The sequence below is a fragment of the Callospermophilus lateralis genome, chromosome 15 (assembly GCF_048772815.1).
Source record: "Callospermophilus lateralis isolate mCalLat2 chromosome 15, mCalLat2.hap1, whole genome shotgun sequence".
Taxonomy (NCBI): Eukaryota; Metazoa; Chordata; class Mammalia; order Rodentia; family Sciuridae; genus Callospermophilus; species Callospermophilus lateralis.
Window position 1 is genome coordinate 57,612,174 of NC_135319.1, and position 72,089 is coordinate 57,684,262.

At 40.9% G+C, this 72,089-nt stretch overlaps 3 protein-coding genes and 2 pseudogenes across 3 annotated transcripts in view; all 5 read left to right on the top strand.

Moving 5' to 3' along the window:
• Positions 1 to 5,740: 5,740 nt before the first annotated feature.
• LOC143381126 (protein IFIT1 homolog B-like) lies at positions 5,741 to 15,790 on the top strand. Its single transcript, XM_076834427.1, has 2 exons — positions 5,741 to 5,829; positions 14,289 to 15,790. Exons 1-2 carry the CDS (start codon positions 5,825 to 5,827, stop codon positions 15,691 to 15,693), a joined length of 1,410 nt encoding a protein of 469 aa, XP_076690542.1. The 5' UTR covers positions 5,741 to 5,824; the 3' UTR covers positions 15,694 to 15,790.
• Positions 15,791 to 18,523: 2,733 nt separating this feature from the next.
• On the top strand, positions 18,524 to 33,667 carry LOC143381061 (protein IFIT1 homolog B pseudogene; annotated as a pseudogene).
• A 4,708-nt stretch (positions 33,668 to 38,375) lies between these two features.
• LOC143381062 (protein IFIT1 homolog B-like) lies at positions 38,376 to 45,868 on the top strand (annotated as a pseudogene).
• Positions 45,869 to 55,682: 9,814 nt separating this feature from the next.
• Ifit1 (interferon induced protein with tetratricopeptide repeats 1) lies at positions 55,683 to 63,474 on the top strand. Its single transcript, XM_076834692.1, has 2 exons — positions 55,683 to 55,832; positions 61,869 to 63,474. Exons 1-2 carry the CDS (start codon positions 55,828 to 55,830, stop codon positions 63,259 to 63,261), a joined length of 1,398 nt encoding a protein of 465 aa, XP_076690807.1. The 5' UTR covers positions 55,683 to 55,827; the 3' UTR covers positions 63,262 to 63,474.
• Positions 63,475 to 67,179: 3,705 nt separating this feature from the next.
• The window catches only part of LOC143381217 (interferon-induced protein with tetratricopeptide repeats 5), a 6,765-nt gene continuing 1,855 nt past the window's right edge, over positions 67,180 to 72,089 (top strand). The window contains exons 1-2 of the mRNA XM_076834603.1: positions 67,180 to 67,255; positions 71,768 to 72,089. The exon at positions 71,768 to 72,089 is cut by the window's right edge and continues 1,855 nt beyond it. Coding sequence (XP_076690718.1) covers positions 67,251 to 67,255; positions 71,768 to 72,089 — 327 coding nt within the window. The 5' untranslated portion in view covers positions 67,180 to 67,250. The remainder of the gene's footprint in view (positions 67,256 to 71,767) is intronic.

The following is a 72,089-nucleotide window of genomic DNA, read 5'->3' on the forward strand; positions in this document are numbered from 1 at the left end:
AAATTTGCAAAAAGTACTAACTCTTACAGTGTGTTTTTTTGGCCACATAACAAAAGAATACATAGGAAAGGAAAGTGTGTGAGGGAAGGGGAGAAGGGGTAAGGCAGGGTAATAGATTTGATGAATAGAATCCAAGTTTGTTATATGTATGGAAATGTTTGTGTATGAAAATGTCATAGAGGAACCCATTATTTTTTCAATTAATATGCACTACAAAATATAATGAAACTTTTTTTAAAAATATATTTTTTAGTTATAGATAGACCTAATATCTTTCTTTTATTTATATTTATGTGGTACTGAGAATAGAACCCAATGCCTCACACATGCCAGGTGAGCATTCTAATTCTGAGCCACAAACCCAGCTCGTGTAAAGGTTTTATTAAAATATTTTGAACAAACCAAGAACTGTAGAACCAACTCACACAGCCCTGGGAGGCCAGAAGCAATGGAAGTAAAACACAGTGATCACATGGCGTAGTATCAACTTCATGGCTCTTTGCAGGACAGACATTGAGAGGATGGCAGCATCAGCATTCTCCACGGGTGGAGTTTTGGTAACGTGATGAAGATCACCTTTGATCACTTGAACAGGACCATGTGAAATCCTGAAATCTTTTCCAATTAACTACAAATATTCAGCAAAATGTTCTAAGATCACCAATTCTTTGAGTGTGTTTGGTTAGAAACTTCACAAAGTATGTATATTCCCTGTTTGGGTGGAAACAGAAAACTGGAGAATCCACTCATGCACCATCACAAGAACCAAAGCAAAGACATTCATGCCAATACCAACACTACCAAAGTCTTTAGAAAAGACAGGAGGTGTTCAGTTCTTGAAGCCATAAAATTGGAAGACTGAGTTACTGAGACATGAAATTGGCCATACACACGCATATTCATATCACATATAAAGAGAACCCTAAGAACATCTTTTAAAATTCTCTCAATTTTCTTTGCTTGACAGTATACATGATGAAATGTTTGGATGAAAGAGCAAATACTAATATTCAAGAAGCAAAGTAGAGTGAGATAAATGAGCCAAAATATGCATGAGATAGAAGATAAACCCATGTGGAGAGGCAGGGTTCCCAGGGAGTTTTAATACACCACAACTTCACTTATTTAACAAGATACACCTATTAAACAGAAAGAGATGGGGTGGGGGGAGAGAAAGAGAGAGAGAGAGGGAGGAACTGAGGGAGAGAGAAAGAGAAAAATTTCTGTGCTTTGTTCTGCAATCATTCTGGAAGTTTCTTTTGTTTTTGTAATTCTGAGGCTGCCTGTGCATTTTGGAATTGGTCACATGAAGAACGATGTTGGTATCAGAGAAGGAGCTATCCACTTGAGAGCAAATACATAGAGATATAAGACAGAATCAGTTGAATAGAAATCCTGAGTACCTGAATTTATAAGATGAGCTCATTAAATTCCATCTTAAAACACACACACAATGTCAAGTTCCTTTTCCTGGTCTTAATTCTGTTCTACAGTTATATAAAATATCACCATTACAAGAAGTCTCCTGAGGGAACAAAGGAAACTACCTGCCATCTCTTGTAAGTTATTGTTTCAGAAAAAGCCTAAACTGTAAAACATTGACATAGGGGGTGGGGCTGGAGCTCAGTGGCTGAGCCCTTGCCTGGCATGTGTGAGGCACTGAGTTCGATCCTCAGCACCACATGGAAATAAAAAAATAAGAAAGGTACATTAACAACTAAGAAATTTTTACAAAAAAAATTTGACATAAAAATTCTGCTGGTACTTGAGTAGTTTGTAGTAAGCCAAATTGTGGTTCAAGGTAGGCAAGTGGTCCCTTGAAGATGTACAAATATGTGTGAAAAATCAGACCATTTACAAAAAAGGTATTGCTGCTGTCTGAGTCCTTTCTTCATAGAGTGATTGGAAGCAATTAAGAATGATCTCAAAAGCTGTGAATATATTTCATAGAGTGGTCAAAACACGGAGTTGCGTATTTCATAAAAGAGGCTGAGGCTAAGAATATCCTTCTGATTAAATAAATTTAGGTGAGAATAAGATGTGTAATTGACAACAATATTCCAGATGTTCAATACCAATTTTAAATATTGAGGATAAATAGCTTTCAGCCTGACTTATGATGAACTAAAAACCCTAAGGAAACTCAAAAATGCAAGAAAGTATCCCCAAGGCCCTGATGGAGCCCAGCTGCACAGCCAAATCCATGCTCTCAGAGTTTCTATTTAACATTGAGTCTGGGGGCCCACTGCACATCCTGACAGGAATTCAATTGATCTTGGACATGGCCTAGTGGGAATTATTTTAAAATATTTTAAAATAATTTTTAATTATTTTAAAATATGGGATTGATGGCTTCAGTGAAGTCTTTACTCTTCACGATCCTAGCATGGAAACATCCTGTTCATCCTTCAAGGACACTGCAGTGCTCCCATTTAACTACCAGTACTCCAAACAACACAGCGACTTCTGCAGTGCATGCTAATTTGTAGGATGTCCAAGAATACAGAAAAGTTCACTGAGGAAAGCAGGGCCACCTAGGGGCTGAATTTGACTCTATCAAGAAATTAACTGTTTTGTGTGTCTGTGGGTGATGCTGGGGTTGTGGGTGCCAGGCAAGACACTGACTGGCATCCCCAGCCCTCTAAATTCTTTTTTATTTTGAAACACTCTATCACTAGGCTGGCCTCAACTTTGTGATGTTCCTGCTTTAGCCTCCCAAGCATCTGGAATTACAGGCATGTACCCTGACACCTAGGAGAAACCAGAATTCAACAGGCAACCATGTCATTATCCCCTATTCTACATGGCCTTTAGCAAACTCATCAGAGACTTTAGACCACAAGTCACAACCTTAAAACAAGTAGGGGAATTTTGTATGGTACACATTCCCAATAGTGTGCAACTGGATGTATGAGGCACTTTAGCAAAAATAACTCGTCTGTCCATATAACAATAATTATTCATATTATGATGTATATTATAAGTATATAATACAATATTATATAATAATAGACATTACAATTGTTATGTACCACTAGAATGGCCATCCTATGTATCAAAAAGAGAATGAAGAGTTCCTTGTCCACTGTGTCTGTAGGGCAACAACACAGAGTAAGGAAGACATTGATATTGACTTTAAAGAAAGGGAAGCGTGGCCAGAGATTGGGTCCCACACCAGTGAACAAGACCAGTTCAGACATACAATAAGCACCAGGGATCCCTGAGACCCTGATCAGAGCCCAAGTGCACAGCCAAATCCATCCTCTCAGAATTCCTTTTTAACATTGAGTCTGGGGGCCCACTGCACATCCAGGCAGGAGTTCCATAGATCTTGGGCAGGGCCTAGTAGGAATTACTTTTAAAACTTCCCTGCACATGACCCTTCTGTGTTATGAGGGTCGAGATCTGCATAGCTATTCGAAATCACTTTTTTTTTTTTTTATTAGCCTAGAGAAAGGAGGTTCACAGAGCTCTGTAGGTTCTCATAACTGTCCAGTGTCTTGCAGAGATGGTCAGGAATTCTGGGAAAACACTCAGAAGCTAGTACTGACATTACATTTCTTCAAGTTTCATTTTCCCCAGCTCCAATTTTCTATCTTATCTCTGCACATGTGCCAGCGCGCGCGCACACACACACACACACACACACACACACAACCTTTTCCTCTTTCCTCTCCCCTTAATGTTTCTCTTCCTGAGTTGCACAAGGGTCTGTTTTGTTTTTTATTTTGAAACACTCTGTCAATAGGCTGGCCTCAACTTTGTGACGCTCCTGCTTTAGCCTCCCAAGCAGCTGGAATTACAGGCATGTACCTGTAAAGACTCACTAAGCAAGATGCTCAATAACAAACCAGCCTCAGCCAGATCTTCACAGAACCAGAACCAATGACATTTCAGAGCAATAACAGGCAAAACACTTCCTCCCAGCTCTGCATGCTATCTAGCACTTTGGGAAATAGACTGTTCTCTACCCATGAGAATTCTAAACACACTATCAAATAACAGATCCTTTCTGATTGATTGATATTTGGCATTTTCTTATAGCCTGAACATCTGATGACTACAGGAGAAAACCTGTCTCACTGATTCAGCAACGTGTACTTATGTCTAGCTTTGCGAAGACCTCCAGGAGGTCCCTGTGGAAGCTGATGAAATTGATGAGGACTGCAGTGGGGGATGAGTTGGCAGGAGGGGTTGAGCAGGACCTGTTTCCATCAGGCAGTGTGTCCAGGGATGCTTTCTAAGAGGAAAACTTCTTGATGCTACCCTTCTTTTGCTTCTGGTTTGAAAAGTAAAAGGAGGTTACTTCTTTAGAGGAAGCATTATTTTTAATTTGGTGACTGAAAAGAATATCAGCAATCACCTTTGCTTGGCGTGCCTCAATGTGCCAAGTAGTTGCTACTAAGATGCTTACTGTTTAAACTCGAAGTCTATGAAAGGGTTGAGGTTGAGTGGGAATTTGCATCAGATGAAGGCATCCATGCTGGAGGAATAGAGGGTTTTCTACCTAAGGAATCCTTTTTTAAAAAAATATTTTTTAGATGTGGATGGACACAATACCTTTATTTTATTTATTTATTTTTATTTGGTGGTGAATATCGAACCCAGTGCCTCATACCATCAGCGTGAAGCAAACATCCTGCCAATGAACCAGAATCCTTGCCCTCAGGAAACGTGTGTGTGTGTGTGTGTGTGTGTGTGTGTGTGTGTGAGAGAGAGAGAGAGAGAGAGAGAGAGAAAGAGAGAGAGAGAGAGAGAGAGAGAGAAATATTTGGTCTTTGTGGGGAATTTTTAATATTTTTCTCTGTGAATGTTTAATAACTTGAGTCTGGGAAATTAACTAACAACACAGAGTGTTAAGGCTGCTATCTGAAATGTCCCCCCAAAATCTCATATTTTGAAAGTTTGATTCCCAGTGCAGCATTGCTCAAAGGTGGCTCTTTCTGCAATTCATGGGATCATGAAGGCTCTGATATCATAAGTGGATTAGTCCACAGATTCATCATTTGAATGAGAAATTAAGAGGCAGTAGAAACTGTAGTGGGCAAGGCCTAGTAGGAGGGAGTGGGTTTTGGATACATAACCTTGGGCACTCTATCTGGTGCTTCTCTCTCTCTCTCTCTCTCTCTCTCTCTCTCTCTCTCTCTCTCTCTCTTCCTCTCTCTCTCTCTCCCCCCACCGCCCCTACCCATGCACCAGTCAGTGCTTCCCATCTGCAGTGTAGTGGGGTCTTCTCCTTCACTATGCCTTTCCACATGATCAGGACACAATACATAGGAACGCAAACCTCTCAAAAATGCAGCACATTTAGGATAAGATTCCTATTCAGAGAATTACATAATTCTGCCATATCTGAACAATCCCTGTTTCCAGATGGGCAAACAGGAAGCTGAGGGGAGGCAGGACTTCTCCAAGTCCACACAGCCATCTTCACAGGTCCTGCTGCCATAGGCTCAGGGGACTGACTCTGCAGTAACTCCCATGTCCTTGACCCCAAGGGTCCTGCAGGCTGAGAGACAGGAATTCACACCTCAGGACAGTCTCTGTCACTAGACTTCTCTTAACCAGTTCTCAAAAGGAAACAAAGAAGGAATCTGCATCTCTGCTTAAGTTTCAGTTTCTCTGAGCAGTAACTTGCCAGTTTCACTTTCTACTTCCAGATTCCACTCTCCTATTGTATGAAGACATGGGCAGATTGCATCATCAGTTGCTTATAAAGCCTTGTCCTGGGTTTCATTAGAATACCTACAGACAGACCACCAGATCTCTGAAAAGCCCACTCGACTGAAAAAACTGTAGAACTGCAACCTCATTCACAGCAACCATGAGGTAAGAAATTCTCTGCTTTTTTTGCCCACAAGTCTAAAGGTTTAGAAGCAAAATTAATCAATACTACCTCAACAGGTTGATTCTCAGGCCTCCTAAACTTTCTATTTGAGTATCTGTTCATAGACTAATATGTGTGTGTGTGTGTGTGTGTGTGTAACATGCAAGTGCATTATAGCCACAGCTAAGCTGTTGTATTAATGTAGGCATTTTCATTTCTGAGGATGAAAATTGAACTTATGTAGGTACATTTATGCAATTCCTGAAGAAGACTAGGACAGAGGAAATGAGTTTTGCAAGAAGAGAGAAAATGATCCCAGAATCAGAAATTCTTTTTCCTCACACTATTTCCCATCTAGGGAAAGGGGATCCGCTTGTCAGGTTAGACATCTCTTTCCCCTCACTCCTCATTTTGGTCGGAAAGGACCCACACAGTAGTGTGAGGTTCAATGGAGCCTCCCAGATGTCTGGGGAGATACTGTGGGGATGGGGTGAGAAGCTCATGGCCTTCTTCTGAAGACTCCTCAGCTCACCTTCTGAGGGGCCAGCTCTGATGAAGCTCTGAGTAGATTGAAGGTGAGCACATCACATTTCCTGGGGCTGCCCATCACCTGCAGGTCCTTGGCATCCACCTGTCCATGGGTCTTGGCTGGAGGTCTCTGCTTAGGAACATCCACATCTTCCTTATCAGAAAGGCCCAATGGGAATTTCTCTATGATCCCAGCTGAATCTTTTTTTTTTTTTAAGATGTTGATGGACTTTTATTTTACTCATTTATTTATATGTGATGCTGAGAATTGAACCCAGGGTCTCACATAAGCCAGGCAAGTGCGCTACCACTGAGCCACAACTCCAGCCCTCTTATGTTTTTTTTTTTTTTTAAAGAGAGAGTGAGAGAGGAGAGAAAGAGAATTTTTTAATATTTATTTTTTAGCTTTTGGCGGACACAACATCTTTGTTTGTATGTGGTGCTGAGGATTGAACCCGGGCCGCACGCATGCCAGAGGTGCACTACCACTTGAGCCACATCCTCAGCCCCCCAGCTGAATCTTGAATCAAGCAACTCCTGAGATCAGCAGATATAATTCTTTAGTTAATATTGACTTGCAAATGTCCCTTCTGGGCAAAACTTGTAAGAGGCAGAATTTCCAGAAACTACAAAACCACAGGTCAACCCTCTGCCAAATATTGACTTGGAATTGATAATTTAAAATGAGAAAGAGTAATAATACCAAAGGATACAAGGTAGCTATCTAATTCTGAATAATTATTCAATGCTAATCTGTTTTCTAAAACTATTTTGTAAATTATTACATTTAACCCTTAAAAGAAAACTATGAGGCAATTATTTATCCTAATTTTACAGAGGTGTTGTCTGACTTAGATAAGCTAGGATCACCCAGTCCATAAGAGGTGGAGCTGAGATATGAATAAGACACTGTATTAAACTGTTAAGCCAATTTCTCTAAAAGAGTTACAGTGTGGTTTCCTGACATCATTTCAGATGCCATCCTAATCAGTTGTTCCGTTTTAATGGTTTAATGTGAATTTCAATATGTGCCAGACAAAATGTGTATAAAATAGCACTAGGATAAAATTTGCTATTTTAACTTTTCAGAGTCTAAAATTTACTGATATTTATCATCTTCCTTGTTTTTCTCCCCACCCACTGGTTGAGCTTCAGTGTCTCTGAATCTCCCCAATTCCTGTTCTCCCTGCAAGGAGTCTTGCTGTCTTTTCTCTGGGATCTGTTAGTGAGAACTTGCTTCTGTTATTTCCCCTGCGTCTTGGAGTGGCTGCCTCTGTGTCTCTCCTGATGGACATGTCTGCAGTAGAGAGTGGTTACTTTGTTGTGAAGAAGGTAGAGAAGGTCCAACAGAAGCCACTGGATGGTTTTCCAGTATAAAGAGGTTTGCTGTGAGGGGACAGGGGACACCTGGTCATAGGTCAGACACACAGGTATTGGGCTATACACCAGGATGAAGAAGTAGCCACTGAAGGCACACTGCAGATATCCAGGAACAAATACCATGAAGTTACATCAGAGCAGGACAAGAGTTTACAATCACACTCAGGAGAAATCTCAAAACCAAAGAAGAAGAAGAAAAAAAAAGTTGAACACTACAATGTCCTTTTGTCCTGTGTTCCTTCATCTGCGATAAATTTGCTTTTTTGGAGTGGGCAGCACTGAGCATTGAACCCAGGACCTCTCTCAGGTGAGGCAAGCACTCTACCATAGAACTACATTCCTAGCCCTTTTTCACACTGTATTGTGATAAGGGCTCTCACTAAGTTGCCCAGGGTAGCCTCAGACTTGCAGTCCCCTTGCCTCAGCCTCCTGATAAGCTGGATTACAGGCACATACACACCTATACTTGGGGACCATCATGATTTAAAGGCTCTTCCCTATTGCAACATGTAACAGCCTTTGTTGCTTTCCATGGCTGAATAATATCCAGTTGTGTGTATCCATTTATCAATTCATGAACATTTGTGCAGTTGTCACCTTTGGCTATAGACAGTGCTGCAATAAACATCCATGCACAAATGTTGCTTTCAAACCTGTTTCCAATTGTTTTGAGCATCAACGTATGCTAAAGATACACTCATTTCAGATAATGATTGCAAATATCTTCTATCATTCTGGGAGCTCTTTTCTCACTCTGTTGATGGTGGCCTTTGATGCACAAATTTCTTCATTTTGGTCAAGTCCAACTCATCTCTTTTTCTGTTGTTTCCTGTGGTTTGGTTGTCACAGCCAAGAAAGCATTGCCAAATGCAATGTCAAGAAGCTTTTCCCTTATATTTTCCTCTGCAAGTTTTATTGTTTTAGTCTCACATTTAGGTTTTTAATTCATTTTGAGTCATTTAGTATACTAAATAAGGTAGAGGTCCAACTCACTGTTGTACAAATGGTGTTCTAGTTTTTCCACAACATTAGTTGTAAAGACTGTCATTTATCCCAGTGAGTGGACTTGACATGCTTGTCAAAGTTGCTTCATCAATGTTCTGAACTGAATTCCCAAATCACAAGCTCAAATCTCTAAATATTAGCTTTAATGTGACAGTCTATTAGATAGGGTCTAGAAGGAGGTAGCAAAGATTAAGGGGAAACATAGGATGAGGCTTTACTTCTCTAGAGCCAATGTCATTATAAGGAGGTAAAGAGATACTTAAGTTGTCTGCATCCATGGGCCAGGGAGGGATGGCCAAGTGAAGTACAAAGAAAGTAGCCACTGGGCTGGGGTTTTGGCTCAGTGGTAGAGCGCTTGCCTAGCATGTGTGAGAGTTCAATTTTCAGCACCACATGTGAGTAAACAAAATAAAGGTATTGTGTCCACCTACAACTAAAAAATATTTAAAAAATAAATAATTCAAGTGGCCATCTCTAAGTCAGTGTCCTCCTATAAAGAGCCCTTGCTAGGTACCATAGGCACACACTTTTACTTGCAATTCTAGCATCCAGAACACTGAGAAGAGTTCTACCACCACATGCTTTGTTATTATGCCAGCTTGGGCTGACTAATGTAATTCTACAGACAAGAGTTTATTTCCAGGGTCTCTCTTTTCTTGGTCTTTGTGTTTCTTATGTCTTTCATGTGGTCATTATGCCACACCATAACGTTTGGATTTCTATAGCTTTGTATTCACCTCTGAAATCAGAAAGTGTGAGAGGTCCAGCTTTGTTCTTTGATCTCAAGATTATTTTGGCTATCTCAGTGCCTTTGTGTAATGGTTAATCTGCATTGCCAACTTGATTGTGTTAAGATTATAGGTGTGTCTATCAGGGTATGTCTATGAATGATTGGCATGTGCAATAGCCTACCCAAATGGAGAACCTCCCTAAGTATGGGAAAAGCCAACCAATAGGATGATGGCTTAAATGGAATAAAATTTGGAAGAACAAAGAAGCAGCCGCAGATGGAAGCTGGATTCTTCCTGAAAGTCTTCTTGATTGGTGCTACCATATCTGAGGATATCAGACTCTCTCTTCTTTACTTTTCTAAAACAGACTCTGACAATGATTATCCAGAAGACTTAGGGCTCAGACTAGAGTAGCACCATTGATCCCTCTTGTTCTGAGGCTTCAGCCTCTTGGACTACACAGCTACTGGTTTTCCCAGCTCTCCAGCCTGCAGATGGCCATTGTGGACTATTCAGCTTCTGGTTGCATAAGCCAACCTAATAAGTCCCCTTTTTATAATTATACTTCCTGTTGATTCTGTTCCAGAGAACCCTGACTAATAATATACTGAGACACCATATGAATTTTAGGATGAAATTTTCTACTCCTGAAAGAAACTTTCAGTGGAACGTTGGTAGGGATTGCCCTGAATCTGTAGCTCATTTTGGGCAGTAATGACAACTAGCAATATTAAGCATCTGGCCTATGAACTTGGGATGTCTTTCACTTTTTCTTGTGTCTTCTGTCTTTCAAAAATAGCTTGCAGTGCTCAGTGTAGTCTCCTTTTCCTCCTTGATTGAGTTTATTCTTAAGCACTTCATTCTTCTCCTTGCTATTGTAAATAGGATTGTTTTCTTTATCTCTTTTGAATTGTTCATTGTGTTTAGAAACACAACTGAGTTTTGCATACTGATTTTGCATTCTACTCCTGTGCTTCATTTGTCTAGTAGTTGTAACAGTTCTTGTATGGTCTCTTGAGACTCTTGTACATATAATTTATGCTAATTGGCAAAGGGAAAAGCCAGAATCCTTACCTTGTTCCAGATGCTAGAAAAAAAGATTTCATTGTTTATTTTTTTAAATTGATTTTATTTTGTTAAATACATGACAGTGGAATGCATTACAATTCTTATTACACATATAGTGCACAATTTTTCTTATCTATGTATATAAAGTGTGTTCATGCCAATTCATATCTTTATACGTGTACTTTGTATTTTTTGCATTACAATAATTATTACACATATATACCACAATTTTTAAAATCTCTGTATATTACGTATGTTGACACCCAATTTGTGTCTTCATACCTATATTTTGGATAATAATGTCCATCACATTCTACCTTCCTTGCTAATCCCCTACCTTCTCCCTTTCCCTCCCACCCCTCTTTCTGAGAATTCATCTATTCTTCCCATGCTCCCCCTCTATTCTAGAATTCCTCCTATCCCCCCCCCCTACTTCACTATGAATCAGCCTCCTTATATCAGAGGAAAAAATTAGCTTTTGTTTTTTTGGGATTGGCTAACTTCACTTAGCATTACTTTCTCCAATGCCATCCATTTTCCTGCAAATGCCATGATTTTATTCTCTTTTATTGTTGAGTAAAATTCTATTGTGTATATATGCCACATTTTTTTTTATCCATTCATCCACTGAAGGGCACCTAGGTGAACTCCACAGTTTAGCTATTGTGAATTGTGCTGTTATAAACATTGATGTGGCTCTGTCCCTGTAGTATGCTGTTTTTAAGTCCTTTGGGTATAATCTGAGGAGAGGGATTGCTGGGTCAAATGGTGGTTCCATTCCCAGATTTCCAAGGAATCTCCATACTGCTTTCCATATTGGCTGCGCCAATTTGCAGTCCCACCAACAATGTATGAGTGTGCCTTTTTCCCCACATCCTCGCCAACACTTATTGCTGTTTGTCTTCATAATAGCTGCCATTCTGACTGGAGTGAGATGATATCTTTCATTATTTCTTCATTGAGGTTGATACTAGCTGTGGACTTTTCATATATAACCTTTATTGGGTTAGGACATTTCCTTCTGTTATCCTGACAGGGAGATAAATGTTGTTGATGGGTTTTCTGCAAACTGATTCTTTTTTTCTGTGACTCTGATAATGATCATTTACGCTTATGGTTTTTATGTGTTGAACTACCCTGTTGTATAACATTCTCCACTTACCTGACATTTTTTACATTACAAATTAACAGTTGTAAAGAGCAAAATTTTAGTTACCCAGGGCAATGAATTTCTGAGGAATGTAGCAGAGGCGTCCACTGGTAGGACTCTAAGGGGTACATGAGGTGATGATGTAGTGTATCTTTATCTGCATCAGTGTGGTGCTTTCAGAGGTTTATTTTGTGAAAGAATGGTAGAGCTGTACACCTGTTGTGGTAACCAAAGCAATTAGCTTGAGTTGATACAGTACTATAGCTGAAAAAGTTATAATTACTGGAGAAATTGGATATAAGAAACACTGGATCTCATCACAACTATCTTTTATTTTATATTTATTTCAAAGTAAAAAGTTAAGGGGGAAAAAAAAGCCAGGCTCACAGTTTCTTTTCTGTAATTCCAAGCTATCAGGAAGCTATGCCAAGAGGAACCCAGTCTGGGCATTTTAGTAAGACCTTCTATCAAAATAAAATACAAAGGGCTAGGGATGTAGTTTAGTGGTAGAACTATTGCCTAGGATGTATGAGGACTTGTGTTCATTTCTCGGGGGGAGGAAAAGCCTTTGTCTCATATTATTCTCAGTTCAATGGTCTTCATTGGTTGTATTTACACACTATAGAGTCCCGAAATCAATAATGTTCACTAAAGTTATGCATTTCTAATCAGTCTCTCTTATTTTTTACTAACAGTTAAATAAAACCCTTTTACACAGCATGTGATATGGAGTGTGCTTTCCATAAGTAGGTAAAAAAGTTAAAAGTTCCCAAAGGCCAGGGTGTCAAGTGCCATTGTTATCATAATGTTACTAATGTGATTCTAAAAAATGGAACAATGACTTGCTTAGAATGTGCTGGAACAATGCTATGAAGCCAAGCAAACTACAATCACTATTCATGCATAACTAAAGATCTAAATACATTGATGTGGCTGCATCACTCTAATATGCTGATTTTAAGTCCTTTGCGTGTAAACGGAGGAGTGGGATAGCTGGGTCAAATGGTGGTCCCATGCCACGTTTTCTGAGGAATCTCCACACTGCTTTCCATAAAGGTTGCAGCTATTTGCAGTCCCTCCAGCAATGTATGAGTGTGCCTGTTCCCCACATCCTCACCAACATTTATATTTGCTTGTATTCTTGAAGATTGCCATTCTGACTGGGGTGAGATGAAATCTTAGAGTAGTTTTGATTTGCATTTCTCTAATTGCTAAGGATGTTAAACATCTTTTCATATATTTGTGGATCAATTGTACTTCTTCTGTGAAGTGTCTGTTCAGTTCCTTAGTCCATTTATTGATTGGGTTATTTGGTTTTTGGTGTTAGAGTATTTGAGTTATTGATATATCCTGGAGATATATCAGAGGTGCATGTGGTTAAGATTTTCTCCCTTTCTGTTCGCTCTCTCTTCACATTATCATTTTTTTTTTTTTTTTGCTGAGAAGAAGCATTTTAGTTTGAATCCCATCCCATCCATTGATTATGTTTTAACTTGTTCAAATTAGTTATACATGATACAACAATGTATTTTGTTTCATTCTACACAAATGGAGCATACCTTTTACTTTCTCTGGTTATATACAATGTAGAGTCACACCACATGTGCAGTCATACATGTACCGAGGGTAATGATGTTCATCTCATTCCACCATCGTTCCTGCACCCATGTCCCCTCCCCTTCCCTCTTTCCACTTTGTGCAATCAATGTTCCTCCATTCTCCACCTGCCCCCCCCCTTATGTATCAGTATCCACTTATCAGACAGTACATTCAGCCTTTGGGTTTTGGGGATTGGATTACTTTCCTTTGTATGATATTCTCCAGCTCCTTCCATTTACCTGCAAATGCCATAATTTTATTCTCTTTTAACGCTGAGTAATTTTACATTGTGTATATATACCACAGTTTCTTTATCCATTCATCTGTTGAAGGGTATCTAGCTTGGTTCCACAGTTTAACTATTGTGAATTGAGCTGCTATGAACAATAATGTAGTTGTGTCACTGTAGTATGCTGATTTTAAGTTCTTTGGCTATAGACTGAGGAGTGGGGTAGCTGGATCAAATGGTGATTGCATTCCCAATTTTCTAAGGAATCTCCATATTGCTTTCACAGTAGTTGCACCAATTTGCAGTGCCACCAGAGTGTATGAGTGTACCTTTATTTTCCCACATCTTTGCCAACATTTATTATTGCTTGTATTCTTGATAATTGCCATTCTGACAGTGTAAGATGAAATTTTAGAGGAGTTTTGATTTGCCTTTCTGTAAATATTAAATGGGGTGGGAAAAATAAGGGGTAGGAAGGATAGTAGAATGAATCAATATTATTACCCTATGTACACACATTAACTCTAAGACTGGCAGGATTCTACACCATGTACAACCAGAAGAATGACAAATTATATTCCATTATATATGATGTATCAAAGTGCATTCTACTGACATGTATAATTAATTAAAACATTTTTAAAGTTATTTTTTAAATCTGAAAACAGGTGAAACTTTCAGTTTGCACTAATATTGCAGTTGGGTGTTTCACTGGGGTTTTCCTTATGGCTGTTCCTCACCTAACAGGTAAAATCCACTTTTGTTTCACAGTGAGAATGCACATGATCATGGGATCCAGGACAAGCTGGGGCAGTTGAGATGTCACTTCACGTGGGGCCTGGAAATTGAAGACAATGCAATACCGGATTTAGAAAGCAGGGTCATGGAAGAGATTGAGTTCCTAGACACCAGAAACAATGTGGGGATTCACAACCTCCTGGCCTATGTGAAGCACCTGAAAGGCCAGGATGAGGAGGCCCTGCAGAGCTTGAGAGAAGCTGAAGACTTGGTCCAGAGGGAGCCTGCAGACCAGGTGGACGTGAGGAGCCTGGTGACCTGGGGCAACTGTGCCTGGGTGTATCACCACATGGGCAGATTGGCAGAAGCCCAAACTTACCTGGACAAGGTGGAGGACACTTGCAAAAAGTTTGCAAGTCCCTCCCGCTACAGGCTGGATTTTCCTGAGATGGAGTGTGAGGAAGGATGGGCCTTGGTGAAGTGTGGAGGGCAGTATTATGAGCGGGCCAAGGCCTGCTTTGAAAGGGCTCTGAGAGTGGAGCCTGAAAACCCTGAATTCAGCCTGGGGTTCGCCATCTCCTCCTACCGTCTGGATTACGATGATGAAAACGTAATTTCTCTAGAGCCCCTGAGGAGAGCTGTCAGGCTAAACCCAGAAGATGCATATGTTAAGGTTCTCCTTGCCCTGAAGCTTCAGGATGTAGGACAGGAAGTGGAGGGAGAAGGCTACATTGAGGAAGCTCTGAACAGCACATCCTCCCAGCCCTATGTCTTTCAATATGCAAGCAAATTTTACCGAAAAAAGGGCTGTGTGGATAAAGCTATTGAGCTCCTTAAGACAGCTTTAGAGGCTAGACCGGACTCTGGCTACCTGCATCACCACTTAGGGCTTTGCTACAGGACAAAACTGTTTCAAGTAAAGAATGGGAGAAATATGAACCCTAGAAGGCAGGAAAGAGAAAATGTGCACAGATGGGTTCAATTGGCTATAAAAGAATTCCAAGAGACTATAAGACTAAGGCCAAGATTTGAGATGGCTTACGTTCACATGGCTGAAGTGTACGCAGAAAGAGGCCAGTGCAGAGAGGCAGAGAGAAATTTTCAGAAAGCATTATGCATGGATAACCTTGCTGACCACATACAGCAAGACATTCATTACCGCTATGGCCGTTTCCAACAATTTCACATGAGATCTGAAGACAAAGCAATCACCCACTATTTAAAAGGTCTAAAGATAGAAGAAATGTCCTTTGCCAGGAAAAAACTTATAAGTGCCTTAGAAAAACTGGCTAAAAGGCGTGTGAACCAGAATGTGAGTGTTGTGGAGAGTGTCAGCCTCCAGGGGCTCAGCCATGAATTAAAAGGGGAAATGAAAGAAGCCCTGCTGTGCTATGAGAGGGCTCTGAGGCTCACTGATCAGCTGAACCCTGTGTTTTGAGGAAGGGGCCCCACCCCCCATTTCATCTACTCACAACTGAATAGAACAACCAGCTTCCCTGCTTGCTGCCTCCCAAAATGTATAACTGATGAAATAAAAAAGTAGATCGGGCAGCACATGCCCTCTCCCCTGCCTGCCTGCTCCTGCCTTCTCCCTGCTGCCTTAGTGCCTAGGCCAGTCTGCCATGCGACCAGCTCAAGCTTCATAAAAGAAGGTTCCATGCACAAGAATTTGCTAGTGCATTTTAATTAACGAAACAGACTCATTACCTTTAAACCCCAGCTCCAAGATGGCTTCTCCTAGCTCCTGCCTCCAGCCTCCTAATGTGGTGGCAAGTTTTGCAGAATAGACTAGTGAGAGAGATGGGGGGGGGGGGGGCACGCCAGGGAGTGAGCTTTTATTGGGGAACAAAAAATTCAAGGGAAAATCCCATCCAATGAAGGTTAAGCGGGGCAGCATCCCAAGGTCAGGGCCAGCAATTGGGTCTTCAGGTCAGTGGCCAGGCAGCCTCTGCACGGACAAGCCCTCGTACATGGGAAAGGGTATGGGATGGCTTTAACACCGCTGTGTCCAAGCGCCTCTCACCCAGCCAGGGAGGTAACTCAAATCACCTGCGAGGATGACCTCAACAGGCCAGGAGCATCCATCCTCTCTCCAGGCATCCCTGCACTCATTGGCCCTGGATGAAAATCCTGTTTGACACCAAGGAGCTGCTGGATCCACCAGGATCCTTTTCCTAATGACTATGTCTTGGAAATGAACTGCTTCCTCCTTCAGTGAGGCTGTCGTCCTGAACCAAGGAGAACTCAACAGAAAGGGGTTCTTTTTTATGTGGCCAGATACCCTGAGGCACTTCAAAATCCAAGAGCAAGATAACTTTTCCTCCTCTAAAATCATTCATGTCAGGTCTTTTGGTTACATCAATGAAAAAGCTGATGAAAACGCATCGCTGGAAATTTGCTCAAGCTAACAAGTCTTTTGATGTTTTAGGGAAATACAAAGAAGAAGAAAAACAAATCTTGTGTGAAATGTGCCAGTTGAAAATGACATAAAGAGGTTTCTATAGTTTTTAGGTGGTGTGTGATATACGCTTTGTTTTTCATCTGACCTGAAATGTTCATTAAAATTTGCCAAAAGTACAAACTCTTCCAGTGTGTTTTGTTGGCCACATAATATTAGGACACATGTGAAAAAAAAGTGTGTAAGGGAAGGGGAGAAGGGATAAGGCAGGGTTATAGATTTGGTGGATATAATCAAAGTTTGTTAGATATGTGTATGAAATGTCACAGGGGAACCCATTACTTTGTACAATTAATATGCTGTAATAAATATAATGAAATGTTTTTATTAAAAGTTTTGTGATGAAATGGAGAACTGTGGAACCAACTCACACATCCCTGGGAGTCCGAAGCAAAGGAAGTGAAAAAGGGTGTGCATGTGGCGTAGTATCAACGTCATGGCTCTTTGCACAACAGACATTGAAAGGTTGGCAGCATCAGCATTCTCCACGGGTGGAGTTTTGGATAAACTTGCTGACCACATACAGCATATATATAGTTATCCATGCATATATATAGTTTTATTCAACTATAAATATTCAGCAAAATGTTCTAAGATCACCAATGCTTTGAGTGTGGTTAGAAACTTCACAAAATATGTATATTCCCTGTTTGTATGCAAACAAAAAAAACTGTAGAATCCACTCATACACCACTATAAGGCCGGAAGCAAAGACATTCATGCCAATACCTATAATACCAAAGTCTTTAGAAAAGACAGGGGAGGTATTCAGTTTTAGAAGCCATAAAATTGGAAGGCTGACATGTCACCTGAATTCCTGAGTTATGAAACTGGCCAGTAGCACATAAACACACACGTTCACATCACATATAACTAGACACATGAGAGCACCTTTTAAAATTCTCTCAATTATCTCTGCTTGACAATATACATGATAAAATGTTTGGATAAAAGAGCAAATACTAATATCCAAGAAACAAAGCAGAGTGAGATAAATGAGCCAAAATATGCATGGATAGAGAGAAACCCATATGAAGAGGCAGGGTTCCCAAGGAGTTTTAATAAACCACTCCTATTTAACAAGATATACCTATGAGAGAGAGAAAGAGAGATATATTTGGTCTTATTTTGTTTGTGTGGGAGTTTTAATATTTTTCTCTGTGAATGCTTAATAACTTGAGTCTGTGAAATAAATTAGCAATAGAGAGAGTTATGGCTTCAATCTGAAATGTTCCCCTAAATCTCATTTTTTGAAAGTTTGATTCCCAACTTGATTGGATCATGAGGGCTCAGATTTCATAAGTAGATTAGTCCACAGATTCATCAATTGAAGGAGAAATCCTTCAATTCATCAATTGAAGGAGAAATTAGGAGGTGGTAGAAACTGTAGGAGGCAGGGCCCATTAGGAGGGAGTGGGGTTTAGATGCATACCTTTGGGGACTCTTGTGCTCTCTCTCTCTCTCTCTCTCTCTCTCTCTCTCTCTCTCTCTCTCTCTCTCTCTCTCTGTCTTTTTCTGTCTGTCTCTCCCTTTATCTCACCTTCCCATATTCCCACCTGTGATTCCCATCAACAATGTGTTGAACTACTTGCATCCACCATGCCCTTCCACCATGATGTATTGCCTTACCACAGGCCCAGAAGGAATGGAGTCAGCCAACCACACACGGAAACCTCTAAATCTGTGAGACAAAATACATGTTTTATTCTCTAAGTTGATTTCCCCAGGTATTTTGTCCCAGTGGCAAAAACTGACTAACATAGAAAATTGATGCCAAATAGAGAGGTCATTCTTGTGACTATACTTGACCATGTGGTTCAGAGCCTTTGGAACTGGTTTCCAAGAAGAGTTTGGAAGTTTTAGTGATACAGGCCAGAAACCTCCTAGAACGTTAGATGCAGAGCTTAATGGACAATTCTGGTATGAGGTCAGAAGACCAGAATGCTGATCAAAATTCACAAAGTACAGACAGTGCTGATGAGTTTCCACATGGGAATGAGGACACTATTGGTAAATGAACTAGAGGGCATGTGTGTTACATTATGTCAAAGAACTTGTCTACATTTTGTCCATGCACTGAGATTTCTGTGAGATACCTTGAGAGAATATTAAGAATTAGTTGGGCCTCACCTATCACAGCAACCTACATGCCCCTGCCTGAATGCTGTATTGCATTAAAGGTGATAAACTAATTAATTAGATGGAGAATATTTCCAGGGAATACAGCATTCAGGCAGGGGCATGTGTGTTGCTGATGGTTATGAGTCCCATTTCCTGTAAAAAAAAAAAAAAAAAAAGAAGCTGAGCAGAAAGCTTTGAACAACTTTCAGTTTGGCCAGAAAAGCAAATGTACAATTGGGCCCAAGGAAGTTGATACTAAAGAAGATTACCCCTACTAAAGAAAAGCAAAGGACTATACACTAGGACAATGAGATGCTTTGAGGGCATATTAAGCATTAGTTGGGTCCCACCCATCACAGCTCAAAGGTGTAAAAGTATAAACTGTTTCAAAAAACTTTAGTTGAAAAGAGACTAAATGTGATGCCCTATGTGCAGAGGGCCATCTAGGGAACTGTCTCCTTGGGAGGCTTTTCCCCATATTCAGCCATCCAGGCACTCAGAGATCACACAGTCATGATCCCAGGTGCCTGGGCTACTACCCCCACTGGTGGCAAACCTTGGCATTATCCAGATGGTGCTAGCTTGGCAGGAATGCAGAATGTAAGAGTTATGGGGTCATGGAAGCTTCCACTCACATTTCAAAAGAAAGCCTGGGGTTCCAGGCAGTGTGTGACAAGGTTGGAATCCATGAGGGCAGCCCCTTAGTGGATGACATATGAAGCTGTGAGAATGAAGCCAAAACTGCAGTGGAGACCCCAGGGACTTTAAGATGCCAGGAAAATGGAACATCTGCCCAGGAAAGCTGTAGGCAGCAAAGACAGCCAGCCCAACAGAGAGGCCCTGTGTGCTGCGACCTGCAAGTCCACATAGGTAGGACTGCCCCAGCTCTTTGGAATTCACATTTTACTGTCTCGTGGCCAAGTTGTCTGACACGGACCAACAGGATATCATGATTGCCCAGCTGGGTTTCAGTCTTGCGTTGGCCTCATCATTTCTTCCCTTGTCAGCATTTCTCTTTTTTGAAATGGAAATGTTTACTTTGTGCATATCTCACCATTTGATAACGGAAATGTGAAACACACTTTATTATTTTGACAGAGACTTACAGATAAGAATTGCCTTGAGTCTGAGAAGAGTCTTTGGACCTGGACTTTTGGACAATGCAGGAACCATTAAAACTATAGGGACACTTTGGGATGGACTAATAGTATTTTTCATTATGAGATGGACATGAACTAGGGTGAAATGTTATGATTGGACAGGAAGTATACCTCAAAGACAAATGAGTTGAAGGTTTGGTTCCCAATGTAGCAATGTAGAGGGGTAGGGATTTGGGGGAATGGCAGATCATGAGGGTTCTTACCTCATCAATGGATTACTCCATTGAGGGATTCAAGGCCATGTGACTATTGGGAGTTGGTAGAACCTATAGGAGGTACAACCTATTGGGAAGGGGTGGGTCCTTGGGCATGAGTCCTTGGGGGCTATATCATGTCCCTGAACCCTTCCTCACTCTCTGCTTCCCTGTTGCCATGAGGTGAACGGCTTTCCTCCATCACACCCTTCTGCCATGATGATCTGCTTCATCTCAAGCCTAAAGCAATGGAGCCAGCTGAGCATGAATTGAAACCTCTGGAATCATGAGCCAAAAATAAATCTTTCCTTCTTTCCATTGTTCTTCTCAGATATTTTGAAAAAGTGATGATAATCTGCTTAACAAAGAGAGATTATGGGGGTGGGGTGGGGAGATGCACAACTATTAGTGTGCTCAAACCTGAGGCCATGACAAAAGAACAAGTCTCAAAAGCAGATGTGATATTGAGGCTTAAGTAACCTGCTAACAGGGAAGAAGAGAAGCGGGAAGAGGACGTAGGCAATCTTAGAGACACAGTAAGTAATGATTAAAGAGAATAAATGGATGAAGAACAGAAATCCACTTGTGAAACATTCTCTGCAGAATTTGAATGAGCCTCGGGGCCAGATATTATCTTGTGAGAAAATCCATCTGAGTTTGCATATACGCCTTATCATCTCCTCTGCCACAGAAAGTGAGATTTCAGGATGCTGTGGAAAGCAAACGTAGTCACTTTTTGGTTCTGATTTTAAAGCAGATTGAATAAAATCTTCTCCCCTGCATTTGAGAGGTGAGAAACAAGGTATGAGGTACTAGGATTCTGAGGCCCCATCTGAGCATCTCAGCATGTCAAGGGGCCAATCTTTGTCAGTTTTGTTTTAGGGTAGCTTTTTTTGCTTTTTTTGAAAGACCTGACAAGAACTAATTTAAAAAAGGAAAATAAAATTGTTTTTTGCGTGGTGGGGGGCTTGCAGTTCCAGAGGTCTCAAACCATAAATGGCCAACTCCATTGTTCTGTGCCAGAGGTGTGGTGGAATGTGAGAGCAGAAGGGCATGAGGAGGAAAACAACAGCTCAGGATGTGACAATCAGGAAACAGAGATACACTAAACTTGGCTCACCAGAGACAAAATATATACCCCAAAAGCACACCTCCACCGACCCACTTCATCCAGCCTCACCCTACCTGCCTACATTATCACCCAGTTAATCCATTCAAGTGAATTCACGCACCCATTAAGTTAAGGCTCTCCTAACTAGACATTTCACCTCTAAACTTTCTTGCATTGCCTCTCCCATGAGCTTTTGAGGGACACATCACATCTTAGCCATAACACACTTTCTCACCCCTAACACACTCACTCCTAAACCAAGTTGATCATTTATTTCTGTCGAACTGACACACATATAAGAACCAGAAAGCTTTTTACTACGTTAGGGAGCCTCTTTATATGCTATACCAGATACCCCTGCACCGAGAAAGTAAGTAAAAGCAGAACTGCCTCCCTCAATCCTCTTCTTCTCTAAGCAGTCCAGATACCAGACACCAACCTCCGTGAGAGTCCACAAAGGGCTCTTGTTCCTTGGTAGGGTGTGAGGCAAATGTATTTCCCAATGCTGGCCAGTCACTGGGTTTCTGCACCTAAGAAGGACGTATGGTCCAGCAGTATAGTCACTGGTAATGTGCTTTTGACAAATCAACACTCACCTGAGAAGCATAAAATGCTGCATTTGTACTTGCACCATGACTCTTGACCACACAACTATGAGGGAAAAGCCAAAAAAGAAAAAAACACCTTCAGGAATTTCCATCTTTTATCTCATATTCCCTTTATCCCAGTTCAATTGCCTGATGTTCTTCTCTGTTTGAGAACAATATTGTTTTTATGTTCAGGCCACAGGGAAAACATGGTTGACGGTGGTACCGAAATTATACATGACAGGCCCAGCACATTCAGATTCAGCTTTCCAGAGAAGGAAGTCTGACACCTCCTCCCAATAAAGGGCGTTGCCATGATGAAATGAACTGAGCCTGGGGTGAGTTTGCTCTCTGTAAGCTACTGGAGAGCCAGGACATCACCACACCTGCCAGGAAAAGGGAGAAATTTCCAGAGAAAGTTAGGAAAAGCAGACCTCAGCAGAACATCAGTAAAAAGAACCAAAGCTGTACCCATAATCTTACATGCAGCACAGGGGTATTCTTCTTGGGTTCTGCCTATGAATTCAGAAGATTGCACGGGCAGGTAAAGGCAGAGCAAGGACAGTTTTCATGACACCAAGGGGACTTCACACAGCTCTGAAGAATGTTCTCGTATGCATGGCTGTGAGAACCATTTCTGGGGAATCAGATCACCTTAAGGGGCTAGAATAGAGAGCCTCATCACTGAGAAACAGAGTGTCATTCAGCCCCAATGTGCTCTGTTTGGAGGCTCAGAATGCTGGCACATAGGGCTTCTCTCTTCCTATGAATAAACAAGAGGTTAATAAATCATTTAGGACTCTCCAGAAGGTAAGCAAAAGATAGACTACTTAGTAAAACAACCTCTCAGAGAAAGGCAGCATCCTTGGAATAAGACTCCCATTCAGAGAATTATAGAATTTTACGCCATGGCTGGACAATCCCTGGTTCCAGATGGACAAACAGGAGCAGGGGGGAGGCATGACTTCTCCAAGTTCACACAGCCATTTCCATAGGTCCTCCTGACTCAGGGGACTCTGAACTCCCAAGTTCTTGCACCCAGAGTGTCCCCCAGCCTGGGAGACAGGAATTCACACCTCAGAACAACTGCTGTCATCAGCCTTCTCTCAACCAGTTCTCAGAAGGAAACAAAGAAGGAATTTCTATCTCTGCTTAAGTTTCAGTTTCTTTGACCAGGAACATGCCAAGTTGAGGTGCACTTTTGAATTTCAGATTCCAGTTCCAACTTGCAAGGACACACCTTCAAATTATATCATCTGTTGCTTATAAAGCCCTGAGGTTTCACTATAAGAAGACCTACAGACCAGCAACCAGATCTCTGAGAAACCAACCTGACTGAAGATACTTCAGAACTGCAACCTCATTCACAGCAACCATGAGGTGAGAATTTCTCTGCTATTTGTTTATTTATTCTTAAATTAATTAATCTATTTATTTTAATTAGGTATATATGACAGCAGAATGAATTTTGCTTTGTAGACAATTGCAGCATAACTTTTCATCTCTCGTTGTACATGATGTAGCATCATACCTTATATGCAATCATACATGTACCTAGGGTAATGACTTCTATTGCATTCCAACATCTTTCCTGCCCCTATTCCCTTTCCCCATCTCTCCCTCCCCTTTGCCTAATCGTATTCCTCCATTTATCCCATGACTGCACCCTCATTTCTCTGCTTTTTCGCCATTATGTCTTAATGTTTAGAAGCAATGTTAATCAATATTATCTCAACAGGTTGATTTTCAGGCATCCTAAATTTTCTATTTGAGTATCTGTTCATAGACTGATCTGTACATGTGAGTGTGTAACCTGCTAGTGCATTCATACCAGAACTTAAGCTGTTGTATTAGTGTAGGCATTTTCATTTCTGTTGGCCTTATGAAGCTATCTTCATGCTTCATAAAGAAGGACAGGAAAAAGGGAGAGAGTTTGCAGGAAAGGAGAAAATCATTCCAGATTGCGAGATTTTTTTCATCACACTATTTTCCATCTAGGGAAAGGAGATCAGTTTGTTGGATCTCTGATTAGAGACATCTCTTTCTCTTCATTCCTCATTTTGGTGGAAAATTAGGACCCACACAGCAATATGAGCTTCAGTGGAGCCTCCCAAATGTCTGGGGAGATACTGTGCGGATGGGGTGGGAGAAGCTCATGGCCTTCTTCTGGAGACTCCTCAACTCACCTTCTGAGGAGCCAACTCTGATGAATCTGTGATTAGATTGAAGTTGATCAGATCACATTTCCTGGGGCTGCCCATTACCTGCAGGTTCTTGGCATCCACCTGTCCATGGGTCTTGGCTGGACTTCTGAGCTTAGGAACATCCACATCTTCCTTACGAGAAGGGCTCAATGGGAGTTTCTCTCTGGTCCCAACTGAATCTTAAATCAAGCAACTACTGAGATCAGAAGATAAAAGTCCTCTAGTTAATATTGACTTGCAAATGTCCCCTAAGAGTTCCACTGGGCAAAATTTGAGAGAGGCAGAATTTCCAGAAACTACAAAACCACAAGTCAACCCTGTGTCAAATATACACTTGTAACTAATATCTAAAATGAGAAATAGTAATAATACCAAAGGATATATAGTAGTTATCTCATCCTCAATAATTATTCAATGCCAGACTGTTTTCTAAAACTGTTTTGTAAATTATTACATTTAAATCTTAAAAGAAAACAATGAGAAAATCATTTATCCTAATGTTGCAAAGGCGGGTGATGTCAGATTTAGATAAGCTAAGGTCACCCAGTCCGTTAGGGGTGGAGCTAAGATACGAAAATGACAGTCCATTAAACTGTTAAGCCTATTGCTCCAAAAGAGTTACGATGCAGGTTCCTGACATCATTTCAGATGACATCCTAATCAGTTCTAAAATTTTAATTTCAATATGTACCAGGAAAGAAATATGTGTAAAATGCGACATCATTTGCCATTTAAAATTTTTAAGCACTACAATTTATTGGTGTTTAGCATCTTCACCATGTTGTGGGAGCACACCATGATATAGTTTAAGGATGTCAAATAACTGTGAGAAGACACCTCGTATACATTGTCACTTCCTACTCGGCCCTTGCTCCAGGCCCCAGCAAATTTTCTGCATTTGCCTATTTGGTTCTGTCACATGAATGGACACGTACAATATGTGACAGGAGTGGAATTCCTTCAATTTTATGTTGCCTCAGCCTCCATTTTGAAGACGAGTTGGCCTTTCTCATGTGGAAACAGACCTAAGTCTCCCTTGACACAGCTCCCAGTTCTTTACCACCTCCCAACTCCTCAGGGTGACTGATCCAGACATCTACCTTCTGCAAACTCCTCCTGGTAACCAATTTTGTGGGATCTCCTTTGGGACCAGACAATAATTCACGCCTAAGGAGATTTACCCAACTGACCCCTAAGCCCTTCCCAGACTGGGCAGATATGCCACAGGACCATATCTCAGTGACACCATGACCCCTTAGAACTAGAACCAACTTGCTCAAAGCTGACCAATTAATATTCTCTGCACATTTCTCATCTAAGTGATGTTGTAGACCCCAGCAAAGGATCATCCCACAGAGGCGATCTTCTTTCTCTTTTTCTCCCCACCCACTGGTTGAGCTTCAGTGTCCCTGAATCTCCCCAATTCCTGTTCTCCCTGCAAGGAGTCTTGCTGTCTTTTCTCTGGGATCTGTTAGTGAGAACTTGCTTCTGTTATTTCCCCTGCGTCTTGGAGTGGCTGCCTCTGTGTCTCTCCTGAAGGACATGTCTGCAGTAGAGAGTGGTTACTTTGTTGTGAAGAAGGTAGAGAAGGTCCAACAGAAGCCACTGGATGGTTTTCCAGTATAAAGAAGTTTGCTGTGAGGGGACAGGGGACACCTGGTCATAGGTCAGACACACAGGTATTGGGCTATACACCAGGATGAAGAAGTAGCCACTGAAGGCACACTGCAGATACCCAGGAACAAATACCGTGAAGTTACCTCAGAGCAGGACAAGAGTTTACAATCACACTCAGGAGAAATCTCAAAACCAAAGAAGAAGAAGAAAAAAAAGTTGAACACTACAATGTCCTTTTGTCCTGTGTTCCTTCATCTGCCATAAATTTGCTTTTTTGGAGTGGGCAGCACTGAGCATTGAACCCAGGACCTCTCTCAGGTGAGGCAAGCACTCTACCATAGAGCTACATTCCTAGCCCTTTTTCACACTGTATTGTGATAAGGGCTCTTACTCTGTTGCCCAGGGTAGCCTCAGACTTGCAGTCCCCCTGCCTCAGCCTCTTGATAAGCTGGATTATAGGCACACACACCTACACTTGGGGACCATCATGATTTAAAGGCTCTTCCCTATTGTAACATGTATCAGCCTTTGTTGCTTTCCATGGCTGAATAATATCCAGTTGTATGGGTATATATGACGTATACTTATCCATTTATTAATTCATGAACATTTGTGCAGTTGTCACCTTTGGCTATAGATAGTGCTACAATAAACATCCATGCACAAGTGTTGGTTTCAAACATATTTCCAATTGTTTTGAGCATCAACATATGCTAAAGATACACTCATTTCAGATAGTGGTTGCAAATATTTTCTATCATTCTGGGAACTCTTTTATCAGTCTGTTGATGGTGGCCTTTGATGCACAAATTTCTTCATTTTAGTCAAGTCCAACTCATCCCTTTTTCTGTTGTTTCCTGTGGTTTGGTTGTCACAGCCAAGAAAGCATTGCCAAATGCAATGTCAAGAAGCTTTTCCCTTATATTTTCCTCTGCAAGTTTTATTGTTTTAGTCTCACATTTAGGTTTTTAATTCATTTTGAGTCATTTGGTATACTAAATAAGGTAGATGTCCAACACACTGTTGAACAACTGATGTTCTAGTTTTTCCACAACGTTAGTTGTAAAGACTGCCCTTTATCCCAGTGAGTGGACTTGACATGCTTGTCAAAGTTGCTTCATCAATGTTCTTAACTGAATCCGAATCACAAGTTCAAATCTCTAAATATTACCTTTAATGTGACAGTCTCTTGAGATAGGGTCTAGAAGGAGGTACAAAGATTAAGGGGAAACATAGGATGAGGCCTTACTTCTCTAGGGTCAATGTCATTATAAGGAGATAAAGAGATATTTAAGTTGTCTGCATCCATGGGCCAGGGAGGGATGGCCAAGTGAAGTACAAAGAAAGTGGCCACTGGGCTGGGGTTTTGGCTCAGTGGTAGAGCGCTTGCCTAGCATATATGAGGGTTCAATTTTCAACACCATATAAGTAAATAAAATAAAGGTATTGTGTCTACCTACAACTAAAAAATATTTAAAAAATAAATAATTCAAGTGGCCATCTCCAAGTCAGTGGTCTTCTATAAAGAGCCCTTGCTAGGAACCATAGGCACACACTTTTACTTGCAATTCTAGTGTCCAGAACCCTGAGAAGAGTTCTACCACCACATGCTTTGTTATTATGGCAGCCAGGGCTGACTAATGTAACTCTACAGACAAGAGTTTATTTCCAGGGTCTCTCGTTTCTTGGTCTTTGTGTTTCTTATGTCTTTCATATGGTCATTATGCCACACCATAATGTTTGGATTTCTATAGCTTGTAGTCACCTCTGAGATCTGAAAGTGTGAGAGGTCTAGCTTTGTTCTTTGTTCTCAAGATTATTTTGTCTATCTCAGTGCCTTTGTGTAATGGTTAATCTGCATTGCCAACTTGATTGTGATAAGAGATGCTGAGGATTATGGGTGTGTCAATGATAGTGAGTCTAGGAATGATTGGCATGTGGGATAGCCTACCCAAAAGGAGAACCTCCAATAGGAGGATGGCTTAAATGGAATAAAAGTTGGAAGAACAAAGAAACAGCAGCAGATGCAAGCTGGATTCTTCCTGAAAGTCTTCTTGATTGCTGCTACCATATCTGGGGATATCAGACTCTCTCTTCTTTACTTTTCTGAAGCAGACTCTGACAGTAATTCTCCAGAAGGCTTAATGCTCAGACTAGAGTAGCACCATTGATCCCTCTTGTTCTGAGGCTTCAGCCTCTTGGACTGTACAGCTACTGGTTTTCCCAGCTCTCCAGCCTGCAGATGGCCATTGTGGACTATTCAGCTTCTGGTTGCATAAGCCAACCTAATAATCCCCTTTTTATAATCATACTTCCTGTTGATTCTGTTCCTGAGAACAGAACTGTTCCAAAGAACATTCTGTTCCAGAGAACCCTGACTAATAATATACTGAGACACCATATGAATTTTAGGATGAAATTTTCTACTGCTGAAAGAAACTTTCAGTGGAACATTGGTAGGGATTGCACTGAATCTGTAGCTCACTTTGGGCAGTACTGACAACTTAGCAATATTAAGCATCTGGCCTATGAATTTGGAATGTCTTTCACTTTTCCATGTGTCTTCTGTCTCAAAAATTGCTTGCAGTGCTCAGTGTAGTCTCCTTTCCTCCTTGATTGAGTTTATTCTTAAGCACTTCATTCTTCTCCATGCTATTGTAAATAGGATTGTTTTCTTTATCTCTTTTGAATTGATCATTGTGTTTAGAAACACAACTGAGTTTTGCGTACTGATTTTGCATTCTACTCCTGTGCTTCATTTGTCTTGTAGTTGTAACAGTTCTTGTGTGGCCTCTTGAGACTCTTGTACATATAATTTATGTTAATTGCAAAGGTGAAAGCCAGAATCTTTACCTTGGTCCAGATGCTGGAGAAAAAGCTTTCATTGTTTCTTCATTGAGGTTGATATTGTGGACTTTTCATATACAACCTTTATTGGGTTAGGACATTTCCTTCTGTTATCCTGACAGGGAGGGAAATGTTGTTGATGGGTTTTCTGCAAATGGACTCTTTTTTCTGTGACTCTGCTAATGAACATTTACATTTATGAGTTTTATGTGTTGAACCACCCTGTTGTATAACATTCTCCACCTACCTGACATTTTTTACATTACAAATTAACAGCCATGAAGAGCAAAGTTTTAGTTACCCAGGGCTATGAGTTTCTGAGGAATGTAGCAGAGGCATCCATTGGTAGGACTCTAAGGGGTACAAGAGGTGATGATTTAGTGGATCTTCATCTGCATCAGTGTGGTGCTTTCAGAGGTTTATTTTGTGAAAGAATGGTAGAGCTGTACACATGTTGTGGTAACCAAAGCAATTAGCTTGTGTTGATACTGTACTAGAGTTGTAAAAGTTATAATTACTGGAGAAATTGGGTATAAGATGCACTGGATCTCCTCATAACTACCTTTCATGCTATATTTATTTCCAATAAAAAGTTAAGGGAAAAAAAGCCATGCTCCAGATTTCTTTTCTGTAATTCCAAGCTATCAGGAGGCTATGCCAAGAGGAACCCAGTCTGTGAATTTTAGTAAGACCTTCTATCAAAATAAAATACAAATGGCTAGGGATGTAGTTTAGTGGTAGAACTATTGCCTAGAATGTATGAGGCCTTGTGTTCATTTCTCAGGGGGAAAACAAAAGCCTTTGTCACATATTATTCTCAGTTTAATGGTCTTCATTGGTTGTATTCACACACTTTATAGTCCCGAAGTCGATAATGTTCACTAAAGCTATGCATTTCTAATCAGTCTTTCTTATTTTTTACTAATAGTTAAATAAAAACCTTTTACACAGCATGTGATATGGAATGTTCTCTGCATAAGTAGGCTTATTAATGTCCCTAAAAGCCATTGTTATCATAACTTTACAAATGTGAGTCTAAAGAATGTAGTAGTGACTTGCTTAGGATGTGCCAGAACAATGCTATGAAGCCAAGCAAACTACAATCACTACATCCATAGCTTAAAGATCTAAATACATTGGTGTGGTTGCATCATTGTTATATGCTGATTTTAAGTCCTTTGGGTGTGGACCCAGGAGGGGATAGCTGGGTCAAATGGTGATTCCATGCCACATTTTCTGAGGAATCTCCACATTGCTTTCCATAAAGGTTGCAGCAATTTTCAGTCCCTCCAGCAATGTATGAGTGTGCCTTTTCCCCACATCCTCACCAACATTATATTTGCTTGTATTATTTTTTAAAAACTATTTATTTTTATTTTTAGTTATATACAACACCTTTATTTTGTTTTGTTTATTTGTTTTTTATGTGATGCTGAGGATCAAACCTAGGCCCTCACGCATGCTAGACCAGTGCTCTACTGCTAAGCTACAACCCCAGCACTATTTGCTTGTATTCTTGAAGATTGCCATTCTGACTGGGGTGAAATGGAATCTTAGAGAAGTTTTGATTTGCATTTCTCTAATTACTAAGGATGTTAAACATCTTTTCATATATTTGTTGATCAATTATACTTCTTCTTCTGTGAAGTGTCTGTTCAGTTCCTTAGTCCATTTATTGATTGGGTTATTTGGGTTTTTTTGGTGTTAGAGTGTTTGAATTATTGATATATCCTGGAGATTAACGCTCTATCAGAGGTGCATGTGGTAAAGATTTTCTCCCTTTCTGTTCACACTCTCTTCATGTTATCATTTTTTTTTTTTTGCTGAGAAGAAGCATTTTAGTTTGAATCCCATCCCATCTATTGATTATGCTTTAATTTGTTCAAATTAGTTATACATGATACAACAATGCATTTTGATTCATTCTACACAAATGGAGCACACCTCTTCATTTCTCTGGTTGTAGACAATGTAGAGTCATACCACATGTGCAGTCATACATGTACCGAGGGTAATGATGTTCATCTCATTCCACCATCGTTCCTGCACCCATGTCCCCTCCCCTTCCCTCTCTCCACTTTGTGCAATCAATGTGCCTCCATTCTCCACCTCCCCCCCATTATGGATCAGTATCCACTTATCAGACAGTACATTCAGCCTCTGGGTTTTTGAGATTAGATTACTTTCCTTAGTATGATATTCTCCAGCTCCTTCCATTTACCTGCAAATGCCATAATTTTATTCTCTTTTAATTCTGAGTAATATTCGATTGTGTATATATACCACAGTTTCTTTATCCATTCATCTGTTGAAGGGTATCTAGGTTGGTTCCACAGTTTAGCTATTGTGAATTGAGCTTCTATGAACAATGATATAGCTGTGTCACTGTAGTATGCTGATTTTAAGTCCTTTGGATATAGACTGAGTAGTGGGAGAGCTGGATCAAATGGTGGTTGCATTCCAATTTTCTATGGAGTATCCAAACTGCTTTCCACAGTAGTTGCACCAATTTGCTCTGCCACCAGCAGTGTATGAGTGTACTTCTTTTCCCCACATCCTTGCTAACACTTATTTTTGCTTGTATTCTTGTTAATTGCCTTTCTGATGTGAGTGAGACAAAATCTTAGAGTAGTTTTGATTTGCATTTCTCTAAACACTAGAGAAGTTGAATGTAAATGTTCCTGGGAAAACTGGAAATCCACATGCAGCCAAATGAAATTAAAGAAATATTTCTCACCATGCACAAAGCTCAACTCAAAGGGGATCAAGGACCTAGGAATTAGATCAGAAACCGTGCACCCAATAGAAGAAAAAATAGGCCCAAATCTTCACCATGTCAGCTTAGGATCTGACTCCCTTAATGAGATTCCTAAAGAACAAGCAGTAAAATCAAGAACCAATAAATGGCCTATTGTATATCCTCTTCTAAGAAGTGTCTATTACATCACATTATATATATACATACACACACATACATAATATATAATATACTATTACTCAACTTTATAAAATAAAATTATGGCATTTACCAGTAAAGAAATGGAGCTGGAGAATATTATGCTAAGTGAAATCAGGCAACATCAAAAAACCAAAAGCTCAATATTTTCCCTGATAAATGAATGCTAATTCACAATGGGGGCACTATGGAAAAATAGAGTTACTTTAGATTAGGTAGAAGAGAGTGAATGGAGGGGAGGGGTGTGTGGGTAGGAATGATAGTAGAATGAATCAGACATTATTATCCTAAGTACACACATTAACTATAAGACTGGGAGGATTCTATACTATGGACAACCAGAAGAATGGCAAATTATATTCCATTATATATGATGCAACAAAGTGCATTCTACTGTCATGTATAACTAATTAAAACATATTTTTAAAATTATTTTTAAAAATCTGAATACAGGTGAAACTTTCAGTTTGCACTAATGTTGTAGTAGGTGTTTCACTGGTGTTTTCCTTATGGCTGTTCCTCACCTAAAGACAAAATCCACTTTTGTTTCACAGTGAGAATGCACATGATCATGGGATCCAGGAGAACCTGTGGCAGTTGAGATGTCACTTCACGTGGGGGCTAGAAATTGAAGACAATGAAGTACCGGATTTGGAAAGGAGGATCAAGGAACAGATTAGGTTCCTAGGCACCAGATATAATATAGGGGGGATTCACAACCTCCTGGCCTATGTGAAGCACCTGAAAGGCCAGGATGAGGAGGCCCTGCAGAGCTTGAGAGAAGCTGAAGACTTGGTCCAGAGGGAGCACACAGACCAGGTGGACGTGAGGAGCCTGGTGACCTGGGGCAACTGTGCCTGGGTGTATCACCACATGGGCAGATTGGCAGAAGCCCAGACTTACCTGGACAAGGTGGAGGACACTTGCAAGAAGTTCGCAAGTCCCTCCCGCTACAGGCTGGAGTCTCCTGAGATGGAGTGTGAGGAAGGATGGGCCTTGCTGAAGTGTGGGAGAAAGAATTATGAGCGGGCCAAGGCCTGCTTTGAAAGGGCTCTGAGAGTGGAGCCTGAAAACCCTGAATTCAGCCTGGGGTTCGCCATCTCCTCCTGCCGTCTGGATTACGATGATGAAAACGTAATTTCTCTAGAGCCCCTGAGGACAGCTGTCAGGCTAAACCCAGAAGATGCATATGTTAAGGTTCTCCTTGCCCTGAAGCTTCAGGAGGTAGGACAGGTAAAAGAGGGAGAAGGCTACATTGAGGAAGCTCTGAACAGCGCATCCTCCCAGTCCTATGTCTTTCAATATGCAAGCAAATTTTACCGAAAAAAACGCTGTGTGGATAAAGCTATTGAGCTCCTTAAGAAAGCCTTGGAGGAAAGACCCGACTCTGCCTCCCTGCATCACCAGTTAGGGCTTTGCTACAGGGCAAAAATGTGTCAAGTAAAGGATGCAACAAATGTGAACCCTATAGGGCAGGAAAGAGAAAATGTGCACAGATGGGTTCAATTGGCTATAAAAGAATTTCAAGAGACTGTAAGATTAAAGCCAAGATTCGAGATGGCTTACGTTTTCATGGCTGAAATGTATGCAGAAATATGTAAGTATGAAGAGGCAGAGGAAATTTTTCAGAAAGCATTATGCATGGACAACATTGCTGACTGCATTCAGCAAGACATTCATTACCGCTATGGCCGTTTCCAACAATTTCACATGAGATCTGAAGACAAAGCAATCACCCACTATTTAAAAGGTCTAAAGATAGAAGAAATGTCCTTTGCCAGAAAAAAACTCATAAGTGCCTTAGAAAAACTGGCTAAAAGTCATGGGAACCAGAATGTGAGTGCTATGGAGAGTGTCAGCCTCCAGGGGCTCAGCCATGAATTAAAAGGGGAAATGAAAGAAGCCCTGCTGTGCTATGAGAGGGCTCTGAGGCTCACTGATCAGCTGAACCCTGTGTTTTGAGGAAGGGGCCCCACCCCCCATTTCATCTACTCACAACTGAATAGAACACAAGCTTCCCTGCTTGCTGCCTCCCAAAATGTATAACTGATGAAATAAAAAAGTAGATGGGACAGCACATGCCCTCTCCCCTGCCTGCCTGCTCCTGCCTTCTCCCTGCTGCCTTAGTGCCTAGGCCAGGAGCATCCATCCTCTCTCCTGGCATCCCGGCACTCATTGGCGCTGGATGAAAATCCTGTTTGACACCCAGCAGCTGCTGGATCCACCGGAATCCTTTTCCTAAAGACTGTGCCTTGGAAATGAACTGCTTCCTCCTGCAGTGAGGCTGTTGTCCTGGACCAAGGAGAATTCAACAGAAAGGGTTCTTTTTTTTTTTTTTTTTTTTTTTTTTTGGTGGCGGGAGTGGGGGGGTCCTGGGAATTAAACTCAGGAGCATTCAAAAACTAACCCACAAATATTTTTTGCATTTTATTTAGAGACAGGATCACACTAAGTGTTGAGTGCCTTATAGTTGCTGAGGCTGGCTTTGAACTCGCAGTCTTCCTGTCTCAGTCTCCAGAGCAGCTGTGATTAAAGATGCAGGCCATCATACTCTGCCAGGGTTTCTTTCATACGTGGTCAGGTCTCCTCAAGCACTTCAAGATCTAAGAGTAAGACAACTTTTCCTCCTCTAAAATCATTCCTGTCAGGTCTCTTGGTTACAGCAAAGAAAAAGCTGAACAAACCACATCAGTAAATACAATACTATATAACAATAACCATTATTATTATTATGTACCACTAGAATGGCCATCCTATGTATCAAAAAGAGAATGAGGAGTTCCTTGTCCACTGTGTCGGGAGGGCAACAACATAGAGTAAGAAATACATTGATATTGACCTCAAAGAAAGGGAAGTGGGGCCAGAGATTGGGTCCCACACCAGTGAACAAGACCAGTTCAGACATACAATAAGCACCAGGGATCCCTGAGGCCCTGATCAGAGCCCAGGTGCACAGCCAAATCCATCCTCTCAGAATTCCTTTTTAACATTGAGTCTGGGGGCCCACTGCACATCCAGACAGGAGTTCCATAGATCTTGGGCAGGGCCTAGTAGGAATTACTTTTAAAACTTCCCTGCACGTGACCCTTCTGTGTTCTGAGGGTTGAGATCTGCATAGCTATTCGAAATCACTTTTTTTTTTTTTTTATTAGCCTAGAGAAAGGAGGTTCACAGAGCTCTGTAGGTTCTCATAACTGTCCAGTGTCTTGCAGAGATGGTCAGGAATTCTGGGAAAACACTCAGAAGCTAGTACTGACATTACATTTCTTCAAGTTTCATTTTCCCCAGCTCCAATTTTCTATCTTATCTCTGCACATGTGCCAGCAGGCGTGCGCACACACACACACACACACACATACACACACCTTTTCCTCTTTTCTCTCCCCTTAATGTTTCTCTTCCTGAGTTGTACAAGGGTCTCTTTTGTTTTTTATTTTGAAACACTCTGTCACTAGGCTGGCCTCAACTTTGTGAGGCTCCTGCTTTAGTCTCCCAAGCAGCTGGAATTACAGGCATGTACCTATAAAGACTCACTAAGCAAGGTGCTCAATAACAAACCAGCCTGAGCCAGATCTTCGCAGAACCAGAACCAATGACAAATTCAGAGCAATAACAGGCAAAACACTCCCTCCCTGCTCTGCATGCTATCTAGCACTTTGGGAAATGGACAGCCCAAATGTTCTCTACCCATGAGAATTCTAAACACACTATCAAATAACAGATCCTTTCTAATTGATTGCTATTTGGCATTTTCTTATAGCCTGAACATCTGATGACTACAGGAGAAAACCTGTCTCACTGATTCAGCAACGTGTACTTATGTCTAGCTTTGCGAAGACCTCCAGGAGGTCCCTGTGGAAGCTGATGGAATTGATGAGGACTGCAGTGGGGGATGAGCTGGCAGGAGGGGTTGAGCAGGACCTGTTTCCATCAGGCAGTGTGTCCAGGGATGCTTTCTAAGAGGGAAACTTCTTGATGCTACTCTTCTTTTGCTTCTGGTTTGAAAAGCAAATGGAGGTTACTTCTTTAGCGGAAGCATTATTTTTAATTTGGTGACTGAAAAGAATATCAGCAATCACCTTTGCTTGGTGTGCCTCAATGTGCCAAGTAGTTGCTAAGATGCTTACTGTTTAAACTCGAAGTCTATGAACTAGGTTGAGGTTGAGTGGGAATTTGCATCAGATGAAGGCATCCATGCTGGAGGAATAGAGGGTTTTCTACCTAAGGAATCCTTTTCTAAAAAAATATTTTTTAGTTGTGGATGGACACAATACCTTTATTTGATTTATTTATTTTTATTTAGTGGTGAGGATCGAACCCAGTGCCTCAAACCATCAGCGTGAAGCAAACACTCTGCCACTGAACCAGAATCCTTGCCCTCAGGAAACCTGTGTGGTGCGTGTGTGTGTGTGTGTGTGTGTGTGTGTATGTGTGTGTGTCTGTGTGTCTGTGAGAGAGTGAGAGAAATATTTGGTCTTTATTGGGAACTTTTAATATTTTTCTCTGTGAATGTTTAATAACTTGAGTCTCTGAAATTAACTAGCAACACAGAGTGTTAAGGCTGCTATCTGAAATGTCCCCCAAAATCTCATGTTTTGAAAGTTTGATTCCCAACGCAGCATTGCTCAAAGGTGGCTCTTTCTGCAATTCATGGGATCACAAGGGCTCTGATATCATAAGTGGATTAGTCCACAGATTCATCATTTGAATGAGAAATTAGGAGGTGGTAGAAACTGTAGGGTGTAGGGCCTAGTAGGAGGGAGTGGGTTTTGGATACATAACCTTGGGCACTCTATCTGGTGCTTCTCTCTCTCTCTCTCTCTCTCTCTCTCTCTCTCTCTCTCTCTCTCTCTCTCTCTCTCTCTCTCTCTCTCTCTCTCTCTCTCTCTCTCTCTCTTTCTCTCTCCCCCCACCGCCCCTACCCGTGCACCAGTCAGTGCTTCCCATCTGCAGTGTAGTGGGGTCTTCTCCTTCACTATGCCTTTCCACATGATGAGGATACAATACATAGGAACGCAAACCTCTCAAAAATGCAGCACATTTAGGATAAGATTCCTATTCAGAGAATTACATAATTCTGCCATATCTGAACAATCCCTGTTTCCAGATGGGCAAACAGGAAGCTGAGGGGAGGCAGGACTTCTCCAAGTTCAACAGCCATCTTCACAGGTCCTGCTGCCATAGGCTCAGGGGACTGACTCTGCAGTAACTCCCATGTCCTTGACCCCAAGTGTCCCCCAGGTGAGAGACAGGAATTTACACCTCAGGACAGTCTCTGTCACCAGACTTCTCTTAACCAGTTCTCAAAAGGAAACAAAGAAGGAATCTCCATCTCTGCTTAAGTTTTAGTTTCTCTGAGCAGTAACTTGCCAGTTTCACTTTCCACTTCCAGATTCCACTCACCTATTGTATGAAGACATTTCTCTATGGTCCCAGCTGAATCTTGAATCAAGCAACTCCTGAGATCAGCAGATATAATTCTTTTAGTTAATATTGACTTGCAAATGTCCCTTCTGGGAAAAACTTAGAAGAGGCAAAATTTCCAGAAACTACAAAACCACAGATCAACCCTCTGCCATATATTGACTTGGAACTGATAATCAAAAATGAGAAAGAGTAATAATACCAAAGGATACAAGGTAGCTATCTCATTCTGAATAATTATTCAGTGCTAATCTGTTTTCTAAAACTATTTTGTAAATTAATACATTGAATCCTTAAAAGAAAACTATGAGGCAATTATTTATCCTAATTTTACAGAGGTGTTGTCTGACTTAGATAAGCTAGGATCACCCAGTCCATAAGAGGTGGAGCTGAGATATGAATAAGACACTGTATTAAACTGTTAATCCAATTTCTCCAAAAGAGTTACAGTGTGGTTTCGTAACATCATTTCAGATGCCATCCTAATCAGTTGTTCCATTTTGATGGTTTAATGTTAATTTCAACATGTGCCACAACAAAATGTGTATAAAATAGCACTAGGACAAAGTTTGCCATTTTTACTTTTGAAAGTCTAAAATTTACTGGTATTTATCATCTTTCTTGTTTTTCTCCCCACAAACTGGTTGAGCTTCAGTGTCCTTGAATCTCCCCAATTCCTGTTCTCCCTGCAAGGGGTCTTGCTATCTTTTCTCTGGGATCTGTTAGTGAGAACTTGCTTCTGTTATTTCCCCTGCGTCTTGGAGTGGCTGCCTCTGTGTCTTTCCTGAAGGACATGTCTGCAGTAGAGAGTGGTTACTTTGTTGTGAAGAAGGTAGAGAAGGTCCAACAGAAGCCACTGGATGGTTTTCCAGTATAAAGAGGTTTGCTGTGAGGGGACAGGGGACACCTGGTCATGGGTCAGACACACAGGTATTGGGCTATACACCAGGATGAAGAAGTAGCCACTGAAGGCACACTGCAGATATCCAGGAACAAATACCATGAAGTTACATCAGAGCAGGACAAGAGTTTACAATCACACTCAGGAGAAATCTCAAAACCAAAGAAGAAGAAGAAAAAAAAGTTGAACACTACAATGTCCTTTTGTCCTGTGTTTCTTCATCTGCCATAAATTTGCTTTTTTGGAGTGGGCAGCACTGAGCATTGAACCCAGGACCTCTCTCAGGTGAGGCAAGCACTCTACCATAGAGCTACATTCCTAGCCCTTTTTCACATTGTATTGTGATAAGGGCTCTCACTAAGTTGCCCAGGGTAGCCTCAGACTTGCAGTCCCCTTGCCTCAGCCTCCTGATAAGCTGGATTACAGGCACATACAACTACACTTGGGGACCATCATGATTTAAAGGCTCTTCCCTATTGTAATATGTATCAGCCTTTGTTGCTTTCCATGAATGAATAATATCCAGTTGTGTGGGTATATATGACGTATGCTTATCCATTTATTAATTCATGAACATTTGTGCAGTTGTCACCTTTGACTATAGACAGTGCTACAATAAACATCCATGCACAAGTATTGCTTTCAAACCTGTATCCAATTGTTTTGAGCATCAATGTATGCTAAAGATACATCCCATTTCAACTAGTGAATGCAAATATTTTCTATCATTCTTGGAGCTCTATTATCAGTCTGTTGATGGTGGCTTTGATGCACAAATTTCTTCATTTTGGTCAAGAAAACTTATCTCTTTTTCTGTTGTTTCCTGTGTTTGGTTGTCACAGCCAAGAAAGCATTGCCAAATGCAATGTCAAGAAGATTTTCCCTTATATTTTCCTCTGCAAGTTTTATTGTTTTAGTCTCACATTTAGGTTTTTAATTCATTTTGAGTCATTTGGTATACTAAATAAGGTAGAGGTTCAACTCACTGTTGTACAACTGGTGTTCTAGTTTTTCCACAACATTAGTTGTAAAGACTGCCCTTTATCCCAGTGAGTGGCCTTGACATGCTTGTCAAAGTTGCTTCATCAATGTTCTGAACTAAATCCCCAAATCACAAGTTCAAATCTCTAAATATTACCTTTAATGTGACAGTCTCTTGATACAGAGTCTAGAAAGAGATAGGAATGATTGAGGGGAAATATTTAGGATGAGGCCTTACTTTTCTAGGGCCAATGTCATTAGAAGAAGGTAAAGAGATACTTAAGTTGTCTGCATCCACGGGCCAGGGAGGGATGGCCAAGTGAAGTACAAAGAAAGAGGCCACTGGGCTGGGGTTTTGGCTTAGTGGTAGAGCGATTGCCTAGCATATGTGAGAGTTCAATTTTCACCACCACATATGAGTAAATAAAAGGTATTGTGTCTACCTACAACTAAAAAATATTTAAAAAATAAATAATTCAAGTGGCCATCTCTAAATCAGTGGCCTTCTATAAAGGAACCATAGGCACACGCTTTTACTTGCAATTCTATCATCCAGAACTCTGAGAAGCGTTCTGCCACCACATGCTTTGTTATTATGGCAGCCTGGGCTGACTAATGTAATTCTACAGACAAGAGTTTATTTCCAGGGTCTCTCTTTTCTTGGTCTTTGTGTTTCTTATGTCTTTCATGTGGTCATTATACCACACCATAATGTATGGATTTCTATAGCTTTGTATTCACCTCTGAAATCAGAAAGTGTGAGAGGTCCAGCTTTGTTCTTTGATCTCAAGATTATTTTGGCTATCTCAGTGCCTTTGTGTAATGGTTAATCTGCATTGCCAACTTGATTGTGATAAGATTGTGTGTCTATCAGGGTGTGTCTATGAATGATTGGCATGTGCAATAGCCTACCCAAATGGAGAACCTCCCTAAGTATGGGCAAAGCCAACCAATAGGATGATGGCTTAAATGGAATAAAAGTTGGAAAAACAAAGAGGCAGCAGCAGATGCAAGTTGGATTCTTCCTAAAATTCTTCTTGATTGCCGCTACCATATCTGAGGATATCAGACTCTCTGTTCTTTACTTTTCTAATGCAGACTGACAGTGATTCTCCAGAAGGCTTAGGGCTCAGACTAGAGTAGCACCATTGATCCCTCTTGTTCTGAGGCTTCAGCCTCTTGAACTGCACAGCTACTGGTTTTCCCAGCTCTCCAGCCTGCAGATGGCCATTGTGTACTATTCAGCTTCTGGTTGCATAAGCCAACCTAATAAGTCCCCTTTTTATAACTATACTTCCTGTTGATTCTGTTCCAGAGAACCCTGACTAATAATATACTGAGACACCATATGAATTTTAGGATGAAATTTTCTACTCCTGAGAGAAACATTCAGTGGAACATTGGTAGGGATTGAACTGAATCTGTAGCTCACTTTGGGCAGTACTGACAACTTAGCAATATTAAGCTTCTGGCCTATGAACTTGGGATGTCTTTCACTTTTCTGTGTGTCTTCTATCTTTCAAAAATAGCTTGCAGTGCTCAGTGTAGTCTCCTTTTCCTCCTTGTTTGAGTTTATTCTTAAGCACTTCATTCCTCTCCTTGCTATTGTAAATAGGATTGTTTTCTTCATTTCTTTTGAATTGTTCATTGTGTTTAGAAACACAACTGAGTTTTACATACTGATTTTGCATTCTACTACTGTGCTTCATTTGTCTAGTAGTTGTAACAGTTCTTGTATGGTCTCTTGAGACTCTTGTACATATAATTTATGTTAATTGGCAAAGGGAAAAGCCAGAATCCTTACCTTGTTCCAGATGCTGGAAAAAAAGAATTCATTGTTTATTTTTTTAAATTGATTTTATTTTGTTAAATACATGACAGTGGAATGCATTATAATTCTTATTACACATATAGAGCACAATTTTTCATATCTTTGTATATAAAGTATGTTCATGCCAATTCACATCTTTATACATGTATTTTGTATTTTTTGCATTACAATTATTATTACACATATATACCACAATTTTTTATCTCTGTATATTATGTATGTTGACACCCAATTTGTGTCTTCATACATGTACTTTGGATAATGATGTCCATCACATTCTACCTTCCTTGCTAATCCCCTACCTTCTCCCTTTCTCTCCCACCCCTCTTTCCTAGAATTCATCTATTCTTCCCATGCTCCCCCTCTAGTCTAGATTCCTCCCATGCTCCCCCTCCCTACTTCACGATGAGTCAGCCTCCTTATATCAGAGGAAAAAATTGGCATTTGTTTTTCTGGGATTGGCTAACTTCACTTAGCATTATTTTCTCCAATGCCATCCATTTTCCTGCCAATGCCATGATTTTATTCTCTTTTACTGTTGAGTAAAATTCTATTGTGTATATATGTCACATTTTTTTATCCATTCATCCACTGAAGGGCACCTAGGTGGGCTCCACAGTTTAGCTATTGTGAATTGTGCTGTTATAAACATTGATGTGGCTCTGTCCCTGTAGTATGCTGTTTTTAAGTCCTTTGGGTATATTCCGAGGAGAGGGATAGCTGGGTCAAATGGTGGTTCCAGTCCCAGATTTCCAAGGAAACTCCATACTGCTTTCCATATTGGCTGCGCCAATTTGCAGTCCCACCAGCAATGTATGAGTGTGCCTTTTTCCCCGCATCCTTGCCAACACTTATTGTTGTTTGTCTTCATAATACCTGCCATTCTGACTGGAGTGAGATGATATCTTTCATTATTTCTTCATTGAGGTTGATACTAGCTGTGGACTTTTCATATAAAACCTTTATTGGGTTAGGACATTTCCTTCTGTTATCCTGACAGGGAGATAAATGTTGTTGATGGGTTTTCTGCAAAATGACTCTTTTTCTGTGACTCTGCTAATGATCACTTACATTTATGGTTTTTATGTGTTGAACCACCCTGTTGTATAACATTCTCCACTTACCTGACATTCTTGACATTACAAATTAACAGCTGTAAGACTCTAAGGGGTACATGAGATGATGATGTAGTGTATCCTCATCTGCATCTTGTGGTGCTTTCAGAGGTTTATTTTGTGAAAGAATGGTAGAGCTGTACACATGTTGTGGTAACCAAAGCAATTAGCTTGTGTTGATACTATACTAGAGTTGTAAAAGTTATAATTACTGGGAGAAATTGGGTATAAGATACACTGGATCTCATCACAACAACCTTTCATTTTATATTTATTTCAAAGTAAAAATTTAAGGGGAAAAAAAAGCCAGGCTCACAGTTTCTTTTCTATAATTCCAAGCTATCAGGAGGCTATGCCAAGAGGAACCCAGTCTGTGCATTTTAGTAAGACCTTCTATCAAAATAAAATACAAAGGGCTAGGGATGTAGTTTAGTGGTAGAACTATTGCCTAGGATGTATGAGGACTTGTGTTCATTTCTCAGAGGGGAAGAAAAGCCTTTGTCTCCTATTATTCTCAGTTCAATGGTCTTCATTGTTTGTATCCACACACTTTATAGTCCCGAAGTCGATAATGTTCACTAAAGTTACACATTTCAAATCAGTCTCTCTTATTTTTTACTAATAGTTAAATAAAACCCTTTTACACAGCATGTGATATGGAGTGTGCTTTCCTTAAGTAGGGAAAAAAGTTAAAAGTTCCCAAAGGCCAGGGTGTCAAGTGCCATTGTTATCATAATGTTACAAATGTGATTCTAAAAAATGGAACGGTGACTTGCTTAGAATGTGCTGGAACAATGCTATGAAGCCAAGCAAACTACAATCACTATTCATGCATAACTTAAAGATCTAAATACATTGATGTGGCTGCATCACTCTAATATGCTGATTTTAAGTCCTTTGCGTGTAAACGGAGGAGTGGGATAGCTGGGTCAAATGGTGGTCCCATGCCACGTTTTCTGAGGAATCTCCACACTGCTTTCCATAAAGGTTGCAGCTATTTGCAGTCCCTCCAGCAATGTATGAGTGTGCCTGTTCCCCACATCCTCACCAACATTTATATTTGCTTGTATTCTTGAAGATTGCCATTCTGACTGGGGTGAGATGATATCTTAGAGTAGTTTTGATTTGCATTTCTCTAATTGCTAAGGATGTTAAACATCTTTTCATATATTTGTGGATCAATTGTACTTCTTCTGTGAAGTGTCTGTTCAGTTCCTTAGTCCTTTTATTAATTGGGTTATTTGGTTTTTTGGTGCTAGAGTGTTTGAGTTATAATATATCCTGGAGATATATCATAGGTGCAAGTGGTAAAGATTTTCTCCCTTTCTGTTCGCTCTCTCTCTTCATGTTATCATTTTTTTTTTTTTTTTTTTTTGCTGAGAAGAAGCATTTTAGTTTGAATCCCATCCCATCTATTGATTATGTTTTAACTTGTTCAAATTAGTTATACATGATACAACAATGCATTTTGATTCATTCTACACAAATGGAGCATACCTTTTCCTTTCTCTGGTTATATACAATGTAGTCACACCACATGTGCAGTCATACATGTACCGAGGGTAATGATGTTCATCTCATTCCACCATCGTTCCTGTACCCATGTCCCCTCCTCTTTGCTCTCTCTGCTTTGTGCAATCAATGTTCCTCCATTCTCCAACTCCCCCTCCCCTTATGGATCAGTATCCACTTATCAGACAGTACATTCAGCCTTTGGGTTTTGGGGATTGGATTACTTTCCTTAGCATGATATTCTCCAGCTCCTTCCATTTACCTGCAAATGCCATAATTTTATTCTCTTTTAATGCTGAGTAATTTTTCATTGTGTATACACACCACAGTTTCTTTATCCATTCATCTGTTGAAGGGTGTCTAGGTTGGTTCCACAGTTTAACTATTGTGAAATGAGCTGCTATGAACAATAATATAGTTGTGTCACTGTAGTATGCTGATTTTAAGTTCTTTGGCTATAGACTGAGGAGTGGGAGAGCTGGATCAAATGGTGGTTGCATTCCCAACTTTCTAAGGAATCTCCATACTGCTTTCCACAGTAGTTGCACCAATTTGCGGTGCCACCAGAGTGTATGAGTGTACCTTTATTTTCCCTACATCTTTGCCAACATTTATTATTGCTTGTATTCTTGATAATTGCCATTCTGACAGTGTAAGATGAAATTTTAGAGGAGTTTTGATTTGTCTTTCTGTAAATATTAAATGGGGGGGGAGAAATAAGGGGTAGGAAGGATAATAGAATGAATCAATATTATTACCATATATATACACACATTAACTCTAAGACTGGCAGGATTCTACACCATGTACAACCAGAAGAATGACAAATTATATTCCATTATATATGATGTATCAAAGTGCATTCTACTGACACGTATAATTAATTAAAACATATTTTTTTAATTATTTTTAAAAATCTGTGGGGCTGGGGATGTGGCTCAAGCGGTAGCGCACTCTCCTGGCATGCGTGCAGCCCGGGTTCGATCCTCAGCACCACATACAAACAAAGATGTTGTGTCCGCCAAAAGCTAAAAAATAAATATTAAAAAATTCTCTCTCTCTCTTAAAAAAAAAATCTGAAAACAGGTGAAACTTTCAGTTTGCACTAATATTGCAGTTGGGTGTTTCACTGGGGTTGTCCTTATGGCTGTTCCTCACCTAACAGGTAAAATCCACTTTTGTTTCACAGTGAGAATGCACATGATCATGGGATCCAGGACAAGCTGGGGCAGTTGAGATGTCACTTCACGTGGGGGCTGGAAATTGAAGACAATGCAATACCGGATTTAGAAAGCAGGGTCATGGAAGAGATTGAGTTCCTAGACACCAGATACAATGTGGGGATTCACAACCTCCTGGCCTATGTGAAGCACCTGAAAGGCCAGGATGAGGAGGCCCTGCAGAGCTTGAGAGAAGCTGAAGACTTGGTCCAGAGGGAGCACACAGACCAGGTGGACGTGAGGAGCCTGGTGACCTGGGGCAACTGTGCCTGGGTGTATCACCACATGGGCAGATTGGCAGAAGCCCAGACTTACCTGGACAAGGTGGAGGACACTTGCAAGAAGTTTGCAAGTCCCTCCCACTACAGGCTGGAGTCTCCTGAGATGAAGTGTGAGGTTGGATGGGCCTTGGTGAAGTGTGGAGGGCAGTATTATGAGCGGGCCAGGGCCTGCTTTGAAAGGGCTCTGAGAGTGGAGCCTGAAAACCCTGAATTCAGCCTGGGGTTCGCCATCTCCTCCTACCGTCTGGATCACGATGATGAAAACGTAATTTCTCTAGAGCCCCTGAGGACAGCTGTCAGGCTAAACCCAGAAGATGCATATGTTAAGGTTCTCCTTGCCCTGAAGCTTCAGGATGTAGGACAGGAAGTGGAGGGAGAAGGCTACATTGAGGAAGCTCTGAACAGCACATCCTCCCAGCCCTATGTCTTTCAATATGCAAGCAAATTTTACCGAAAAAAGGGCTGTGTGGATAAAGCTATTGAGCTCCTTAAGACAGCTTTAGAGGCTAGACCCGACTCTGGCTACCTGCATCACCACTTAGGGCTTTGCTACAGGGCAAAACTGTTTCAAGTAAAGAATGGGAGAAATACGAACTCTAGAAGGCAGGAAAGAGAAAATGTGGACAGATTATTTCAATTGGGTATAAAAGAATTCCAAGAGACTCTAAGACTAAGGCCAAGATTTGAGATGGCTTATGTTCACATGGCTGAAATGTATGCAGAAAGAGGCCATTGCAGAGAGGCAGAGAGAAATTTTCAGAAAGCATTATGCATGGATAACCTTGCTGACCACATACAGCAAGACATTCATTACCGCTATGGCCGTTTCCAACAATTTCACATGAGATCTGAAGACAAAGCAATCACCCACTATTTAAAAGATCTATAGATAGAAGAAATGTCCTTTGCCAGGAAAAAACTTATAAGTGCCTTAGAAAAACTGGCTAAAAGGCGTGTGAACCAGAATGTGAGTGCTATGGAGAGTGTCAGCCTCCTGGGGCTCAGCCACAAATTAAAAGGGGAAGTGAAGGAGGTCCTGCTGTTCTATGAGAGGGCTCTGAGGCTCACTGATCAGCTGAACCCTGTGTTTTGAGGAAGGGGCCCCACCTCCATTTCATCTACTTACAACTAAATAGAACAAAAAGCTTCCCTGCTTGCTAACTCCCAAAATGTATAACTGATGACATAAAAAAGTAGATGGGAAAGCACATGCCTTCTCCCTGCCTGCCTGCTCCTGCCTTCTCCCTGCTTCCTTTGTGCCTAGGCCAAGAGCATCCATCCTCTCTCCAGGCATCCCTGCACTCATTGGCCCTGCATGAAAATCCTGTTTGACACCCAGCAGCTGCTGGATCCACCAGGGTCCTTTTCCTAAAGACTGTGCCTTGGAAATGAACTGCTTCCTCCTTGAGTGAGGCTGTTGTCCTGGACTAAGGAGAATTCAATAGAAAGGGGTTCTTTTTTATGTGGCCAGATACTCTGAGGCACTTTAAGATCTAAGAGCAAGACAAATGATCAAAGAGACGAATATAAAAGGTGAGGCCTTGAGAAGTTCAGTATAACAGTCCAGCCCAAGGTCCATTTGCCCGGTCCCACTATACCCTAGACCTGCTGGTCAGTGGGCCCTTTATACATCCTTCTCATCATTTAACCTTTCATTTTCATGTGTCCAGCTGCTGGAAAATCACAAGGGAGCTATGTGATCCAAACACATAGCTGGAAATTTATTCATAGCTACAAAGACTTGATGTTTTAGGGAAAGAAAAGGGAAGTCAAAAACCTGTTTGGGATGTGCAAAGTCAAAATGACATAAATAGGTTCATACCATTTTTTGGTGTTTATTAGGTGGTATGTGATATAATATTTTTTACCTGACATAAAAATATTTCAGTAAAATTGGCTAAGAGCATCAATTCTTTGAGTGTATTTTGAGTAATATTCTAAAAAGATATATATTCTCTGTGTAGAAATAGAAAACTATAGAACATAAAAAGGCAGCCATGACAATTCAAATATCACCAAGTCTTTAGAAAACACAGGGAAGATATTCCCTTTAGAGGGCATGGGATTTGAAGCCTGACTTATGTGATGTGGATCCCTGAGGGATGTTAACCAATGGTGGGGACCGGGAGTGGGAATGGGTTTGGTTATGGCATTCATTTCACACTTGGGGAACCCACAAGTGACACATTTTTTATTTTATTGATACTTAACCAAGAACAAATTGAGTAAATTAAACCAGAGGAAACTATTAGAACAGAAATATTGTCCTTTATTGTGTGTGGGAGGAAAAACAAAGTATGACTTGAGCTCACCAGGCCTCTCTCTGAATTTGTTACCATGCCTGTTGCAGAGTAACTTGGAGGGGGAGATTTGCCTCTACTCAGAGAATTAATCTAAATGAGAACTCTGAGAGCACATCTGTACTCATTGGAAGATACACACAAGGTACTTCTGGTTGTCACACTAGACAACTCTTGGTTTGGCTCAGTTTTATAGTTGTTGATAAATTGAAGGCCATTGTTCCGGAGCCATTGGATGGTTTAGGCAAAAAGATGTATGGGCATTTATATCCCCTTGGCTGAATTCATCACAAATGTAATGAAGCTAGTTGGTAAGTTGTCAGAAAGTGTGATTTCAATGCACCAAACTCACTCATCAATGAATATTAAAACATCCCCAGTACTCCAGGTACTGGAACCAAAATCAGTTTGCTAGCAACCAGTTTTTGAGTTTCTACAAGTTTGTGTGCATGTATGTATGTCTATGTGCATGCACGCAGGTGTGAGTGTATATGCGCTTGGAACAGCAAAAGGTAACTTCTCATATAATCTCTTTTAAACAAAATCAGCTCTCAGACAAATAAGAGGCACTTGATAAGGCATAATGGGTTGGTTGACTGAAAGTCTTGTGAGTGCTACTTTTGTGTAGCTCATATATGCAATATGTAGCAGAGAAGAACGGAGGACCAGGAATATAGGACTGCATAGCTCTCTCTGCTTATGTGAAAATGAAGACTATGGAAGAATACATTAAACTTTGCAATGTTTCCTGGTGCAGAAGAGTGTGGAAAAGAAAGAGGAACTGCAATAAAAGATAGACTTCTCTGTATTCATTTTTGGAACCATGTCAATGCTCTATGAAATTCCTATTTTAAAAGCCATCCACATATGTATGCGATTCATGAATTTATCTTTTTATTTTTTAGTTGTAGTTGACAAAATACCTTTATTTTATTCATTATATGTGGTGCTGAGGATCGAACCCAGCACCTCTCACACGCTAGGCAAGTGCTCTACCGCTGAGCCACAACCCTAGCCCGCAATTCATGAAATGTTTAGCAATTAGTTATGCTGATTGCATTTTTATCCAACAACAAAGAAACAGAGAAATTGATGGATAGATAGAGAAATTAGTGGATTAATAAATATGCAATAGAGTAAACAAAATAAAATGTAAAATGTAGACTCTAGGTGTGTGAGTGTTCATTGCAAAATTCTCTCAGCTTTTCTGTTTGACAATGTGCATTATAAAATGCTTGGATTAAAAAAAGGCAATACTAATATCCAATTAGTAAAGCAGACTGAGTGACACAAAGGAGCCAAAATGTATATGGAATGGAGGATGAAACCACACAGAGAAAGGATTTCCAGGGATTGGTAATATACAGCAATTTCACTCTACATATTTAGTAGGATGTATCTTTTGACAAAAAGAACAGGGAAAATTCTTCCACTCCATTTAGCACTCATTCTGAAGGGTTTTGTTGGCTGTCAATGTGTTTTAGAATAGACTCCATGAAAATGAGTTGTTGTCACTTTAAGAAGGATTGCTCTACTTGGGAGCAAAGATGCAGAGAGCTAAGTTGGACGCAGTTAAATAGAAATCCTATGTACCTGAATTTATCAGATGAGCTCATTACACATCATCTTAAAATGCACACATAGTATCAATTTCATTTTCCAGGTTTTCTTATTGTACTACAATTATATAAAATATCACTGTTGGGGGAAGTTGGTTGAAAGGTACACAGGAACCTTCCTGCTGCTACCTATGAGTTATCACAGTTTCAAAAAGTGAGTGAATACTAAAAATGACACAAAAACTCTATTAGTACTTGAGTACTTGCAGTAAGACAAACTGCAGGTCAAGTTGGGATGAGGGGGTCCCTTGAAGATCTCTAAGAAGGGGTGAAAATTACCAGACCATTTGCAAGAAAGGAGTTTTGTATTCTGAGTGCTTTCTCTTTGGTTGTAATTGGAAGCAGTTTAGGAATAATCTCAAAACCTCAAGTACATATTTATATCTTGGTCAAAACAATGAGTAGTATATTCTTTAAAAAAACAGCATACCACAGTGGCGCAGCCACTTCAATATTCATAGCAGCATAATTCACAATTGCTAAACTGTGGAATCAACCTAGATGCCCTTCAATAGATGAATGGATAAAAGAAACTGTAGTACATATTCACCATGGAATATTACTTGACATTAAAACAGAATAAAATTATGGCATCTGCAGGTAAATGGATGGAGCTGGAGAGTATCATGTGAAGTGAAATAAGCCAATTGCACAAATCCAGAAACCAAATGTTCCTCTGACAAGTGGAGGCTAATCCATATTCAGGGCATGGAATGAGTGGAGGAATTTTGGATAGGGCAAAGGGGAGGGGGAGGGACAAGGAGATAAGAAAGATGATGAAATGAGGTGGACATCATTATCCTTGGTACATGTATGATAGCATGAATGGTGAGATTACTTTGTGTACAGAGAAATGAAAAATTATGCTCCATTTGTGTACAATGAATCAACAAGCTTTCTACTATCATGTGTGACTGATTACAACTAACAATAAAAGAAAAACAGGTTGTAACATTATTGTACAATGGTTACTTTTCAGTCACACCACTCTAACTCTGCTAAAAATTGGTTAATTTCTCAATGTACGTACCCTCCCAATACCATGTTATTTTGGAAGTGAAGATTATTGACAAGGATGTGAGTGGAGGTGGGTGGAGGTCAATTAACAAAAATAAGGATTAAAACAACAAAGAATAAATGAAAAACAGGTTGTAACTAAGAATATCCTTATGATTGAATCAATTGGGGAAGTGTGATGTGCAATTAACAGAGATATTCCAAATACTGAGTGCCAGTTTTAAAATTATAAAGAGAAATATTTATACATCTGACTTGATGATAAAGTGAAAACTCTAAGGAAAATCAAAGACCCTGAAAAGCATATATGGGTTGGCGACTGCAGTTAAGCCTTTCCTGATCCTAGCATGAACGCATCCTGTATGTCTTCTGAGGTCACTAAATTGCTTTTGCTTTGCTATAATTACCATCAACAGTAGCTTGGGCAATCCAGGCTGTTGGAAAGGACGAGCCCAATGCAGGAAAGTCGGCTGTGGGAAGAGCGCCACCTAGGGGTTTAATTTGTTTCTGACCCCCCCCACCCCCACCCAACAAAAAAACAGGTTTTCAATACTTTACTGGTCACTAGCTCTTATTTGACATGGGCTTCAGCAAGCTGGTAACAGATTTCGGGCCAAAAGTCATGACTTCTGGAAATGTGTACAGTAAGCATTTACTAATACTATGTGATTGGGTATTTGAGATATTTCAGCAGAAATGGTTCAATGTCTGTCTATGAAATAATAATAATGACGAAGATGATGACAACGATGTTGATAGTAAACAACTCAGAACTGCATTCTTTTTCCATACCATTCTGTTGAGGATCAGGAACAGAAGGAAGAATTCCTTTCCTGCTGTATCGATGTGGAAACAAGGCAGAGAGTAATACCTAGATAGAAGTGGGGGCGGGGATTGCGTCGCATACCGCTGAACAAGTTCCTTATAGCTGAACATTTGCTGAATACAGGATAAAACCTGTCCCATTAATTCAGCTCTCTGACGGCCTCAGGAAGTCCCTGTGGAAGCTTATGGAATTGCTGAGGACGGGAGTGGGAGATGAGCTGGGCAGGAGGGGTTGAGCAGGAACAGCATCCATCAGGCAGCGTGTCTAGAGATTTCTAAGAGGAAAACTGCTTCCAGCTGCTCTTCTTCTGCATCTGATTTGAAAAGACATAGGAGGTAACTTTTTTTAGAGGAAGCATTATTTTTAATACAATGACTGAAAAGAATAACAATAACTCAATCACCTCTTTTTGGCATGCTTTTTTAGAGTCAGCAGCTAGAAAGAGAGCAAAGGAGATGGGGAAAAGAAAATTCAGACTCTACCTCTGGGTGGCACCATAACCAGGTGCTGCCTTTATAGGATTAGACAGCTCCCTGTCAGTCTGGAGAGAATGGATGTGGTCTATGCTGAAAAAAAAATTTCCAATGTGACAAAATTGGCACAAGCACACTAAGCTGTGGTGGAAAACCTCAGTAACTGCCCCAAATACATAATACACAAGGAGAGAGGTCCCCAAGCCAAATATAAAAAATTTCCAGGTGGGTGACTCCCCCAGCAGGCCCTTTCCTCTCTTGAAGGTGACTTGCTTCACGCACGTCTTCCACCTCCAAACAAACTTCCACATCGCTAAATAAATAATTTTTTTTTATTTTCTATGATTCTTGATTAAAATCTTTCTTTCAAGAAGACAAGAACTGGGAAACCCTTCACCTGATAATTTTCATGTCCCCAGTAGTGTCTAAATGTTTGAACTCAAATTTCACAAACTGTAGTTGAGATTGGATGGGAATTAGTATCCGAACAAAGGGGTCCAGCTGGGCGCAGTGGTGCATGCCGGTAACTTGGAAGGCTGAGGCAGGAGGATAAAAATTTTGAGGCCAGCTCAGCAATTTAGCAAGGTCCTCTGCAACTTAGTGAGACCCTGTCTCAAAATTTAAAAAAAAAAAAAAAATTAAAAATCAGGGCTGAAGATGTAGCTCAGTGGTTAAGTGCACCTGAATTCAATCACCAGTACCCCTTCCCCCGCCCCCCCCCCAAAAAAACAAAAAAAATTTAGAGGAGGTCCATGCTGGAGCAATAGAAAGTTTTCTGTTCCAACCATAGGATCCAGGGTTAGGAAGCACTTTTTGAGATTTGACTTCTTTCCTTTATAGGGAAGTTTTAAACTTTATTTTCTCTTTGATGTTTCAATAACTTTAGTCTATGAAACAATGTGCGGATACAGAGATTAACAGGAAAAAATAAGGCACATTGTTATAAATGTGATAAAAATGGGCCCATGACAAAAGAATTAATCTCAGTGGTAGAGGAGATAGTTGAAGCTTAAATATTCTCCTCAGGAGGAAAAGATAATGATTTAGGAGAGGGGGTGGTAGGCAACTTTAGAGGCACTTTAAGCAATTATTAAAGAGACTGGACAGACCTGAGGACAGGAAGTGACTTGTCAATGATTCGCTCTGGAATTTGAATGAGCCTCAGGAACAGACATAACCTTGGGAGAAAGTCCTTCTGAGTGTGAATACACTCCTGCAGAAAGTGAGATTTCAGGGTGGGATCCAAGGCAACTCTGGTCAATTTTTGGTTCTGGTCTTAATCCAGAGTAGGGAATTGCAGAGAAGCTCCATCTCTGTTTTGGAGATACAAACAAGACAAGGTATGATATAGTTTGATTCTGAGGTCCCATCTGAGCTTCTCAGCATGATAGCAGGCTAATCTTTGGTTTGTCAATTCCTCCTCCTCCTCCTCCTCCTTCTTTTTTTGTACCAAGGATTATACCCAGGGGCACTGAACTACTGAGCCACATCCCCAGCCTTTTTTTTTTTTTTTTTTTTTTAAATACAGACATGATCTTACTAAGTTGCTTCTGACCTCCCTAAATTGCTGAGACTGGCTTTGAATTTGAACTTGCAATCCTCCTTCCTTAGCCTCCCATGCCTCTGGGATTATAGGAGTGAATCACCATGCCCAGCTCTAACACCTCATTTCTAAACAAGGTTGATTGCTTATTTCTGTCAAACTGACACCAAATGTAACAACTAGAATGCTTTTTACTTCATTAAGAGGACACCTTTATGTGTTATATGTGCCTTCAGTAGGCAGAAGGTCAAGTGAGAGTATGGTAAGAGCCCTCCTGAGAGACAAGACAAGGCGACTAGGCATAGTCAGTTTCTCTATGTGTAGGTGTCTGTTGCAAGTTTGTTGCAACTCTTTGTGGCCTAGGATACCTAACCAAACTGTATATTACCATATATGTGAGACAAAGGGGCTAACATGTAAAAGAAACTAGTAAAGGGTATATAAGGCAATGCCCCAATTGCACTCCAAGCTCATCTTTTGGATACAAATCCCCTGGGCCAATGCTGGCACTGATAAATATTGCCCCCTGTGTCTCTGCCCAAGAATTGCACATAAAAGCAGAGCTGCCTCCTGAAATTCTCCCTTTTCTGTGCAGTCATCCAGATTCCAGACACTGGCCTCCATGAGAGGCCAAAATGAGTTGGTTACCAGAAGAGTTCCCTGAGGAAGGACCTCAACTCAGGACAAGTGGGGTCTTTGGCATAGGTGATGGACAAGAATTTCAGCACATGCCAGTCAGAGACACAAAGAGATTTATGTAGTAAAGCAGATACACATTCAAGAGAGAAGGTGGCCTATCTCAAGGGTGAGGGGCTTTGGGGGTAAAGCAAGGAACACACGTTCAAGGGAGAACATGAACAACCTGCAGAGGAATAAAGAGCAGCCCCTTGTTCTGGGGTGTTAATGTGTATAGAGGGGGAGTAACAAGAGGTTGACCTAGAGGAGTCAGGGTGGAGTTACACAATTTCATACCAGTTTTCCCTGTGCTTTCATATTTCCTGTTACTTTTGGTAGACTAGCACCTGGGCCGAAGAAGAGGGGCATGGACAGGGACCAGGTTGCTCATGAGTTTCTAATTGTATATTTCAAAGGTTCCTGGGCATTTCCTGTTTCCAAGGGGTCATTGAGACTCAGTGCTTTTGAGATTCATTATATCTTTCTTTTTCTGTATTCTCAAATCCTTATCTCAGGTTGATATTCCCTGTTAGGGAAAGAGGCAGATGTGGGCACAAATGCTAGCCACTGACTGGATTTCTGTAGCACTAGAAATATTTATGGTCCAGGTGCACAGTTACTGGTAATATGCTTTCAGTTACTCAGCACACACCTGAAAATCTCAAAAAAACACAGTACTTGGTTCTTACCCCTTGACTCTTAAGCATAAAGCCATGGGCAAAAGGCACCTTCAGAAATTTCCATCTCTTATATCCAATTCTCTCTGCCTCTGCTTGACCGCTTGATATTCACCTCTGATTATAAACAAGAGTCCTCTGCTTTTATTCTTTTCAGACCATTAACCAGAGGTGGGAACTTTGGGCTGGGAAATGATAGATATGAGACTGAGCCCGGTATTAGGAGCCTACAGAGGGAAAGCTTGGATTGAGCCTTCAGTGGAAGGGAGACAGCACTGATTGACAAGGGGCACTAAAGCCACTCCTCAAAGGAAAGGGTAGCTTTTGACCAAGTTGCTGAGGTGCCTTGGGCCTGGTATTTCTTATCTGTCATGAGTGTCATACTTTTTAAAGAAATTTCTTCCTTATGGAAGATATGGATCAATTGATAATTAGTTTCTTCTTAGAGACCTTATGGTATCAATGTTCTGAATCTTGAGGCGCACTAGCTCTTATGGCCCTCCCAGTCATTGAGATAAGATTGTTGAAACTGTGGAAAGAAGGAGAAAGAAAAAAAAAAAACTGCCTCCCTATCCAAGGAATGACAGGTTGGGGAATTAAGGCCTCTGGGGTTCTGCAGCCTTTCTGAATACGATTTTTCTTCTAATGAATGACAGGTCAAGGCTAAGGCCTCAGGTTTTTTGTCTTCTGTGCTCATGGTGGTTCCAAACCATCACAAAGCCACAAGGAAAATTATGTAGTATCCAAATTATACATGACAGGCCCAGCACATTCAGCTTCAGTTTTCCAGGGAAGCAAGTCTGACATCTCCTCCCAATAAAGGGCGTTGCCATGTTGAAATGAACTGAGCCTGGGGTGAGTTTGCTCTCTGTAAGCTACTGGAGAGCCATGACATCACCACACCTGCCAGGAAAAGGGAGAAATTTCCAGAGAAAGTTAGGAAAAGCAGAGCTCAGCAGAACATCAGTAAAAAGAACCAAAGCTGTACCCACAATCTCACACTCAGCACAGGGGTATTCTTCCTGAGCTCTGCTCACAAACTAAGAAGATTGCACAGGTAGGTAAAGGCAGAGGAAGGACAGTTTTCATGACAGCAAGAGGACTTCACACAGCTCTGAAGAATGTTCTCGTATGCATGGCTGTGAGAACCATTTCTGGGGAATCCCATTGCCTTAGGTGGCTAGACTAGAGAGCATCAGCATTGGGAATCACGTCGTCCCTCAGTCCTAATATGCTCTGTTTGAAGGCTCAGGAGGCTGCTGGCACATAGGGCTTCTCTCTTCCTATGAATAAGCAAGAGGTTACATAGATAGATGCTTAATGACAGTGAGCACTCTCCAGAAAGTAAGCAATGGATAGAATACTTAGTAACACACACCTCTCAGAGAAAGGCAGTACTCTTGGAATAAAATTCCTGTTCAGAGAATTACATAATTCTATGCCATATCTGAACAATCCCTGGTTCCAGATGGGCAAACAGGAGCAGAGGGGGAGGCATGACTTCTCCAAGTTCACACAGCCATTTCCATAGGTCCTCCTGACTCAGAGGACTCTGAAGTAACTCCCACGTCCTTACACCCAGAGTGTCCCCCAGCCTGGGAGACAGGAATTCACACCTCAGGACAATCTTTGTCACCAGCCTTCTCTCAACCAGTTCTCAGGAGGAAACAAAGAAGGAATCTCCACCGCCCCTGAGGTTTCAGTTTCCATGAGCAGGAATTTGCCGGGCTTAGTTTCACTTTCCACTTTCAGTTTCTAATCTTCAATTGCAAGGACACATCTGCTGATTACATCGTCTCTTCCTTATAAATCCCTGTCCTGGGGTTCCAATTTATGAGCATATCTACAGACAGACCACCAGATCCCTGAGAAGCCCACCAAACTGAAAACACTGCAGAACTGCAGGCTCATTCACAGCAACCATGAGGTAAGGATTTCTTTGCTTTTTGGCCATTATATTTAAGTGTTAATACTATCTCAGCAAGTTAGTTCTCTGAGATCAAGCTTTCTAATTTTTCTATTTGATTATCCACTCTTAATGTGTGTGTGTGTGTGTGTGTGTGTGTGTGTGTGTACACATGCAAGGACATTCATAGCCACAGCTAAGCTGTTGTATTAGTGTAGGCATTTTCATTTCTGTTGAACTTATGTAGCTACATTCATGCAATTCCTGAAGAAGACTAGGACAGAGGAAAAGAGTTTTGCAAGAAGAGAGAAAATGATCCCAGAATCAGAAATTCTTTTTCCTCACACTATTGCCCATCTAGGGAAAGGGGATCAGCTTGTCAGATTAGAGACATCTCTTTCTCCTCACTCCTCATTTTGGTGGGAAAGGACCCACACAGTAGTGTGAGGTTCAATGGAGCCTCCCAGATGTCTGGGGAGACACTGTGGGGATGGGATGGGAGAAACTCATAGCCTTCTTCTGAAGACTCCTCAGCTCACCTTCTGAGGGACCAGCTCTGATGAAGCTCTGAGTAGATTGAAGGTGAGCAGATCATAGTTCCTGTGACCTCCAGTCCCTGCAGGTCCTGGGCATCCACCTGTCCATGGGTGTTGGCTGGAGGTCTGTGCTTAAGAACATTCACATCTTCCTTACCAGAAGGGCCCAATGGGAATTTCTCTATGGTCCCAACAGAATCCTGAATCAAATAACTCCTGTGATCAGCAGATAAAAAATCATTAGTTAACATTCACTTGCAAATGTCACCTCAGAGTTCCACTGGGAAAAAATTGGGAGGGAAAGAATTTCCAGAAATCACATAACCACAGATCTATGATCAACCCTCCTGCAAAAACAGATTAGTCACTGCCTAAAATAATCAATTAAGCATAAACATTGTAAAAATAGTTATCACTCCCTGAATGCTTATTAAGTGCCCGTCTGGCTTCCAACAGTATAATATAAATTATTATACTTAATCATAAAAAAAACAATGAGGCAGTTACCTATATTATGACTTTCCAATATGGAATCTTAGATCTTGAAATGTAGTGATTACACAGACAATAAGAAGTAGAGTTTAGATATGAATAAGTCTGTTTATTAAACTGTTAAACTGAAGTTTCCCATAGAATCACAGTGGGTTTGCATGACATCACTTCAGGTGGCATCCTAATGTGTTGTTACATTTTGATGATTTAACGTTAATTTCAACCTATGCTAGGAAAAAATTACATATGTCATATATAATATTTAAATTATATAATTTGTAAAATTTCTATTTAGGTTAGCAGCATGAGTTTTTTTATTAGGATAATATAACATGTAAGATAAAATTTGTCATTTTTAACTTTTCAAAATCTAAAATTCACTGGTATTTAGCACCTTCACCAAGTTGTGTGAGCATCATCACCACGACGTAGTTTAAGGACATCTAATAACTGTGAGAAGACACCTTGTTACTTCCTATTTGGCCCTCGCTCAGGCCCCAGCAAACTTTCATCTGCTTTCTGTGTCTCTGCATTTGCCCATTTGGCTCTGTCATATGAATGGACACATACAATATGTGGCTGGAATGGATTCTTTCAATTTTATGTTGCCTTCAGCCTCTATTTTGAAGACGAGTTGGCCTTTCTCATGTGGAAGCTGAGTGAAGTTCCTCTTGACACAACTCCCAGTTCTTTAGTACCTCCCAGCTCCTCAGGGTGACTGATCCAGACATCTGCCTTCTGCAAATTTCTCCTGGTAACCAGTTTTGTGGGACCTCCCTTTGGGACCGGTCAATAATTAATTCCTTAGGAGATTCATCCTACTGATCCCTAAGCCCTTCCCAGACTGGGCAGATATGCCACAGAGTCTACCTCTCAGTGACACCATGATCCCATAGAACTGGAACCAACTTGCTGTAAGCCCACCAATTAGAACTCTCTGCAGGATTCCCACCTGAGTGATGTCTTGGACCCTAATAAAGGATTGGGCCTGTATGAGAAGAGCCTCGTGATATTCTTTCTCTCTTGGTCCCCACCCACTGGTTGAGCATCAATGTCCCTGAAGCTCCCTACTTCCTATTGTCCCTGAAAGGCATCTTGTCCTCTTTTCTCTGGGATTTATAAGTGGTGGACTTCTTCTGTTATTTCATATGTTGTTTGAGTTGCCCTCTTGTGTTTCACCTGGGTAACAAACCTGCAGTTAACTTCTTTCCAGGTCAGAGTTGCCTCAAAGAGTATATGCTCAGGTGTGAATGAAGAGGACAAAGCCAGAAAAACAGCCACTATGGATTTTGCCAGTGTCTACAGATTTGCTATAAGGGGGCACCTGGTCATGGGTCAGATGCTTAGGCATTGGACTGTCCACCCAAATATAGATGCACCCTTGGAAGACACACTGCAAATATCCATGAACAAATGCCTGAAATCTCCTCAGAGCAGGACTAGAGTTTGTAGACACTATCATGAGAGCCCTCTCAAACCACTGCCCTCCCACCTACAAAAACAAAAAACAAAACAGGGTACTCACGGTTGGCTTCTTTCATTTAACCCAATGTTTTTAATGTTCACCTGTGTTATATCAGGTGTGAATGGTTCATTGCTTTTCATGGCTAAAATTTTTTCAATTTTGTGGGTATATAACTTTTTATTTATCCATTCATCAATTAATGAACATTTGCATAGTTTTAATCTTTTGGCTACCGTGAATGGTGCTGAGAATGAATATACATATATAAGTGATGTTTTCAATTATTTTGAGCATATATTCTGATGTGTAATTCAATAAAAAAAAATTTATATTCTGTAGTGAATCATAAGGCAATTGTAAATTTAACTTACTGAGGGACTGCCAAACTCTTTTCCATAACAACTCTACCATTTTACATTCTCACCCAGCAATGTATGAGGGTTCCAATTTCTCCACATCCTCACAATTCACTGGCTATGTTCCTTTCCCCCCCTTTTTTTATTGCTCAGTTACAGGTAAGAGATTGGATCTCTTTGTGGCTTTGATTTGTATTCTTCAAGTGACTAAGGATGCTGAGCATATTTTATTGTATTTTCTGGCCCTTTGTAACTCTTCCTTGGATAATGTCTCTTCAAGGTCTTTGCCCATTTATGAAATAGGTCTCTTGTGGTTTTGTTGGTGAGTTTGGGGAGGTTGTTATACATGCTGAATATGCATCCCATTTCATATAGTGATTTCAAATATTTTCTATCATTCTAGGAGTTGTGTTATCTCTGTCAATGGTGCTCTTTGATGAACAAAAGTTCCTAATTTTAATAAAGTCCAGCATATCTATTCTCTCTCTCTCTCTCTCTCTCTCTCTCTCTCTCTCTCTCTCATTTCCTGTGATTTTGAGATCAGAGCCAAGAAAGCATTATCAAATGCAATGTCATGAAGCTATTCCCTTATGTTCTCTTTACAAAGCTTATAGTTTTAGTCTCACTTTTAGATTTTTGATCCATAAAGGCATGCACCTTGATGTGGGAATTCTAGCTTCACGGACTGTGAGAAAATTAATTTCTGTTGTTTATGCTACCCAGTTGATGATGATATTTTGTTATGGCAGCTTGAGCTGACTAATACAACCATTTATTCAAGGATTTATTTTTGGGATCTCTATTCTCTTACATTGCTCTACTTTCCATTCTCTTCCAGTAGTCTATATATCTCTGTGGTCTTTCATATGGTCTTGATGCCCATACCAGAATGTTTTGATTTCTGTAGATTTGTAGTAAGTTTTAAAATCAAACTATATCCCCAGCCCTATTTATTTTATATGTTGAGACAAGGTCTCACTAAGTTGCCCAAAGTGGCCTTGAACCTGTGATCCACCTACTTGCCTTAGCTTCCCAAGTAGCTGGGTTTACAGGTATGAGCCACCACATCTGGCCCATTTTGTAGTTTTCAGTGTACAAGTCTTTTATCACCTTAGTTAATTTTTTTTCAAGGTATTTTATTCTTTTCTATGTTACCGCAAGTGCGATTTTTTTTTTCATTTGTTTTTGGATTTTTATTGTATATAGAAACACAACGGAATTTTACATATTTATTTTATGTCCTTCCATTTTGCCTAATTTGCTTATTAGTTGTAACATTTGTGTGTGAGTGTGTGCAGAATCCTGAGGGTCTTGCACATATAAGATCTATGTTGAATAGAAGAGATGAAAGGAGGCATACTTGGCTTAGTCCTGATCTTAGAGGAAAAGCTTTCAGTGTTTCACCATTCAGGATGACTATATCTGTGGGGTTTTCATAAAGAGCCTTTACTGTGTCAAGGAAGTTTCCTTCAGTTACTCTCTGTTGAGTGTTTTCATCATGCAAATGTTTCTGGTTTTATTATTTTTTTCCAGCTGCTTTTCTTCATTAATTTGGACAGTTGTGATTTCTTCTTTCATTCCATTTATGGTATGTGTTATGTTTTGGATGTGAGGTGTCCCATATGTGGTGAGACAATGCAAGAATGTTCAGAGATTAATCAATGAATTTATCCATTGATAAATTGTAACTATAGGCAGGTAGGGTGTGGCTGAAAGAAGTAGGTCACGGGGGAGGGGGGGTGCCTTTGGGATTTACATTTTGTCCCTTGTGAGAACAGCTCTCTCTGCTTCCTATTCGCCATGTCCTGAGCTGCTTTCCTTTGCCACACTCTTCTGCTATGATGTTCTGCCTCACCTCAGGCCCAGAGCAGTAGAGTTAGCTGTCTATGGACTGAGACCTCTGAAGTGTATTGACCTCAAATGTATTAAAATATGTGAGCAAGTTTGACTAAGGAAATGGCTGTGTGAATAAAGCTATTCAGTTCTTGGCAAAGGCCTTGTGGGCAATACCCAACTCTGCCTTCCTGCAGCTCCAAATAAACTTTTTCTTCTCTATATTGTTTTTGTCAGGTCTTTTAGTCACAGTGACACAACAGTTGATTAAAACAGTATATTACATTAACGATTTTCATGTATTGAACCACCCCTTTCTATGACATTATCCATTTAAATAACATTTGGGAAATGCTGGGGATTAAATCCAGGGCCTGACACATGTTAGGCAAGCATTTGATCATTAAGCTGCACCCTCTGCCCTTTTTAAGTTATATGGAGACAGGATCTCACTACGTTGCCCGGGACAGACTTGAACTTGTTATCTTTCTGACTCAGTCTCCTAGGTAGCTGGAATTACAGCTGTGCAGCACTGAACCAAGTTTCCATTATATTGTTGAGTTGACATAATTACAGACATGAAGAACAAATTATGTCAACTCAACAATATAATGGAAGGCCGCAGGTGTGACTATAGAGGGGTATCATGAGGTGATGTTGCAGTGATGAGGAGATTCTGTACCTTGATCAAGGTGGCAGTCCTAGAGGTTTACTCACATGAAAAAATAGCCAAGTTACCTAAACTCATTGTTGTGCCATGTCAATTTTGTAGTGTTGATTCTGTACTATAGCTGTGTAACTTATCATTGAGAGAAACTGGGTGAAAGATACATTGTATCTCTGTACTATGTTCACAACTTTTGTGAACCTATCATTATTTTCAAGTAAAAAGTGAAGGGGAAAAACTGTCAAATATTTTCTCATTTCAGTCATCTTCTTTGGTTGAATACCATGCAAAGTGCAGTCCTGAAGTCAATAATGTTTACTGGAGTTCTGCCTTTCTAACTGGTCTCTGTTGTTTTCAGTTAAATAAGAAGTTTTAAATAGCATAAAATAAACTTTAATAGTTTCCATATGTAGGCTTATGAATCCTCTCGGAACCTAGCATGACAAGTGTTAATGTTATCACAATTTTGCAAATGTGACCTTGAAGAACAGAGGGGTTACTTGCCTAGAAAGGCCTAGAAACACCTTAGAAAGCCACACAAATTATATTCATTGTTCCTGCATTTTTAAAAATCCAGGGAACTCTAAGTAAAATTTCTGTAAATGTGACACTTTCAGAATAAGAACTAAAATTGAACAGGATGTTTTATTGGGCTTTTTCTTACGACTGTTCCTTACTCAAAAAATAAAATCTGCTTTTGTTTCACAGTGAGAACACTGATGAGATCCAGGACAGGCTGTGGCAGTTGAGATGTCACTTCACGTGGGATCTGCAATTTGAAGACAGTGAAATACCGAATTTAGAAAGCAGGATCTTGGAACAGATTGAGTTCCTAGACACGAAAAACAATGTGGGGATTCACAACCTCCTGGCCTACGTGAAGCATGTGAAAGGCCAGGATGAGGAGGCCCTGCAGAGCTTGAGAGAAGCTGAAGACTTGGTCCAGAGGGAGCCTGCAGACCAGGTGGACGTGAGGAGCCTGGTGACCTGGGGCAACCGTGCCTGGGTGTATCACCACATGGGCAGATTGGCAGAAGCCCAGACTTACCTGGACAAGGTGGAGGACACTTGCAAGAAGTTTGCAAGTCCCTCTCGCTACAGGCTGGAGTCTCCTGAGATGGAGTGTGAGGAAGGATGGGCCTTGCTGAAGTGTGGGAGAAAGAATTATGAGCGGGCCAAGGCCTGCTTTGAAAGGGCTCTGAGAGTGGAGCCTGAAAACCCTGAATTCTATGCGGGGTTTGCCATCACTGTCTACCGCTTGAATTACAATAATGTAATTTCTCTTGGCCCCCTGAGAAAGGCTGTCCAGCTAAATCCAGATAATACATATGTTAAGGTTCTCCTTGCCCTGAAGCTCCAGGATATAGGACAGGAAACTGAGGGAGAAGGCTACATTGAGGAAGCTCTGAACAATACCTCCTCCCAGACCTATGTCTTTCGATATGCGAGCAAGTTTTACCGAAGAAAAGGCTGTGTGGATAAAGCTATTCAGTTCTCGGCGAAGGCCTTGCGGGCAACACCCAACTCTGCCTTCCTGCATCACCAGATGGGGCTTTGCTACAGGGCAAAACTGTTCCAAATAAAGCAAGCTAAAAACATGCAGGATAGAGAACATGTGGACAGAATAGTAAGATTAGTCATATTTCATTTTGAATTTGCTCTGCAACAAAAGCCCACATTTGCTCTTGCTCTTCTGCACTTGGCACGTATGTATGTTGAAGCAAAGGATTACAGAAAAGCCGAAGACAGCTATCAAAAATTGTTATTGATGGAAACAGATGAGGATCAAATACTGGTAGATGCACATTTCTACTATGGCCAATTTCAGGAATTTCAAAAGAAATCTGAAGTTGATGCAATTAGGCATTACTTAAAAGCAATAAAAACAGAAAAAGAATCACATTCAAGGAATCAAAGTATGAAGTCTTTGGAGAAATTGGCCTTAAAGAAACTTCAGAGAAATGCATTTGACCTGGAAGGCCTGAGCCTTGTTGGTTTTGTCTACAAATTGAAAGGAAAAATAAATGAAGCCCTGGATTACTATGAGCGGGCCCTGAGCCTGGCTGCTGGTTCTGAGAAAACTGTGGGACATGGGCCTTAGGCACTGAATATCAGCCACTTTCACATTTTATTCTCTTTTAGGTTCATATGTACTATAATCATCTATTCTGTTTGCTGCTTTCAGAAACATTCTGTGTAATTCATTGTAAGGATGTAATTTTTGAACAATTACTCAAAACCTAATATAACCTTAATTGTATTTAGAAAATGGTGAAACAGAATATTTGTGTGTGTGTGTATGTGTGTGTGTGTGTGTGTGGAGAGAGAGAGGAAAAAAACATTTGTGTGAATGCTATATAGTAAAATAAAAGTTTACCGAGCAGATTGATAGCAAGTGAAGACACTGAACTTACATACACAACATGTTTAATTAATTCATTTTATCAATAAGTAGTTTATAGTAATATATACCAAAAATACTAAGGTGAACAAGCAAATGCTTTTCCTGAACCTCATGCAGCTTATGATCTAGTCAAAGAAACAGGTACATAATTAAAAGTGGACTTTCTCCATATTTCAGGTTTAATTTACTATCAAATTGTCCCAGGAAGTTTCTCTTGTTCTATGCCATTTTATTTGAAGCACTATTTAAGTTACTTACTGGTAATCTATTGATCTAAGTTAAGAAATATGAAAAGGATGTAAAACAATTTGAAAGCAGAGCTCACTGATGCAAAACAAATCTCCGGATTGCATAATATGTTATTCAAGGTAGGTTTGACCATGTCCAAGTAGCACATTTACATAATGTCTTTTTGTTAACTCAATAGCACCTCTCTTTCTCATTCTTCTCAATTCTGGAAGAGGTATTTGCACTTCTCGGTGCTGAATAATACTACAGTGTGATACAGACTGGATGTTTTCCAGAGAAAAACAACACATAGCAAATCCTGAAATATAGGTGCTCTTTTGTATTGAAAATACTACTGCCAAACTTATACATGAGCATCTCTAGGCATTACCAAGAAGTCTGTTTAAGTTGGCAACTGAATTTTAGGAACTTATTACTTCCAAATAAATGACTGACAGATCCTCAGTTGGTACTCTTATTTAGATTGACTCCTGAGGTGCCCAAGCCCAGGCCTTTGCTAATTGCTTTCACTGTAGGATCCAGTCCATTGTGGACCACTCTAGCCACCAGTGTATTCCATTCTCATGAACTGCTTCGGGAATCAGTCTACCCTATAGCCTCCTCCAACTAGTATTTCCTACTCTATTCATTCATTTTCTGTTACTATGACAAAATATTTGAGGCTAGGTAAGTTATAAAGAAAATAGATCTACTTAGCTCACAGTTTTGGAGGCTGAAAATTCAAATAGGATAGCATAGGCTCTAACAAGGTCATCCCCCCAAAAAAAACTGTACCATGTCATGGTGTATGATATGATGGAGTACACAGATAAGGAAGCAATCACACAGCCAGACAGGAAGTCAGAGAGGGAAGAGGGGTCATTTTTACAACCTCTCACTAGGCACTACCTCTTGAAGCTTCCACCACCTGTTAACATCATCACACTGGGGACATAATCACAAACCGTATTCAAACCATAACCACCGTCATCAGTCTGTGGCCACAGCTATGTGCCTTGCTCCAACTAGACCAAATGTGATGGCAACCACTTCCACCCTGAAGTTCCATGCTAAAGGACATACTCCTTGAAACCTCCACTTTTACTCAGGCCTCTTCCTCCTAAATATCAATATATGTCCAACATCTCCTGATCTGTATTCATTTTTCCTCTCTGACCTGAAGTCTGCCTCAGATCACTTGCAGGCAGTATAATTATTTTTAATTAGAAATATAAATGATGGTATTATTTACAGCAGGGATTCTCAACCCTGGTGGGGTGGGGGTAGTGAGAGGGGAGGATTTTGCTCCCCAGAGGGCTTTGACAAGGTCAGAAGGGTTTTGTTGTTGTTGCTTGGGGGTTGGAGGGGGGGAGGGGGCAGGAATCACAATTGTGGGGTACCTCTGCCATCTAGTGGATGAACACAAGAATGCTGCTTAAAGAGCCTAGAATGTACTGGACAGCTTCCCACAACAAAGAATTATCCAGCCCAAATGTTACTAGTGCCAAATTTGAGAAAGTCTGACTTCATCTACTTCTTGGAAGTTACTGACAGTCAGTGTTTATTCTGAAGGACTACTTTGGGAATCCCTATTATGTTTGTTTCCCAAGCAGGTTTTACAACAGTTATGTTTAATTTTCTGTTCCCCTTTTCTCCAGTTGTTGTATTTTACATGTTGATAAACATAATGTTCAAAAGACAATGAATTATTGATTCTCTCAAGATTTGCTCAGTTCAACAGTCTGTTTAAAAAATATTGATATTCAAATTCCATGTAATAATTTCAGCATGTTCAACATACTCCCTCAACAGCCAGGTCTTTTTTTTTTTTTTTTTTTTAGTCCTGAAAATGTATAGTCCTTTGACACTTTTTACAGATGATTTGTGTTTTTCTAAACAATGTAAGTAGATATCCGAGAAATTTTCCCTTTGACTTTTTTTTTTTAACCACTGATGGCTTAGTTATGGTTATTTAAACTTCTATAAACAAAAACTATTTCTTAGCCCATACACAGCTAAGAAAAGGGAAGGAGAAGAAGTAGGAACACATAAGGGGAAGAAAATGATGGGTGTATGGGAAAACTTTTCAAACATCAGAGCTTTATCAAATTTTTCTATAATCTTAGCAAGATGGAAATTCTGGATTTATTTTTCAATGCAAAATAAATCTGTGAGTACCTTTTCTAAAATTTGGTTTCAGACTTCAGGTAAGTATTACTCTAACTTACAGGCCTACCACGCCCATGTTCTCTCCCACCTAATTTCTGACCACAAAGTTCATGTTTGCCAAGTATGTTCCCCCCTGAGGGCTTTGCACCTTCCTTTTTATCTATCTGGAATGCTTTTCTCCAGTCTCATATCCACAGTGCTCACTCCTTCATCCCCTTCAGATCTTTGTGCAATGACCACCTCCTCAGCGAAACCTTCCCTTACCCCCCTATTTATAAAACATTCTACACCCCCAAATCTCTCTTTGCTCCACTTTTTCCCGTAGTACCAGTATTTAATAGGTTTTGCTTATTGTCTTTATCACCCCACACCAGAAATGAACTCCATGAAGGTATGGGCCTCATCTGTTTTACTTATTGCTATGTTGACAGTACTTTGAACCAAGTCTGGCTCTTAGGAGTTGTTCAATAAAATCTGTTGAATGATCGAACGTCTGAATCCAAGGAGCACAGAAACCTTAATGTATGGGAATTTGACACTTTCTGTTTAGGTCCCCAATTCAACCTCCACCCCTTATCTTCATTGGGACCTTATTGCACAAAGTGCCACAGCAAGGGCAGGAAGTATAACACTCATACAACTCTGCGTGGAACTGTACACCTCTTTGTAAAGCCTAAAATGCATATGCATCTTGACAACAAATTTTTCCTGTTTTAAATATACCAAGTAAGAACAGCGGCGTACGGCGCTGCAGGGTTGCTGGTTGAATCAAAAGACAGGAACGGAAGCAGAGACTTCAGAGTCACTTAGATGGTAGAGAGCTGCAGAGAGCATCTTTACCACAATTGCCACAAAAATAACGCTGAACAATCTCCTGATGCTTTTCCTTAAAACAATAATAACGATGACAGATAAAAACTCGACAGTTAACCGAGAGGCACATAAAGCCCAGCAGGTCAGAGGCCCTGCTGCCAACCCAACTCAGAACGACCCTGCGCTCAGCAAAGGTTTTGCCGCGGCGGGTCCGCGCTCGTGTTAAGTTTCGGTTTCCGGAGCCGGTCTCGGCGCCCAGGGGGATCAGATTCGGTTTCCAGTTTTCTTTTCCCGTTCGGGTCCAGCCTTTAACAAAGACCTGCGCGCGGCCGAGCCCCCGCGCTGCCCACGCCAGGCGGGAAGCGCGCGCACGCGCACTCGCCTCCCGTCCGCCGGCCGCGACCGCCGAGGTGCCGGGTGCTGTGGAGCGAGCCCGAGGGCACCGCCGCCTCGACTGCCCGCAGAGCCCCGCCGCCATGAGGTAAGGGCTTCCCCGCCCAGCTTCTCTCGAGTGCTGCGTCCGCCTTGGTTTGAAACCCTTGTCGCTCCCGTGTTGGTTCCCAGGGCAGCGCTGCGGCCCTTCCAGGGGACGCGCCCCCCGCGCGGGGCAGCCGGGCGTCTGTGTTTGGGACGCTCCCCGGAGTCCCGTCCCCGCAGGGGCGTCCGAAGTCCGGCGGGCCGCGGAGATGGCCAAAAGGACGCTGCCCGGGAGTCCCGACCTCCTCCCGCGGGCTCTGAAAGCGGCCCGGGCAGGGCGGAGGGCAGGGCGACGGTCCCCGGGAGCCCGCCCCTTGCCAGGGTCTGCGGTGGGGACCGTCGCGGAGGGGGGCCAGGAGACGCCCCGGAGGCCGGTTTCCTCGCCGCGCTGTTCGCAGCCGCCGCAGTTGAGGCGGTGCAGCGCCGGCGGCCGTCGCCCCCGCTCGTCAGCGCCCGCAGAGCCCTCCTTTCCTGCCCGGGAAGCCCCCGGGACCCTGCGAGGCGGCGGCTGCGCGGCGCTGGTCGCCCTCCCAGGCCGCCTTCCAGCTGCTGCGCCCTCCGCCTGGCACTCGCGGTTTCGCCGCAGCCTCCAGGCGTCACGTTTGCTTCCACTACCATTTGCCTTTCCGTTATCCGGCTCTTGAATGCTACCCTTTCTGGGCGCTATCCTCGTACCACGGACGGATTGTTCGTGTTCCGTCCAATCCGTGTCTAAAGCGCTACAAGTTTGTTTTAACTATAAAAATTAGTGGCATCCAGCTCTGGGGTCTGTGGAAAGGGTTAACTGCTTAGCACATAATAGTTGCACAATAAATGTTAAGTGTTACTATCATTACTGTCGTTATAACAAGTTAGAAAAAAGAAGTTTAAGTGCCTCACTTCTAACATTTGTAAGAAATGAAGAGGTAATCAGAAAAGGGCTTGAAGAAACTACCAGGAAGGGCTGGGGTTGTGGCTCAGTGATAGAGGGCTCACCTACCATGCGTGAAGCGTGAGGCACTGGGTTTGATCCTCAGCACCACATAAAAATAAAATAAAGCTCTTGTGTCCACCTGTAATTAAAAAATAAATATTAAAAAGAAAGAAACAACCAGGAAAATGGAATGCATTGCATTTTGTGCGGGATGGACTGAAAGAGGGTTTGGCCCCACTGTGGTCTGTCTCCCAACGACAAAATTACCTAAAGTCAAATTGGTTTATCAGATCTCATAGCCTCTCTACCAGTTTTCCAGAATCAAAGTTAAAAAATTAACCAGAGGGTGGCACACGCCTGTAATCCCAGAGGATCACGAGTTCAAAGCTAGCTTCAGCAAAAATCGAGCTGCTAAGCAACTCAGAAAGACCCTGTCTTTAAATAAAATACAAAATAGGGTTGGGGATGTGGCTCAGTGGTCAAGTGCCCCTGAGTTCAATGCCCGGATACTCCACACCCACAAAATTAACCAGATGACGTTTAAATAGTAGAACTTCTCATGGTGTCCAATTGAGCATCAGTTCCCCACCATCTGAGCAAAGCACTTTAGTGTCTCAGTGTCCCTTTTGAGATCTCACAGCTGCATTCCTAATATCTCTTCCTTGGTCGGGCTGATTGAGATCTTATGAACAAAGGCAAGTGTTTATTTGACTCTGTGATGGGCAGAAGACTAGTAAGGCCACATTGTCATGAATTTGGTTGGGCTGTAAGGACATGGTGCATCTTGTCATGCTTTTAGTATAATTACACCAGAGAAGGAACAATTTCCAAGGTGCTGTCTTTACAGGTTTCCCAGTCTGAATCTCTGGGTCAAATGCAGTCGACCAAGATCTATTCTCAAACCCGAACATAGAGCTAGACAGCAAGCAAGGATATAAAACAAGTGGGACAGAGACCACTGAAATGGGAGGAGTTTGGAGCCATCATTTGGAAGGGTGGAACTGGCAAGAATTCCCTCATTTGAACTTTAGGTGCTCTTTTTTTATATACTTTTTTTTTAAAAGAGAGAGAATTTTAATATTTTATTTTTTAGTTTTCAGCGGACACAACATCTTTGTTTGTATGTGGTGCTGAGGATCGAACCTGGGCCACACGCATGCCACATACCCAGCCCACTTTAGGTGCTTTTTAAGCTAAACTTGTGCTGTACACACTAGGAGCTGACAGTGTATAAGTGGATTCATTCATTCAACAAATATTTATTGAGCTTCTGTTATGTGCCTGGTATACACAGAGGTGAAAAAATAAAACAACATAAAGTACTTACTCTCAGGGGATTTATATTTTAATGGAAGAAATAGACAAACAGCAGATAAGTGAGTAAATAACATAATTCAAAACTGATAAGAGGTATAAGGAAAATAAAACAGTAGAATAGAGAGGGAACTAAATTGGAAGGGGCAATTTTTAGATAGCTCTGTCACAGGCAGCCTCTTGGGTAGGGAATATTTATGCTGAGTTACAGAAAAGCTGGTCATGTGAAGATTTGGAAGCAGAACATATCAGGTATAATAAGAACAATAGGTGATAAAGCCCTGAAACTTCTGTGCCCAAGACTGGAAGAATTCAATTCATCTGAAAAACAGTGAAAAGTGGGGAGAAGTAGGGAAGTAGGTTGGACAGATGGATAAGGCCAGCTCCTTTAGGGGCTTGTAGAACATTGCAAGGGCTGTATTAATATCTAAGGGAAGCCCTTAGATTAAGGGAGATTAAAAATTGGGCTTATTTAAGCAGAAGAAACATAATTTAGTTTTCTGCCTTTTCAAAAGTTTATTGGTGCCGATTTGGAGAATGGGTCATAGGGAGCCAAGAGTGCAAGCAGGCATAACAGGCCTTTGCCCATCCCAAAGGAAGATAGTTGTGATTTAAACTAGGAAAATATATAGTCTCTCTCCACCTGAGGTTGCACTTCTTTAGTCCCATCATAATAAGAATTCCTGGAATCAGTGGTCTGTACCCCCCCCCCATATTCTTATTTCCACCTCTCATTATGCCCTGGAACCATCCCAGTAATGTTTTCATCCTTACCATTGTACTAAATGCTTTTATCAAGATCCCCATAGATTTCCTGACAAAACAATAGTCTGTTTTCTGTCTTTATTTTCTCCACCTCTGTGAATCATTTTACACATTGGATATTCATCTCTCTTCCTTGAAATAAATACTTTCTTCCTTCAGCTTCCATTACACCATGTTTTTTGGTTTTCTTACTTTCCTCACTGAGTGGTATTTCTTGGCCTCCTTTCCAGATGCTTCTAATCGCTGGTCCTGGAGTATCTCACAGCTTAGTTGGTGAACTTCTTTTCTATCTATGTTCACTCCATAGGTAATCTCATCTAGGTCTTGTGGTTTTGAAGTTCATCTGTTTGCTAATTCAGATGAATTTCAAAACCACAAGACCTAGATGAACATTTTATATCTCTTACTAATTTCACCCCTCCACATCTCCAGAATTTTATTCATTTCTATTATCCAACTTCATATTTGACATTTTCACTTGACTGTCTAGTAAATATTCAAAATTTACATTTTCCAACAGTCCTTCAGATTCATTCACTCAGTTTTTGAAGTCAAAGTAAGGGAGTCATCCTTGATTCCCTCTTTCCCTGCTGGCCTTTCCCATACCCAATCCATCAGAAAGATCAAAACAGGACTATCCACTCCTCAGAAAAGCTCTACTGCAACTCTAGAGTAAGTCTGTACTGTCTCTTTTTGGATTTCTTCAACCCTCCCTCATATCTGTCAGGGAGATTTGCTCTGGCCATCTGACTTTAAACTGTCTTGCAGAGTCCTTACCAACCTCCTGTTTCCTTTCCAGCTTTCTTTCTTTTTTAAATATCTATTTTTTAGCTATGGGTGGATACAATATCTTTATTTTATTTTTATGTGGTGCTGAGGATAGAACCCAGTGCTTCACACATGGTAGGCGAGCGCTCTACCTCTTAGCCACAACCCCAACCCCTCCAGCTTTACTTCTTATCTTAGTAATGATCATCATCTCAATCTTTATTTTCATTTATTGTTTTGTCTTTATGTTACACCCCCCTCCCATTAGAAAGTGGCATCAGGTCATGATTTTATTTTGTTCACTTTTGTATCCCCAACACTTTTAATAGCACCCTGCATATAATAGGCTTTCACTAAATATTCTAATGAATACATAGCTTCCCTGTCTTTTTCTCTTGACCCCCTGTTTTTCTTTGTTTACAGAGTAGACAGGAATTTTTAAAAACCTAGACCAAAGGCTACCATTTCCCTACTTTAAAATCTCCTTCCAGGACTAGGAATGTAGATCAAGGTTAGAGTGCTTGTCTAGCATGTGTAAGGCCCTGGGTTTAAATCCCCAGCACTGAAAAATAAAATTTAAATGAAATGTTTCTGGGATAGAACTATAAATCAAGGAAACCAGAATAGTTATGAGATCCTAGTACTTTAGTTGTAAGATGAGATAAAATTGGTTGGTATGTAAAGAACAGTAGGTAAGGTTTAGAAATTATTCCCTTTACTTTTTTCAAAAAATAAAAAAGATTTTATCTTTTACAGTGAAATTCCTAAGGACTCCTTGAAAGCCATTCTGTTAGAGTTGGACTGTCACTTTACTTGGAATTTACTTAAGGAAGATATTGATCTGTTTGATGTAGAAGATACAATTGGGCAACAGCTTGAATTTCTTACCACAAAATCCAGACTTGTTCTTTATAATTTACTGGCCTATGTGAAACATCTAAAAGGTCAAAATAATGATGCCCTAGAGTGTTTGAAACAAGCAGAAGAAATAATCCAGAGAGAACACTCAAATGAAAAAGATGTACGAAGTCTGGTCACTTGGGGAAACTACGCGTGGGTGTCTTACCACATGGACCAG